Genomic DNA, 72,089 nt, shown 5'->3' on the forward strand with positions numbered 1-72,089 from the left:
GGACCGACTGTCAACCGGGGCCCATCGGTCAGTCTCGCCTCCCCGCATCCCCTCGCGCTCGCGTCGCTCCACGTCACTGGCGGGTGGATCCCACTTGTCAGCCTTCTCTTCCTCGCAACGGTGCTCGCGAGATCTTCGCCGCGCAGACCGCGCCCACCTCGCGTGGGGGGCACTCCGGTGATCTCGGGGTCCGCGTAACTGTCGCGCTTCTACATGTAGTAAAGACCCCGCCCCATCGCCTGGAACCCCTGACCGCTTTTTCGTCCCCCAGAACGCAAAAGCACCGCCGCCAGGGTAGAACTCCACCCGCCGCGCGCCCAGGGTCGCTCGCCGTCGACTTGTTCCCCGTTTGGTGTGCGGGATCCATCTACGTGATCCCTTGGTGCCGGCGCAAGGGTCTCCTTGGCTTGTCTTCGTCTCTGGAGCATTGAATTGCTCGTCGAAGCAGGGGGCAACACCGTCGACCGCCCTCTACCGTGGACAGGTATCTCCGCGGCATAATTGGTGGTATGAGCTATCCCATTGCATTCACCATTCTCTGGGGATCGTGTAGACGCACACCATTTAGCTATTGGAGCCCTGGTGCCGCAAACCGAGGTGCGCCGGTGGATGCGCCACCGCCGTGCTCGCCGTGGTTGCTCGGCTTGATCCAGGGGAGGAAGAAGGGGGGAAGTCCGTTGGATTCCGATCCAGCGGCTAAAATTAGATCGGGTTTAAAGTAGATGTGGTTCGTTCGATCTAAATGGACGGTCCAGATGGCTCTGCGCATACCCCTTTCGCACTGGGTAATCTGGACCGTAGATCGGACGATGTGTGGATAGGAGTAGATTTCGGGTATTTAAAATCTGCACCGTAGATCTTCCATCTGATGGCGCGCGCTGCGTACCGCTTCGTGGTAAGTTAGATTTAATCTGCGCCCTAGAATTCTAATCGGACGGCCCACGTTAGCCCGTACCCCTTCGCGGGTTCACTTTACAATTGAACCCCTCACTTTTTAGCAAATCAACCCGCCATCCTTACGCAGCTGTTCCCTGTGTCTGCGGATTCTTACTCCGTAGCCCCTACGTTTTCCATTTATTGAGGCCCAGTCCAGGATATAATAAAATCAGGAAAAATGATTTATAAATGGGTTTTTAATATGAAAATAATTGCTAGAACTTTATAAATTCATAGAAAATTCATACTAACTCCAAATTAGTCCATTCCAGTCCCTATAATTTTGTAATTTTATTCTTTATCACCTAGAGCCTCTGTTTTATCATGAAAACAATAAGAAATTTAATCTCTCACTTAATCCTATTTTAAGCACATAAAACCTTTAAGAATTCATATCTTAAAATCTATAACTCCAAATTGGACCATTCCAGTTCCTATAATTTTGTAATATTATTATCTATTAAATAGTACCACTGTTTTTACATGAAATACACATTAAAATTTATTTCTCACTTAACCCCATATTAAATGCATAAAATCTTTGGAAATTCATAACTTAAAATATATAATTCCAAAATTGATAATTCCAGTTCCTATGATCTCAATTTAGTGTCTAGATTATTACTGTGCAAATTATTTACATGTTTGGTGTAATGTTAATTCTGGCTATACTATGTATGTATTGTGTTGATGCGAATAGACGAGCAAGCCACTGTGGAAACTGAGGTTCAACAAGTAGAGGTAGCTGAGCAGGAGCTCATTGAAGGCAAGTTGTGCCCTTGATCACTTCTTTTACCCATTCATGTTCTTATTAATCATAATGATCTGCATAGGTTAATTTTGCTGGGACCCAATAGGTTACCCTAGAATTGACTATCTTTATACCTTGTTTCACCACTGGTTTTACTACTAAATTTTTGGGTAGTACATGCTATTGCTTTATGTGGATTTGGGTATAAAGATATTTATGACTCATGATTACACTTTCTATTATCTGTTCATTATTTTATGTTCATGATAAGATCATTATGTTAATGGGAACATGGAGAACCACCCGGGAAAACAGTGCTACCACAAGGGTTTAATGGGACGCCCTTGGCTGATTAACTAGGAAAGCTAGTGGAGGGCTACCTTACCCGAAAGGGGCAAGGGCAGTAGGGGAGTGGTCAGTGTAGGGAGGTCCCTGGTTGATTTTGCTGCGATGGCAGTCAGTCAGGAACCCTGCATTGGAACTTCCTATAAACTGTAGCGGGTAGTCTGAAGCTAGTGGAACTTTGTAAAGGCCTCGTAGTGGTACCCTGCCTCGCTTCCTAGGTAGAGGTGTATGGAGTCTGATCAACTCCGTGGCAAATGGGTAACACGACTTGTGGGTAAAGATGCGCAACCTCTGCAGAGTGTAAAACTGGTATACTAGCCGTGCTCACGGTCATGAGCGGCTCGGACACTCACATGATTAAATTATGGAACTTAAACTCAATCTGTCATTTCATTGCATCTGGGAATATTTCATTATTACTTTTATTTATTATTTCTAATGGTTGGTATTTACTTGTACTTAGTAATTGCTAATAAAATTTTGACCAACTTAAAAGCAATGCTCAGCTTCAGCCTTTATTTCATTGATCAGCCTTACATTTCATGAACTCCCACCTTTGGTGAGTTCATGTCACATTATTCCCCACAACTTGTTGAGCGATGAACGTATGTGAGCTCACTCTTGCTGTCTCACACCCCCCCACAGGAGAAGAACAGGTGGTTCAGGAGGAGCCACAAGGCGAGGAGTTTGATCTGATCTAGGTGGCGTTTCTCAGTTGACATTGGCGCCAACGATCCTTAGTTCGTTTTATATTTATCTTTATTTTGTAATAAGTCTTCCGCTATGTAATAAATACTCTGATGTTTTATGACATTTATCTCTATACACTATGTTATTATATATGTTGTCTTCTTGGCGCATGTATGAGATGCACTCGGCTTTGTTCCTTAAAACCGGGTGTTACAGAAGTGGTATCAGAGGAAATGTTGACTGTAGGACGAAACCTAGATAGAAATGGACAAAACCCTTACCTACTTATCTTACTCTGGTTCATTCTATACTTACCTTACTCTGATTCTCTCTATACTTATCTTGATCCTGTCTCACCTTCTACTGTTCTACTCTGATCACTCTTACCTTCTCTACTCTAAGACAAGATGGATTTCACACCTTGAATCCTACATTTATGAACTTCTTAAGAGATAGGGAACCTAAGACGAAAATAAAACTATTTTCTCTATTAAAATGTTGGTTGATTGTTCTGATGATCAATGCTTGATTTGCTTCTTTGATTGATTGAAATAGTATAGACGGGCATCTTAGCATGTACCACCATAAGGTAATGAATTAGCTTTAGTAGGTGACACACTTAGCTAATAAATCCCCCAAAGTAACATGCTTCGTAATTACTCGCCTCGTCTACAATTCTTCCTTTCTTACCCTGTGTTTCTAACCCAGATGGGCTACCCCTATAGTGTTAAAAGAGAGCACTATAGACGTGATCCTGGGTATGTCGTGGTTAAGAGAGGCAAAGACACTATATACACCATGCTAAGGGAACCGTAGAACTCACCAGTTCCAAAGGAGAAAGATTTGAAGTTGGAATTGCAGTAACTACCGCTACCAGACTAGCGACATTCTTAGTAGATGGGAAGTTTGTTGGTGACAACATCCGTATGGTTAAGGATTTTCCGGATGTCTTTCCAGAGGAGTTACTAGGGATGCCACCAGATACGGAAGTTGAGTTTGTCATAGATCTCTTACCTGGAATTGCTCATATTTCTAAATGGACACATAAAATGTCTGTAGAAGAGTTAAAGGAACTAAAGAAGCAATTAACGGAATTACAAGAGGATGGATACATTCATCCGAATTCTTCACCTTGGGGAGCACCGGTTCTGTTTGTACAGAAGAAGGATGGATCGCAGCGGATATGTGTGGATTATAGATCTCTTAATGATGTTACGGTGAAGAACAAGTACTCGTTGCCCCGTATTGAGGATTTATTTGATCAGATGAGAGGAGCTAGGGTATTCTCGAAGATTGATCTCCGATCGGGTTACCATCAGATGAGGATTAGACCATCGGATATCCCCAAGACGGCTTTCTCGACTCGATATGGATTATATGAGTTTACTGTTATGTCATTTGGACTAACCAATGCACCAGCTTACTTCATGAGTTTGATGAATAAGGTGTTTATGGAGTATTTGGACAGATTCGTCGTGGTATTCATCGACGATATTCTTATCTATTCTAAGAATGAAAGTGATCATGAACAACATCTAAGGTTGGTGCTACAGAAGTTACGAGATAATCAACTCTACGCTAAGTTCAGCAAGTGCGAGTTTTGGATTGACAAGGTGCCATTCCTTGGTCATATTATTTCTAATGGAGGAATAGCTGTGGATCCTGCTAAAGTAAAGGAGATTATGGAGTGGAGAGTGCCCACTACAGTTACTGAGATTCGGAGTTTCTTGGGACTCGCAGGATATTATCGGAGATTTATTGAAGGATTTTCTAAGATTGCTAAGCCCATGACATCGCTTTTGGAGAAAGGAAGAGAATTCAAGTGGGATGAGAAATGTCAAGAAAGCTTTGATCAGTTGAAGGAGAGATTGATGTCACCTCCGATATTGATTATGCCAGATCTGCAGAAGGGATTTGACATTTATTGTGATGCATGTGGCCAAGGACTTGGATGTGTGCTTATGCAAGAAGGTCATGTGATTGCCTATGCATCTCGTCAGTTGAGGAAACATGAACTGAACTACCCCACTCATGACTTGGAACTGGCAGCAGTTGTGCATGCTCTTAAGATTTGGAGACACTACATTATGGGAACTAAGTGTCAAGTGTACACGGATCATAAGAGTTTGAAGTATATATTCACTCAGAAGGATCTCAACCTTAGACAACGTCGTTGGTTGGAGCTCATTAAGGATTATGATTTGGAGATTCACTATCACCCGGGCAAGGCGAATTTGGTCGCAGATGCCTTGAGTCGGAAGGAGCATGTTCACTCCGCTTTTGTCGTCCAACTGCCCGATGAATTAGCAAAAGACTTTGAGAGACTCAATTTGGGAATTGTTACACACACTGAGGGAGTCACCATTGAATTGGAACCTACCTTGGAGCAAGAGATTCGTAAAGGTCAGGTTGGAGATGCTAAAATCCAAGAGATTAAGGATCTGATTACTGAAGGAAGAGTTCCGGAATTCATGGAAGATGAACAAGGCACTGTGTGGTTCAAGGATCAGATATGAGTCCATAAGATTGAAAGCCTTCGTGAGACTATATTGAAAGAAGCCCATGATTCTAATTATTCTATCCACCCTGGTAGCACTAAGATGTATCAAGATTTGAAGCAAAAGTATTGGTGGTATGGACTGAAAAGAGATGTGGCTGCTCATGTGGCTAAGTGTGATGTATGTCAAAGAGTCAAGGCCAAACATCAACGACCAGCTGGATTATTGCACCCATTGAAGATACCCGAGTGGAAATGGGAAGAAATTGGTATGGATTTCATTGTTGGACTACCCCGCACTCCAGCAGGATATGACTCTATCTGGGTAATTGTGGACAGATTGACCAAAGCGGCTCATTTTATACCTGTGAGGACTAATTATACGGGAGCCAAGCTAGCAGAATTGTATATGACTCGGATAGTTTGCCTACATGGTGTGCCTAAGAAGATCGTGTCTGATCGAGGATCGCAGTTTACTTCTCGATTTTGGAAGAAGTTGCATGAGAGCTTGGATACAAAGTTGAATTTTAGCTCAGCCTACCATCCCCAGACTGATGGACAGACAGAGAGGACTAATCAAGTGCTGGAAGATATGTTAAGAGCTTGTGCTCTCAAGCATGGTGGCAGTTGGGAGAAGAGCTTACCCTATGCAGAGTTCTCTTATAATAATAGCTACCAGGCCAGTTTGAAGATGTCACCGTTTGAGGCTCTATATGGCAGAAAGTGCAGGACTCCTCTGTATTGGGATCAAACTGGAGAAAGACAGTTCTTTGGGCCTGAACTTATTCAAGAGGCAGAAGAACAAGTTCGAATGATAAGGGAAAATTTGAGAATCGCACAATCCAGGCAGAAGAGCTATGCTGATAATAGGAGAAGGCTACTGGAGTTTAAGGAGGGTGATCAGGTCTATTTGAAGGTGTCGCCACTTCGGGGTATGAGGAGATTTAAAGTTAAAGGAAAGTTGTCCCCTCGCTTCATTGGACCTTTCTTGATCTTAAAGCGAGTGGGAGAAGTTGCATATCAACTGGAGTTACCCGATCATCTGTCAGATGTACATAATGTGTTCCATGTGTCTCAGCTGAAAAAGTGCCTCAGGGTACCTGAGGAGCAACTAACAATGGAAGACCTTAGTGTTCAAGATGATCTAACTTATGCTGAGTACCCTATCAAGATTTTGGACACTTTGACTCGAGTTACGAGAAACAAGGTTATAAAGATGTGCAAAGTGCAATGGAGCCACCACAGTGAAGATGAAGCAACTTGGGAAAGAGAAGAAGAGCTTCGCATAGATTTTCCCCACCTTTTCCCTAGATCTTCTTAAATCTCGAGGACGAGATTATTTTTAAGGGGGGTAGGATTTGTAACACCCACTTTGTAATTTGCTAGAAAGAATACCAATAGAGAAAACAATTTCTCTTTATGCGAGGTGGATCTTTATGCATCATCATATGTGAACATCATGCCCAAAAACAATTAATAAAAACATATACTATCAAATTATACATCATGCTCGATTTTATTCTGTGTGCATTTTGTGACAACATATAATAGTGTGAAAAATATTAAATATCCAAATGGGAAATTAAATCCTAAAAGAAATGCTAAAATTTGGAAAGAAAGAAAATAAATGGCAAAGAAAAGGGAAAGAGTATAAAATTTATAGAATATATATAAAGATATACTTTCAAGGTTAGTAATTTTAAGGTTACAATATAATTTGAGAGTAAAATTGGCACAGGGTTCGAATTTAAATTTGAATTCAGAATTTAATTTAGAAAGGAAAGAAAAGAAAACAGAAAATAAAAATATAAAAGAAAAAGAATTGAGACTTACCTGGGCCGCGGGAACCACATTTCGGCCCACTCCCTCGTTTCCCCTTGGCTCCGCGGCCCGCCTAAGCCAGCAGCGCCCACCTGCGGGACCGACTGTCAACCGGGGCCCATCGGTCAGTCTCGCCTCCCCGCATCCCCTCGCGCTCGCGTCGCTCCACGTCACTGGCGGGTGGATCCCACTTGTCAGCCTTCTCTTCCTCGCAACGGTGCTCGCGAGATCTTCGCCGCGCAGACCGCGCCCACCTCGCGTGGGGGGCACTCCGGTGATCTCGGGGTCCGCGTAACTGTCGCGCTTCTACATGTAGTAAAGACCCCGCCCCATCGCCTGGAACCCCTGACCGCTTTTTCGTCCCCCAGAACGCAAAAGCACCGCCGCCAGGGTAGAACTCCACCCGCCGCGCGCCCAGGGTCGCTCGCCGTCGACTTGTTCCCCGTTTGGTGTGCGGGATCCATCTACGTGATCCCTTGGTGCCGGCGCAAGGGTCTCCTTGGCTTGTCTTCGTCTCTGGAGCATTGAATTGCTCGTCGGAGCAGGGGGCAACACCGTCGACCGCCCTCTACCGTGGACAGGTATCTCCGCGGCATAATTGGTGGTATGAGCTATCCCATTGCATTCACCATTCTCTGGGGATCGTGTAGACGCACACCATTTAGCTATTGGAGCCCTGGTGCCGCAAACCGAGGTGCGCCGGTGGATGCGCCACCGCCGTGCTCGCCGTGGTTGCTCGGCTTGATCCAGGGGAGGAAGAAGGGGGGAAGTCCGTTGGATTCCGATCCAGCGGCTAAAATTAGATCGGGTTTAAAGTAGATGTGGTTCGTTCGATCTAAATGGACGGTCCAGATGGCTCTGCGCATACCCCTTTCGCACTGGGTAATCTGGACCGTAGATCGGACGATGTGTGGATAGGAGTAGATTTCGGGTATTTAAAATCTGCACCGTAGATCTTCCATCTGATGGCGCGCGCTGCGTACCGCTTCGTGGTAAGTTAGATTTAATCTGCGCCCTAGAATTCTAATCGGACGGCCCACGTTAGCCCGTACCCCTTCGCGGGTTCACTTTACAATTGAACCCCTCACTTTTTAGCAAATCAACCCGCCATCCTTACGCAGCTGTTCCCTGTGTCTGCGGATTCTTACTCCGTAGCCCCTACGTTTTCCATTTATTGAGGCCCAGTCCAGGATATAATAAAATCAGGAAAAATGATTTATAAATGGGTTTTTAATATGAAAATAATTGCTAGAACTTTATAAATTCATAGAAAATTCATACTAACTCCAAATTAGTCCATTCCAGTCCCTATAATTTTGTAATTTTATTCTTTATCACCTAGAGCCTCTGTTTTATCATGAAAACAATAAGAAATTTAATCTCTCACTTAATCCTATTTTAAGCACATAAAACCTTTAAGAATTCATATCTTAAAATCTATAACTCCAAATTGGACCATTCCAGTTCCTATAATTTTGTAATATTATTATCTATTAAATAGTACCACTGTTTTTACATGAAATACACATTAAAATTTATTTCTCACTTAACCCCATATTAAATGCATAAAATCTTTGGAAATTCATAACTTAAAATATATAATTCCAAAATTGATAATTCCAGTTCCTATGATCTCAATTTAGTGTCTAGATTATTACTGTGCAAATTATTTACATGTTTGGTGTAATGTTAATTCTGGCTATACTATGTATGTATTGTGTTGATGCGAATAGACGAGCAAGCCACTGTGGAAACTGAGGTTCAACAAGTAGAGGTAGCTGAGCAGGAGCTCATTGAAGGCAAGTTGTGCCCTTGATCACTTCTTTTACCCATTCATGTTCTTATTAATCATAATGATCTGCATAGGTTAATTTTGCTGGGACCCAATAGGTTACCCTAGAATTGACTATCTTTATACCTTGTTTCACCACTGGTTTTACTACTAAATTTTTGGGTAGTACATGCTATTGCTTTATGTGGATTTGGGTATAAAGATATTTATGACTCATGATTACACTTTCTATTATCTGTTCATTATTTTATGTTCATGATAAGATCATTATGTTAATGGGAACATGGAGAACCACCCGGGAAAACAGTGCTACCACAAGGGTTTAATGGGACGCCCTTGGCTGATTAACTAGGAAAGCTAGTGGAGGGCTACCTTACCCGAAAGGGGCAAGGGCAGTAGGGGAGTGGTCAGTGTAGGGAGGTCCCTGGTTGATTTTGCTGCGATGGCAGTCAGTCAGGAACCCTGCATTGGAACTTCCTATAAACTGTAGCGGGTAGTCTGAAGCTAGTGGAACTTTGTAAAGGCCTCGTAGTGGTACCCTGCCTCGCTTCCTAGGTAGAGGTGTATGGAGTCTGATCAACTCCGTGGCAAATGGGTAACACGACTTGTGGGTAAAGATGCGCAACCTCTGCAGAGTGTAAAACTGGTATACTAGCCGTGCTCACGGTCATGAGCGGCTCGGACACTCACATGATTAAATTATGGAACTTAAACTCAATCTGTCATTTCATTGCATCTGGGAATATTTCATTATTACTTTTATTTATTATTTCTAATGGTTGGTATTTACTTGTACTTAGTAATTGCTAATAAAATTTTGACCAACTTAAAAGCAATGCTCAGCTTCAGCCTTTATTTCATTGATCAGCCTTACATTTCATGAACTCCCACCTTTGGTGAGTTCATGTCACATTATTCCCCACAACTTGTTGAGCGATGAACGTATGTGAGCTCACTCTTGCTGTCTCACACCCCCCCCACAGGAGAAGAACAGGTGGTTCAGGAGGAGCCACAAGGCGAGGAGTTTGATCTGATCTAGGTGGCGTTTCTCAGTTGACATTGGCGCCAACGATCCTTAGTTCATTTTATATTTATCTTTATTTTGTAATAAGTCTTCCGCTATGTAATAAATACTCTGATGTTTTATGACATTTATCTCTATACACTATGTTATTATATATGTTGTCTTCTTGGCGCATGTATGAGATGCACCCGGCTTTGTTCCTTAAAACCGGGTGTTACATGCATCCTCAGCGGGACGCGAATAACCTAGCTGGGTAATTTTAGTCCCTGACATTTTTAGGCTGCTATTGTGCTTGTAAATCTTATGGAGTTTTTTTCAATATGACAGACTACTAGCTATTGCTGAGGAGACCTTGGCAGAGTTCCTGTCGAAAGCAACAGGAACTGTTGTCGATTGGGTGCAAATGGTTGGGATGAAGGTAATTCACTTATTGTGACAAAAAGAAAGATATATGCCATGTGTTGTCTACTTAAATTCTGTTTTGGCTAATTACTTAAAGCATGTATTCCTTTATAGCCTGGTCCGGATTCCATTGGAATCATCGTTGTTTCGCACAATTGCAGTGGCGTAGTAGCCCAAGCAGATCAAGGTCTGGTTCCAGAACCGCAGGTGTGTACTGAAAGGGAAATAGGATCAAACCTTTTCCTAGATAATTTTGGTGGTTGAATTGCCCAACACAAATAAATGGACTAACTAGTTTGCTCTAGAGTATATGTTCTACAGGTGCCAAAGGTTCATCTACAACTATTCTAAATCGGCTGTCCGGAATACCGTAGATTATTCCGGACAGGAGAAGCTTTTTGGAAAAACAGACTAAGCGCGGACCGTTCGGGCCCTTGCGGCGGACCGTCCGCGACACCAGGATGACCCTCGGACAGAACCAATGCAAAAACCCAAGTCTACACTACGGACCGTCCGGAGGGCAAGCAAGCACCGTCCGAGACCACGCGCGGACCGTCTGGCCTCAGGCGCGGACCGTCCGATAGGTGAGGATCCGAAAAACCCGAAGGTGACGGGTTCGGTAAAATGAATTATAGCGTCCTCGCGGACCGTCCGGGGTGCACGACCGGACCGTCCGCGACTGCCTTTATCTGACATCTGACGACGCATTTAATGCATTATAGCCGTTGATATAGCCGTTACTGCTGACTGTTGCGATTTCAGCCGTTGATGTACAGGAGCGGACCGTCCGGACCAGGGGCGTGGACCGTCCGCGTCGGTAGAATTGGAGCAACGGCTAGGAAGTGGTTGGTGGCTATAAATACAACCCCAACCACCTCCATTCACTTCACCCAAGCATTCCAACCTTCAACATTCAATACAAGAGCTAGCAATCCATTCCAAGACACAATCAAAGCCTCCAATCTCTCCAAGTTCCACAATTGAGACAGGTGATCATTAGTGATTAGTGACTTGAGAGAGAAAGAGTGATCCGTGTGTTATTTGTCGCTCTTGTCGCTTGGCTTTTGCAATCGTGCTTTCTTCTTCCCCATTCTTATTCTCAAGAAACTTGTAATCAAAGAAAGAGACACTAAATTTGTAGTGGTCCTTATGGGGTCTAAGTGACCCGTTTGATTGAGAAAGCTCACTCGGTCTAAGTGACCGTTTGAGAGAGAAAGGGTTGAAAGAGACCCGGTCTTTGTGACCACCTCAACGGGGAGTAGGTTTGCAAGAACCGAACCTCGGTAAAACAAATCATCATGTCACACTCTTCATTTGCTTGTGATTTGTTTTTCGCCCTCTCTTTTGGACTCGCTTTTATTTCTAACACTAACCCCGGCTTGTAGTGGTGCTTAAAGTTTATAAACTTCATATTTGCCTATTCACCCCCCCCCCCCCTCTAGGCGACTTTCAATTGGTATCAGAGCCCGATACTTCATTAAGAGCCTAACCGCTCGAAGTGATGTCGGGAGCTCACGCCAAGAAGGAGATGGTGACCGGCGAGAAGCCCGCCACAAGCCACGGGAAGGCTCCATCGGGGGAGTCCGGCAACAAGAAGAGGGAAGAGTCACCTCCCCACGTCAAGTCGCACCGGAGTGGCGACAAGAAGAAGAAAATGAAGAAAGTGGTCTACTACGAGACCGATTCTTCGTCGCCCTCCACCTCCCGCTCCGACACGCCTTCCGTCACTTCTAAGTGCCATGAGCGCAAAAAGTTTAGTAAGATCCCCTTACGCTATCCTCGCATTTCCAAACGCACTCCTTTACTTTCCGTCCCACTAGGCAAACCACCGTTTTTTGACGGTGAAGATTAATGTATGTGGAGTGATAAAATGAGGCACCATCTAACCTCACTCCACGCTAGTATTTGGGACATTGTTGAGTTTGGTGCGTAGGAACCATCCGTGGGGGATGAAGGCTATGACTCATACGAGGTAGCCCAAATCCGGCACTTCAACTCCCAAGCCACTACTATACTCCTCGCCTCTCTAAGTCGAGAGGAGTATAATAAGGTGCAAGGATTGAAGAGTGCCAAAGAGATTTGGGACGTGCTCAAGACCGCGCACGAAGGAGACGAGGTGACCAAGATCACCAAGAGGGAAACGATCGAGGGGGAGCTCGGTCGCTTCATGCTTCATCAAGGGGAAGAGCCACAAGCGATGTACAACCGGCTCAAGACCTTGGTAAACCAAGTGCGCAACCTCGGGAGCACAAAGTGGGATGACCATGAAATGGTCAAGGTTATTCTTAGATCACTCGTTTTTCTTAACCCCACTCAAGTTCAATTAATTCGTGGTGATCCAAGATATAAACTAATGTCTCCTGAGGAAGTGATAGGAAAATTTGTGAGCTTTGAATTGATGATCAAAGGCTCCAAGAAAATCATCGAGCAAGGCGCCTCCTCCACACCCGAAATACAACTCGTCGCATTCAAGGCGACGAAGGAGAAGAAAGAAGAGTCTACATCAAGTAGACTCCCCATCGATGCCTCCAAGCTCGACAATGAGGAGATGGCGCTCATCATCAAGAGCTTCCGCCAAATCCTCAAGCAAAGGAGGGGGAAGGACTACAAGCCCCGCTCCAAGAAAGTTTACTACAAGTGTGGTAAGCCCGGTCATTTTATTGCAAAATGTCCATTATCTAGTGATAGTGACAGGGGCGATGATAAGAAGGGAAAGAGGAGGGAAAAGAAGAAATATTACAAGAAGAAGGGTGGCGATGCCCATGTTTGTCGGGAGTGGGACTCCGATGAGATCTCCACCGACTCCTTCTCCGACGATGCCGCCGCCAACATCGCCGTCAACAAGGGTCTCCTCTTCCCCAACGTCGGCCACAAGTGCCTCATGGCAAGGGACGGCAAAAAGAAGGTAAAATCTAGAGCCTCCACTAAATATGCGTCAACTAGTGATGAGGATAACTCTAGTGATGATGAGGAAAATTTGCTAGCTCTTTTTGCCAACCTCAACATGCAACAAAAGGAGAAACTAAATGAATTAATTGGAGTCTTTCATGAAAAGGATGAACTCTTGGATAGCCAAGAGGACTTCCTAATTAAAGAAAATAAAAGGCATGTTAAGGTTAAAAATGCTTATGCTCAAGAAATAGAAAAGTGTGAAAAATTAACTAGTGAGCTAAGAACTTGCCATGATATCATTTCCAACCTTAGAAATGAGAACGCTAAATTAATTGCTAAGGTTGAGAAGTTAGATAGTTGTGATGATTCAATTGTTAGTCTTAGAAATGATAATGCAAATTTAATTGCTAAGATTGACAATTTGAATGCATCTCTCTCTAGCCTTAAAACTGAGAATGAAAAATTAATTGTTAAGGCTAAAGATTTAGATGTTTGCAATGATGTTATTTGCAATCTTAGAAATGAAAATGTCATGTTACATGCTAAGATTGATGAATTAAATGTTTGCAAACCCTCTACATCTACCATTGAGCATGTCACTATTTGTACTAGATGTAGAGATATTAATGTTGATGCTATTCATGATCACCTAGCTTTAATTAAACAACAAAATGATCACGTAGCTCAACTTAGTGCCAAAATTAATGAGCATGAGTTAGAAAATGAAAATTTTAAATTTGCTAGAAGTATGCTCTATAGTGGGAGACGCCCTGGCATTAAGGATGGCATTCACTACAGGAAACGCATAAATTTTCGTGGGTCTAGCTATTTTCGTCGGTCGGCCCACGAAAATACATAGTTATTTTCGCCGGCCCTTGGGACCGACGAAAATACACCTTATTTTCGTGGGCCAGTACATATTTTCGTCGGCCTGCCCACGAAAATAGGAACGATATTTTCGTGGGCCCCGAGACCGACGAAAATAAGGTGTATTTTCGTCGGTCATAGCCAGGCCGACGAACATAAGTCAATTATTTTCGTCGGCCTTCTCCCGGCCGACGAAAATAAGGCATTAACTGACCACTATTTTCGTCGGCCTCAGTGAGGCCGACGAAAATAGAGGCTCGTTAATCGGCCTCAGCGCAGTTTCTCTCTCTCGCTCGTCAATCTCTCGTCTTTGCGCCGCCGCCCGCCCGCCGTCCGTCGCCGCGCCGCCGTCGGCGCCCGCCCCCCGTCCTCCCTCGCCACAACGCCGCCCGTCCTCACTCTGCCGTCCAACGCGCCCGTCCACCTCGCCGCTGCCGCGCCCTCGCCGCTGCGCGCCCGCCGCGTGCCCTTCCCTCCACCAGCGATTGGGCGGCCCGCCCCATCGCGCCCCGGCCCCCTGCAGCTCCGGCGGCGCCCGCCCCATTGCGCCCCGGCTCCTCGACGGGGCACCGCTCGCCCGTGCAGCTCCGGCGACACGCGCACCCACTGCGCGGCAGCCTCGCCCCCACCACCGCCCTCGGCCCGAGAGCCTCGGGCACCGGCTCTCTCCACCGCCGTCCCCTGCCGCAGCCGCACCGAGCTCCGCCTCGCCTCCTAGTCCAACAGGTAAAATTTTAAATTTTTTTAGTTACTTAGCACATGGTAAAGTATATTGTTTAACATAGCATTATGTTAAACTAACCATATAGTGATTATATAGTTAGGAAATTGTTAGTATATTTGATGAAGGAAAGTTAGTGAGTATATAGTTAGCATATACTTGTAGCATATTGTTTAGCATATACTGGTCAGCATATTGTTTAGCATATACTGGTCAACATATTGTTTAGCATATACTGGTCAGCATATTGTTTATTATGTAGCTATCGTGTAGTTTTCTGTGTTGGCAACCATCGTGTTGTCGTTTATTTGCAGGTTTTAGAAACATCAGTTTATAGGGGAGGTGCTGCCGAATTTTTTATTGACAATAATATTTTTTGTACATAGGTGTTCTTCCGACTTCACCTTCTCCACCGTTAGCTAGACTCGTACATTATTCTCAGGTATACATTGTTTTCGTAATTTCTCAGGTATACATTATTCTCAGTTTTAATCGTTAACCGTAGCGAACCGTATGCGTCACCTGTTCGGGAACGGCGAACGTCACATTGGCTTGTGAGGTTCGCCGTTTCGGAATTGTCCACGTATTTTGGACAGCCTGAGAGTGTAAGCCGATGCTTGTGATTTGTGACATGTGCCTTACGATTGACGCGGAATTTCGGTTGTGTAACCCAGTTGTTCTCCAACACACCATGTTCAGGCGTGTGCTTGGAGAGCAGCGGGGTTATGCTGCCAAAATTTCGCGACAATCGTAGGCTACACGTCATAAATCACAAGCATCAGCCTACACTCTTGGGTGGGTTTAGGGCCTTTACCTAATAGGGAGTTCACCTAATTAAGCCACGGACGATCGTTGATGTTCTTTGACTTTTGTTTAGCCTTTGAAATGGACGGTGATCGGAGGGTGATGTATGACGGGTGGAGAAAGGATGGGGCACATTCGAATGAATGGATGGGTGTAACAAAGGCTTTTCTTGAGCACGCTTTCAAAGATGCAACTGGTCGTCTAGTGAAGTGTCCTTGCACTCGCTGCGAGAACAAGTGGCCTCAGAAGAAGGAAGAAATGGAGAAACACCTTTGCAAAAGTGGGTTTATGCCGAACTACCATGTATGGTACCGGCATGGAGAGTCTATTAGACACGTTGACGCGGAGGTGGAGCTTGATGACGATCATGATAGGATGGACGATATGTTGCATGATCTTGGTAGGGAGGTTGAAATGAACGCTGAGGAGCCGGGGCAGCTTCCACGCGATGCTCAAGAATTCTTCCGGCTACTCGCCGCGGGAGAAGAGAGACTGCACGAGCACACTCAGATGTCAGTTCTTGGGACTCTCACAAGACTAATGGCGATAAAGTCGAAGCACAACATTTCAAACAGTGCTTACAACGACATCGTCCAACTTATGGGCAAGGTTCTCCCGGAGAATCATAAGTTGCCAAAGAATATGTACTTCGCAAAGAAGATGTTGGCTGGTCTTGGGATGACATATGAGAAGATCGACGTGTGTCCCAACAGTTGCATGCTATTCTTTGAGGAGGATGACAAGCTGGACCGTTGTAAGCATTGTGAAGCTTCTAGATATGTCGAGGTGACAAATGATGAGGGTGAATTGGTAGTTACGAAGGTTGCAGCTAAGCAACTTCGTCGGTTGCCCATCATTCCTCAGCTTTCAAGGTTGTTCCTCAACAAGGAAATAGCTCTGCATATGACGTGGCCAAAGAATGGTGTACGTCTCGTCACTGATCTAGACATAATGGTCCATCCGTGGACGGTGATGCGTGGAAGGCATTTGACGAGTTTGATCCTGAATTTGCAAACGACCCTAGGAGTGTACGGCTTGGTCTATCGACGGACGGATTCACACCTTTCAATACCAGTGCAAGCCCTTACTCGTGTTGGCCTGTCTTCATTGTGCCATATAATCTTCCTCCTGAGTTGGTCAATAAAGAAGAGTTCATGTTCCTTGCACTAGTCATCCCAGGCCCCGAGCATCCAGGGCCAAAGCTGAATATGTTTGTTCGCCCTTTAATTGAAGAGCTGAAACAATTGTGGAGAGGTGTGAAGGCTTATGACAGCCATACTGAAAAGGAGTTTACCATGTGCGCTGCTTATTTGTGGTCAGTGCATGATCTGCTGGCGTATGGAGATTGGTCTGGATGGTGTGTCCATGGTCGGTTGTGCTGTCCCATATGTATGAATGATACGGATGCATTCAGATTGAAGCATGGTGGGAAAGTGTCATTCTTTGATGCTCATCGACGTTGGACTCCATTCAAGCATGATTTCAGGAATTCGCTTACTGCATTCAGAAGTGGAGCCAAAATCAGAAATGGGCCACCAAAGAGGCAAACTGCACCGCAGATAATGGCATGGCATGCTTGTCTGAAGCAAGGAGAAAATGATAGGTTCCAAGGCTACGGGGAGGACCATAACTGGACCCATATGTCATCAATATGGGAGCTTCCGTATGCAAAAGCCTTGATCATGCCGCACAACATAGACTTGATGCACCAAGAGCGTAACGTTGCTGAAAGCATCATAAGCACATGTTTCGATGTGACTGATAAAACGAAAGATAATATGAAGGCAAGAAAAGACATGGCTGAAATTTGTAAGAGGCCGATGCTCGAGTTGAAAGTAAGCGATAAAGGGCATGAAAGTAGGCCGCGAGCTGATTACTGCCTCAAGCCGGATGAAAGGAAAGAATTATTGAAGTGGTTGAAGAATCTGAAATTTCCAGATCGGTATGCGGCAAATCTGAAACGGACAGTCAATCTGAAGACCGGTAAATTGATCGGTTTGAAAAGCCATGACTACCATATTATTATGGAGAGGATGATGCCCGTGATGTTTCGAGGCTATTTTAAGGATGAGCTTTGGAGCATATTTGCAGAGTTGAGTTACTTCTATAGGGAAGTATGCGCAAAGACGGTATCAAAGAGGTTGATGCAGAAATTTGAGAAAGAAATTCCAATTCTTATTTGTAAATTTGAAAAGGTTTTCCCGCCAGGATTCTTCAATGTGATGCAACATCTAATTGTGCATTTGCCTTGGGAAGCTTTGGTAGGCGGACCAGTGCAATTCAGGTGGATGTATCCTATAGAAAGGGCGTTGAAAAAGCTCAGGGCGTCTGTTCGGAACAAGGCTAGAGTCGAAGGGTGTATTGCGGAGGCTTTTGCCCTTAAGGAGATATCTCAATTCTCAACCAGGTATTTCGCTCGAGCCAACAATGTGTTTGCGCCTTCAGTGCGACTTCATGTTGAAAATGAATCACCCCAAAGCACCCTTCAATTTTTTGCGAATTCGGGTAAAGCAGTTGGAAAAGTGAGTGTACGTCACATTGAAGCATCAGATTTGAACACGCTAATGCTATATATGTATAGCAATATTGACAGCACACAGGAGGCATTCGAGTAAGTTTTCCTCATAGTTACGTCCATTTTCTCATCTCATAATTTCTATAGTGTGTAATCTCCATGTTTGTAATATGTCCAGCATGTTTGATGAAGAATGTTGGAAATCTACTAGTAAACCTACGGCCATCCAATTAGAAAATCTTCGACGTGATGGGTTGAAAGGTGGACCAAACTTCGTGCAGTGGTTTCGTAATTATGTTAGTAATTGTCGTTCTCTCATTGTCCATACTTAATCTTTGAATTTTGGACTTGGAAGATATAATGCATATACTAATTACTTGTATAGGTTTCCAAAAACTCTGTGCACCTGGACTTGCAGCAAATGGCACATACCTCTGTGTCCGTCTGGAACTATACTCGCTATGATGTAAATGGATATCGCTTCCGAACCGCGAAATTGGAGAAGAGTCGACCATTGGCAGCCACCACCAATAGTGGTGTGTTGGCAAGTTCATATGTTGACGATGACAAAGTAGTGGACTATTACGGTGTTCTTCAAAACATTGTAGAGTTGATTTTCAATGGCCCCAAAGAACTTAAAGTCGTGTTTTTCGAGTGCGACTGGTTTGATGCTCATAGTGGGACTCGTGTCGACAAGTATGGTAATGTCGAGGTGAAGCATAGCTCTAGGATTCCGAGCAGTATGAGCGATGTTGTCCTTGCAAATCAGGCAAAACAGGTGTACTACCTGCCATATCCTCACCCAAGCCTTAGGGCTTGGTGGGTTGCAATCAAAGTCAACCCACAAGTCATCGCTCCAGAGAGTGTTGACTACGTGAGTACGAGCAGGGACAACGATGATGCTGTTTTTCAACCAGAAGCGGCGTCGAATCAAGACATAGCTCACCGATTCCATGTGACCAATGGAGAAGGACTTGAAAATCTCTGTTGCAATTCAAGCGACTTAATTGAAGAACCTAGGTCAAAGCGCAAACGACCTGTCGTCGTTAGAAGATCAATAAGGATCCAATGAAATCAAGAGCGTATGAATAAACAACGAGTCGAAGAAGCATCATCGGATGCGGATGACTTTTGATTAGTATGTTTCTTTTAGTTAATCAATTAAGCTATGTATTCCAATTTTCACATTATTAATTTTTATATTATTTGTTTCATATACTGTGGTTTGACATTAATTTATCTACAGTTGAACATGTTCAAGCATAGGAGATCGAGGAGGAGTGGGGGCAGCGCGGCCAGCGAGGACAGCTCGGGCAGTGGGCTTTTTCAGGGCACCTCACAGAGCCGACAGAGGCAGCAGCAACTTCTCGACTGTCTAGACGAAGTGCAGGGTGAGGAGGGTGAGCAGGAGGCTCCTCAGCAGGATGCTCATGTGCAGGGTGATGATGGTGAGCACGATGAGGAGGGTGAGCAGGATGAGGAGGTTGACCCTATGGGGGCAGGCAGCGCGGGCGACGCGTCAGATGGTTCTACGTCCTTCAGGTATTATTATGCATATTAGTTTAATTGATATTAGTTTTTAATCATTTCATCATATTGAATTTACTTGTATACTTAGGTATAAAAAGAGCAATGCGCTTGGTCCGAGACCTGCCGAGAGGAGGCTCATCCGGCCGCATGGAGAATGGTGGGGCTTATTTCTGTTGTGTTAATTTTTTAATGTGAACGTGATTGCACTGGTTTACTTTTTTTATTAATGTTTGTAGGTCATGGGAAGACTTGAATTGGGACGGTACAGGCAGACGTCCCAAGGTGAATGCGGTGTTGGGTAGCCTCCGTCGCTTCTACTACCCTGGCATGGTGGAGCTCAATGGCGAGAGGTTCGCGGCTATGCAGTGGGCCGACTAGGGTCTAAAGGACTATGTCCAGCTAGGGGAGTCAGGGGAAAGCAGTAGCGGAGGGGGAAGTTCGGAACAAAAACGAAGGACTTGTCAGGTGGCTGTGTGGGACGAGTTCTGGGTGAGTTTACTTTCGTATATAAGCAATTCACTGAATTATTGCTTCTCCTAATATTACTTTAACTTAACTTCTCCATTGATATGTAGGGGAGGTTCCAATTGCCGAATGAGATCGAGGAGGATCAGGCTCAGTGGGCACGTGTGAAGAGGCACTTTCGGAAGTGCGCTGATAAGGTAATCAAGGATGCCATGTACAATGCTCGCATCGCGGCCGTCAACTACTACTACAAGAAGATAAAGGGGCAGAAAATGAGCAAAGCATTAGGGGCCAATGAGATCTACCTCACAGAGGAGCAGTACCTGGAGAGCATTGTGGATTGGCTGGCGAAGGACATGGAAGCCTGGAGGTGGTTGGCTAAGAGATGGGCGTCGCCAGAGTGGATTGCAGAGTCCCAGAAGCACCGTACCAACCGTGGCACTGAAGGACCGGGGCACAGGTACGGCGCCGATGGACACCTTGGTACCGCACGCCGCATGGTAAGTATATAAATCAAACTTGTATGTTACATCTATGAAAATTCTATGGTTTAACTCTTCTTTTTCATGCAGGAAGCTGAAAGTGGAGTTGCTCCAAGTTTTATGGAGGTTTACGTCCGTGGTCACCGTGGCCCTGATCCGGCTAACCCTGATGTGCTATGCAGCGAGGCGGCAAGGGAGAAAATGGTAAACAAGTTTGTATTTATGAATTAAATTGCATATTTTGTGTCTAAATCCAACTCTAACTTTCGTTGCAGAATGCATATGGGGAGGAAATGACTCAACGCCATGGGCCTGACTTCGACTGGATGCATTCAGACTTAGATGCCTCGGCATTGTACCACAGTGGTGGGGGTAGAAAGCATGGCAGGTGAGGTGTTTGTGTTTGATTCGACGATTTCATTAACAAGAATGTGTCCACTTAATGGCTCAACTATGTGTATCATGCAGGTTTGCCTTTGGCACCGGCGTTGTGGATTATAACAGGACAATAGGTCAAGGGAAGGCATCGTCTTCGGGAGGGAGTTCTCGCTCCTCCAGGTCTGCTCGAGAGGCTCAGCTGGAGGAGGAGACTCGGGCAGCACAGGAGCAGGCTCGAGCAGCACAAGAGCAGGCTCGAGCAGCGCAGGAGCAGGTTGGGCAGCTGACGCAATATATGGCTTCTTATTTTCAGGTAATTCGTCTATCTCATCATGTGTCGTCATTGAATTCAAAGTATAATGTTGCGATTCTAACGTTGCATCCATTTGCAGGAAATGACTACTAGAGTCGGCCCTGATATGAACTTGCCCGCTTTTCGCCCTCCCCAGGTAACACTATCTGAACACTTCAATTCCATAGAAACTGTTTTTTATTATAAAAAATGGCTCGCAGGCACAAGGATGGGGACAGTGGCCAGGACAAGCTCCAGCGTCGCAGCCACAGTGGACCGGTGTTGGGTGGACGTAGGCACCTCCAGGCACTTGGACGCCTCCACCACCCCAAGGATCGCAGCCAGTCCCGGGATGGGTGCCACCGGTCTCCCAGCCACCGGTGGGCTCTCAGCCATTTCAAGCATGGATGGCACCGCCACCGACGGGGTGGGTGCCACCACCTCTGGGGTGGCCAGCACAACAGTACCCGTGGATGCATGCACAGCCTCCTCCTCACCATGGATCACAGGTGATGTTCCATGTTTAGTTTTATGCAAATATTGACCAAACACAACAATGTATAGGTATAGGGATAGCAAAATACAGCCTTATTTGAATGATTGATGAATTGCAGGGTTCAGCGTCACATGCTCATGGATCGGAGGGTGGTGTCAACGTCCAAGACTTCCTCGTCCATGGTGCTGGAGGGAGTGGCCACCTTCCTGGTGGCGGAGGAGGGAGTGGCCAAAACTCCCACAGCCCGCCGGAGTGAGTAATGAGTGTGTACTATGGACTATGGACTATTTATGGACTTATGGACTATTTATGGACTCTTGACTTATTTGAATGGACTATGGACTATTTATGTATATGTGAATGTGTTTTGTGAATTATGTATTTTGCTTGTGAATCTGTATATGTGAATTGTGATATTGTGTATTTTGCTGTGAATTATTAATAGGTGAAGAAAAATCTGTTTTGGTGGGGGAACCATCAATTTTCGTTGGCCTCGGTGGTGGCCGACGAAAATATGTTCCTAGGATATTTTCGTCGGCCAGCACCGCGGCCGACGAAAATAGCGTGGGCACGTATTTTCGTCGGCCACCATCGAGCCCACGAAAATAGTGAGTCGACCAACTATTTTCGTCGGCTTTGGGAAAGCCGACGAAAGTAGGTATTTTTCGTCGGTACCGACGAAAATAGGTGCCTATTTTCGTCGAACTTATTTTCGACGGCTATTTTTGTCGGTTTAGGCTTATTTTCGTGGGTTTTGGGCCCACGAAAATTTAGGCGTTTCCTGTAGTGATTGGCTTCCAAAAGGGAGACAATGTCAAGCTTAATGCCCCCAAAGAAATTGTCTAACTTTGTGAAGGGAAAGGCTCTCATGGTTCAGGATAACGAGGGTTACATTTTATACCCTGTCGGTTACCTCGAACACAAAATTAGAAGAATTCACTCTAGGAAGTCTCACTCTGGCTCTCATCATGCTTTTATGTATAAGAGTAAGGCATCTAGTTCTAGGCAATCCACTCATGTTAAATTGTCTAAAAAGAAATCTCCTATTGCATCAAATGATCATAACATTTCATTTAAGACCTTTGATGCATCATATGTTTTAACTAACAAATCAGGCGAAGTAGTTGCCAAATAGGTTGGGGCCAAACACAAGGGCTCAAAGACTTGTGTTTGGGTACCCAAGGTACTTGTTTCTAATGTCAAAGGACCCAAGACCGTTTGGGTACATAAGAACAAGGCCTAAAATTGTTTTGTAGGTTTATGCATCCGGGGGCTCAAGTTGGATAATTGATAGCGGGTGCACAAACCACATGACAGGGGAGAAAAGGATGTTCTCCTCCTACGAGAAAACCCATGATCCCCAAAGAGCTATCACATTCGGGGATGGAAATCAAGGTTTGGTCAAAGGACTTGGTAAAATTGCTATATCACCTGACCATTCTATTTCCAATGTTTTTCTTGTAGATTCTTTAGATTACAATTTTCTTTCTGTTTCTCAATTATGCAAAATGGGTTACAACTGTCTTTTACGGATATAGGTGTTACTGTCTTTAGAAGAAGTGATGATTCAGTAGCATTTAAGGGAGTGTTAGAGGGTCAGCTATACTTAGTTGATTTTAATAGAGCTGAACTCGACATGTGCTTAATTGCTAAGACTAACATGGGTTGGCTCTGGCATCACCGACTAGCCCACGTTGGGATGAAGAATCTTCATAAGCTTCTAAAAGGAGAGCACATTTTGGGACTAACAAATGTTCATTTTGAGAAAGACAGGGTTTGTAGCGCATGTCAAGCAGGGAAGCAAGTTGGCGTTCATCATCCACACAAGAACATCATGACGACTGACAGGCCGCTTGAGCTACTCCACATGGATCTATTCGGCCCGATAGCTTACATAAGCATCGGCGGGAGTAAGTATTGTCTAGTTATTGTGGATGATTATTCTCGCTTCACTTGGGTGTTCTTTTTGTAGGAAAAATCACAAACCCAAGAGACCTTAAAGGGATTCTTGAGACGGGCTCAAAATGAGTTCGGCTTAAGGATCAAAAAGATTAGAAGCGACAACGGGACGGAGTTCAAGAACTCACAAATAGAAGACTTCCTTGAGGATGAGGGCATCAAGCATGAGTTCTCTTCTCCCTACACACCTCAACAAAATGGTGTAGTGGAGAGGAAGAATAGAACTCTACTTGACATGGCGAGGACCATGCTTGATGAGTACAAAACTTCGGACCGGATTTGGGCGGAAGCAATCAACACCGCTTGCTACGCCTTCAACAGTCTCTATCTTCACCGAATCCTCAAGAAAACATCATATGAACTCCTCACCGGTAAAAAGCCCAATGTTTCATATTTTAGAGTCTTTGGTAGCAAATGCTTTATTCTTGTTAAAAGAGGCAGAAAATCTAAATTTGCTCCTAAGGCTGTAGAAGGCTTTTTACTTGGTTATGATTCAAACACAAGGGCATATAGAGTCTTTAACAAGTCCACTGGACTAGTTGAAGTTTCTTGTGACATTGTGTTTGATGAGACTAACGGCTCTCAAGTAGAGCAAGTTGATCTTGATGAGCTAGATGATGAAGAGGCTCCATGTGTCGCGCTAAGGAACATGTCTATTGGGGATGTATGTCCTAAGGAATCCGAAGAGCCTTCACATGCACAAGATCAACCATCATCTTCAAATCAAGCTTCTCCACCAACCCAAGATGAGGATCAAGCTCAAGATGATGAAAATGAAGATCAAGAGGAGACACCTCAAGAGGAGGACAATGATCAAGGGGGAGATGCTAATGATCAAGACAAGGAAGATGATGAGGTTCCAAGGTCGCCACACCCAAGAGTCCACCAAGCAATACAACGAGATCACCCCGTGAACACCATCCTCAGCGATATTCAAAAGGGGGTAACCACTCGATCTCGTGTTGCTCATTTTTGTGAACATTACTCCTTTGTGTCTTCTATTGAGCCATACAGGGTGGAAGACGCATTAAGGAATTCAGACTGGGTGTTGGCAATGCAAGAGGAACTCAACAACTTCACGAGGAATGAGGTATGGCATCTTGTTCCACGTCCTAACCAAAATGTTGTAGGAACCAAATGGGTCTTCCGCAACAAACAAGATGAGCATGATGTGGTGACAAGGAACAAAGCCCGACTTGTGGCCAAGGGATATTCACAAGTCGAAGGTTTGGATTTCGGTGAAACCTATGCACCCGTAGCTAGGCTTGAGTCAATTCGTATATTACTTTCCTATGCTACTTACCATGGCTTTAAGCTTTACCAAATGGACGTGAAAAGTGCCTTCCTCAATGGACCAATCAAGGAAGAGGACTATGTTGAGCAACCTCTCGGATTTGAAGATAGTGAGTACCCTAACCATGTCTATAAACTCTCTAAGGCGCTTTATGGGCTCAAGCAAGCCCCAAGAGCATGGTATGAATGCCTAAGAGATTTTCTTATCGCTAATGGCTTCAAAGTCGGCAAAGTCGATCCTACTCTCTTTACTAAAACTATTGCAAATGATTTGTTTGTATGCCAAATTTATGTTGATGATATCATATTTGGGTCTACTAACAAATCTACTTGTGAAGAGTTTAGTAGGATCATGGTTCAAAAATTCGAGATGTCTATGATGGGGGAGTTAAAGTATTTCTTAAGATTTCAAGTCAAGCAACTCCAAGAGGGCACCTTCATTAGCCAAACGAAGTACATTCAAGACATACTCACCAAGTTTAGAATGAAGGATGTCAAGCCCATCAAGACACCCATGGGAACCAATGGGCATCTCGACCTCGACACAGGAGGTAAATCCGTAGATCAAAAGGTATACAAGTCGATGATAGGATCTTTACTCTATTTATGTGCATCTCGACCGGACATTATGCTTTCTGTATGCATGTGTGCAAGATTCCAAGCCGATCCTAAGGAAGTTCACCTTAGGGCTGTGAAACGAATCTTGAGATATTTAGTTCATACTCCTAAGTTTGGCCTTTGGTACCCTAAGGGATCCACTTTTGATTTAATTGGATATTCAGATGTTGATTGGGCAGGGTGTAAGATTGATAGAAAGAGCATATTAGGGACTTGCCAGTTCTTGGGAAGATCTCTGGTGTCTTGGGCTTCAAAGAAACAAAATTTTGTAGCTCTTTCTACCGCCGAAGCCAAGTACATTGCCACAAGTCATTGTTGCGCGCAATTGCTTTGGATGAGGCAAACCCTTAGGGACTATGGTTACAAATTAACCAAAGTCCCTCTCCTATGTGATAATGAGAGTGCAATCCGCATGGCGGATAATCCCGTTGAGCACAGCCGCACTAAACACATAGCCATTCGGTATCACTTTTTGAGGGATCACCAACAAAGGGGGGATATCGAGATTGCATATGTTAGCACCAAAGAACAATTAGCCGAGATCTTTACCAAACCACTAGATGAGAAAACTTTTACCAAACTTAGGCATGAGCTCATCATTTTTTATTCTCGCAATTTTGATTGATGTTTTGCACACATAGCTCATTTATACCTTTGATCATCTCTTTCATGTGCTATGACTAATGTGTTTTTCAAGTGTATTTCATGCTAAGTCATAGATTGAAAGGGAAATAGAGTCTTCGGCGAAGACAAGGCTTCCACTCCACTCCATCGCATTATTCATCCTTCGTCGTCGCTCCACACCGCTCTCTAATTTGGTATAATCTTCACTCCTATATTATCTACCAAAGGGGGAGAAAGTTTGAAAAAGGGCTCATATTTCACTCACAAGTATCCGTTTTTTGCGATTCATGCCAAAGGGGGAGAAAGTATTAGCCCAAAGCAAAAGGACCGCATCACCACCAATTTCAAAAATTGTTTCAATTTGTATTAAAGACGTTTTTCAATTGGTATCTTGTTTTTGATATAATTTTAAATTGGTATAACCTCTTCAAAAATTAATATCTAAAACTCTCTTGAACACTAAGAGGAGAATTTCATTGAGGGGGAGTTTTGTTTAGTTAAAGGAAAAGCATTTGAAACAGGGGGAGAAAATTTCAAATCTTGAAAATGCTTCTTTCAATCTTATTCATATACCTTTGACTATTTGAAAAAGACTTTGAAAAAGAATTTACAAAATATTTGCAAAAACAAAACAAGTGATGCAAGTGTGGTCCAAAATATTAAAATGAAGAAAGCAATCCATGCATATCTTATGAAATGTAAATTGGTTTAATTCCAAGTAACCTTTGCTCTTACCCTATGCAAACTAGTTCAATTCTGCACCTATATATTTGCTTTGGTTTGTGTTGGCATCAATCACCAAAAAGGGGGAGATTGAAAGGGAAATAGGATCAAACCTTTTCCTAGATAATTTTGGTGGTTGAATTGCCCAACACAAATAAATGGATTAACTAGTTCGCTCTAGATTATATGTTTTACAGGTGCCAAAGGTTCATCTACAACTATTCTAAATCGATTGTCCAGAATACCGTAGATTATTCCGGACAGGAGAAGCTTTTTGAAAAAAACAGACTAAGCGCGGACCGTCCGGGCCCTTGCGGCGGACCGTCCGCGACACCAGGATGACCCTCGGACAGAACCAATGCAAAAACCCAAGTCTACACTACGGACCGTCCGGAGGGTAAGCAAGCACCGTTCGAGACCACGCGCGGACCGTCCGGCCTCAGGCACGGACCGTCCAGTAGGTGAGGATCCGAAAAACCCGAAGGTGACGGGTTCGGTAAAATGAATTATAGCGTCCTCGCGGACCGTCCGGGGTGCACGACCGAACCGTCCGTGACTGCCTTTATCTGACATCTGACGACGCATTTAATGCATTATAGTCGTTGATATAGCTGTTACTGCTGACCGTTGCGATTTCAGCCGTTGATGCACAGGAGCGGACCATCCGGACTAGGGGCGCGGACCATCCGCGGTCGGCAGAATTGGAGCAACGGCTAGGAAGTGGTTGGTGGCTATAATACAACTCCAACCACCTCCATTCACTTCACCCAAGCATTCCAACCTTCAACATTCAATACAAGAGCTAGCAATCCATTCCAAGACACAATCAAAGCCTCCAATCTCTCCAAGTTCCACAATTGAGACAAGTGATCATTAGTGATTAGTGACTTGAGAGAGAAAGAGTGGTCTGTGTGTTATTTGTCGCTCTTGTCGCTTGGCTTTTGCAATCGTGCTTTCTTCTTCCCCATTCTTATTCTCAAGACACTTGTAATCAAAGCATGAGACACTAAATTTGTAGTGGTCCTTGTGGGGTCTAAGTGACCCGTTTGATTAAGGAGAAAGCTCACTCGGTCTAAGTGACCGTTTGAGAGAGAGAAAGGGTTGAAAGAGACCCGGTCTTTGTGACCACCTCAACGGGGAGTAGGTTTGCAAGAACCGAACCTCGGTAAAACAAATCATCGTGTCACACTCTTCATTTGCTTGTGATTTGTTTTTCGCCCTCTCTTTCAACCTCGCTTTTATTTCTAACACTAACCCCGACTTGTAGTGGTGCTTAAAGTTTATAAATTTCAGATTTGCTTATTCACCCTCCCCTCTAGGCGGCTTTCACGTACGTCGCCGGAACACCCCGAGCCTCTCTCTCTCTCTCCGTCCATCATCTCGACTCTGTTTACGCCTCCGCTTATCTGCTGACGAATTATGTGCTCCTACTGCTGAAATTCGTCTCCCCCACCCCCTCTTTTTTTAGTTTTGATGTCTTCAGTTGGGTTAAATTATTATTAATGGAACGAGCTTCCTTGTTAGCTGCATATCTGTGGGATGTTTGCTTTCATGTAAGTAAGCCATCAAAATTGTTTGGGTACGAAGTGACGAGGGGGGAAATGATTTTGGTACTAAAGTTCGGGTTATGTCTCTTGCATTGGACTGGCTGCCAGCACACAAGACTTGCCTCAGTCTGTTTTTGTTTGGAGTCATCAGTTTCTATGATATTTTTTTTAGTTTTGAGGTCGGTCCATATTTGCTCAGGTTTTCAGCTGGAACTTGACATTGAGGGTTGATTTGGTGGTAAGGGGATCATGGGGGGTTGGAGGGGATTATGGAAAAATAATAAACTTTCTCGGTTGTAGATATTGCCATGTCAATAAAAGTGGGATGAGTTAAAAACTGAAATGAAAAGGAGCCCATAAATATAATTAATCAGCACGAGCGAGTGGAGCTAGAATTTGTCTGTCTACCAAGCAATCAGATGTATGTCATCATCCAAGCTCTTTGTTGGAGGTTCTAGCTTGTTTATAATTTGTATCTCCTTTGTCAAAATTTTCTATCCTTTATAATTTTCTGATAGATGTAAATATTATTTTAGGGCTTTCTTATGGAACTGATGATCACAGTCTTAGAGTCGAGTTTGCCAAATATGGAGATGTCATTGAAGGTACCCTGTTCATTGATGCACTTGCATTGGCTCCACTTTTTGCTAACCAGTTATGCTTCAATTTGTCTAACTAGTATTATCGTTGATCGTGAGTCTGGGAGGTCTAGAGGTTTTGGCTTTGTAACTTACACATCTTGAGGAGGCTTCAGCTACCATCACTGCCATGTATGGAAAGATTAGTTCCTACTTTGAAGGATTGTGATTCATCTGTTTTTTATTATCATAGTGGTGATATTTCATCATGTCTCAGTTAGGCTATTGCTTACAACTGGCTAATTCTTGTAACATTTGCATCCTCAACATTAATTTGATTATGATTATGGCTATGTAGGTTTGAGTTCACTTCCATTGTTTTTCTCGGGAAATTGCTATGCTATTAAATCTCCATTGAATTGTTTTGTCTTAAGTTATTGGACATGTGCCCATCAATCTGTGGTCACATAAATAGAAGAGAGTGATTCCTGCATATCTTCACTGTTTGATCTTGGAAGCAACACAGTGGGAATCAAGGAGCTAGCAGCTATCACTTGCACCGAAGTTGTTTTTTACCATAAAGGACAGGACTGATGAATCTGGTAAAGGACCATTTCGTTCTGAATGTTCTCTTCTACTCTCTTTCAGATGTAAGAAAGCCAAATAATTGCAAATCAATCAAGTGCAGCATCCGAAAGTTTGTATGATGGTTTACAGAAACTGGCTGAAAGTAAACTTTATGCTTTGCTTCCAAGATCAAACAATACAATACATCATCTCTGAAATTGAACTGCTGCCCATCAAGTGGGTTCGTAGCAAATGCTGCTTAGTCTTAGAAATCGAGTGCCCAATAAAGCACTCAAGTAGTTACAATCTGTACAGTTGATCTGTCGACCAGCTTTTGTCAGATATGGCATGACATGTAATCAAACAATCAAATAACCTTGCACATTTGACCGGGAAAATTACAAGAATAAAGCAATCCATCAATTGCTAAACTAACATGTTCAGAAATGTAGAGCTCTTAGAAGTGTCTTGTGCCTGACTGTTTGAATACTGAAAAACTCCAGAGCTATCTTCAACGAGGACGCCTTATTTTTTTTCTTGCTTTCCACTATAATACAACTGAATTGATAGCACTATCAACAGGAAATTTTGTGGAGTATAGCAGTTTGGAATGATCGTTCAGGTTTTGACCTGGCTTCAACATGGTATTAGCCCCTGCAACCACGCCAGGCCTAGACCATGTTTCAATAGGCGGAACTGGACCGGAACTGGCCCTTGGATTGTTGTTTTGATTTCTTGACGTTTGAACAACATCTCATGCTACTCTTTTACTAAAATCAAGTACTTGAGGACCAACTGCATCACTAAGTGACCAGCTAGGTGAATGGTTCACAATGTTTGGGTCCATAGACATAAAATCATGTCTATCTGTAACAAGTTGTCTCTTTGCAGGTTGTTGTGAAACATTATCTGTCGCATAAGCTGTTCTGTTGCTTATTGGCCTTGCAGGTTGCTGTGAAACATTATCTGTATAAACTGATCTATTGCCTATTGGTTCGGCAAAGCTAGCAGCTTTCCTACCATCTTTTGTAAGGTTTCTGCAATACTGCAGATTTTTCCTTTTCCACTTGTTGTGCCGGAGACGAACCCATCACACCCATGTACTCCGACCATTAAGCTTTTGTTCTATATTTGATTTTGGTGTATTTAGCATGTTTGTTCTGTTGGACACTAAAGTTTTCCATTATGTAGATCATTGTGTCTGAATATTTTGTTTTTTCATGTAGAGCACTAAAGCTACAATGTTTTTATTAGGCCCTGATCATACCTATGCTCTGTTTAGCCAGTGATTTTGTGAGACCATTATCTAAAAATTGTTGCCTGGCTCTTCCTGGCTTCGATCTGATCTGCCTTCTTGGTTAAGGTTTGGGTGGTGGGGTGGTACTCGATCTGGACCGGTTCGGATATGATTTTCTCCTTGCCTTCTTGTGCAGCTCGATGGCTTGCCAGCGATGGTACAGGTCGTCCTCTCCAACGATATGTAGGTATGTAGCTCCATTACAATTTTATTTCATGTTGATACAATTGTTTTTTACTTCATTTGCTAACTATTGTGGTATGTATGTAAGTTGCAAGACTAAAATCAATGGAAAACTTGTGTCCCCTGCATTCCATTGGTCAGGGAGGATTGGACCTAGCAACGACTCTAGATAAGGAGGACGCAAGCCCCCTTGGTGCCATATATTCTCATTATTTACAATTGCATTCGTGTATTATATATACCATAGGCTGAAAACACTTGACAAGGTTTATCGCAACGTCGTCCCATCCTTCCATCATGTGTCGTCCTGTTCTCCTGTGCAGGAGAGGGCAGATGCTTTGAGGACAAAGATTGCTAACCAACTATTTGAGAAGGTAATTATTCTCTCAATATTATGGCACACACTCTTTCTCTCAAGGCTCAGAAAAATAAAATTATTGTATGCTCAATGTTATTTTTCTTCCAATTCTTGCTCACCTACCAATTCTATTCAGGAGAAAAATCACGAAGATAAATAGTTTGCTGGTGTATTCTAAAACCAAACATCATTATGGAATCACAATCTCTGAACATTAGTAACTATGATACATGAACATAGCAATATGGTACAGAAAATGTATTGTATGTCATTCTTTCTAGGCTTTATTGACACTTAATTCTTTGCATTCGTGTATTATATATACCATAGGCTGAAAACACTTGACAAGGTTTATCGCAACGTCGTCCCATCCTTCCATCATGTGTCGTCCTGTTCTCCTGTGCAGGAGAGGGCAGATGCTTTGAGGACAAAGATTGCTAACCAACTATTTGAGAAGGTAATTATTCTCTCAATATTATGGCACACGCTCTTTCTCTCAAGGCTCAGAAAAATAAAATTATTGTATGCTCAATGTTATTTTTCTTCCAATTCTTGCTCACCTACCAATTCTGTTCAGGAGAAAAATCACGAAGATAAATAGTTTGCTGGTGTATTCTAAAACCAAACATCATTATGGAATCACAATCTCTGAACATTAGTAACTATGATACATGAACATAGCAATATGGTACAGAAAATGTATTGTATGTCATTCTTTCTAGGCTTTATTGACACTTAATTCTTATGAGGCATAATCGTTGAAGGCCGTCGAAATCTTTATCAAGGACGTTAAGGTATTTGCATCGTTCAATGGGGAGTTGTTTAAGGAGATCACAAAACTTTTGACCTTGGAGAACTTTAGGTAAAGTGTTCACTGGTCATTCTTTATTTTCTTTTGTGTGTGTTGTTCTTAGTTTCACCCAATGATGTCCCGATCTTTATGTGCAACACTTTTATTGTCTATTTGTTTTGTTTGTTGTTAATAATTAGCTGATGTACATTGTCGAGATCGTACAATATTGAGATTTTGAACATCATTGGGCGATTTATGTCAGTCTATATATATCTTTTAAGTTGACGACCCTTGTGATGCTGAAACTGATGAAGACCTCCGATGAAGAAAGAGACATGCTGCACATGCACGAGGTATGGGCGATTTATGTCAGTGTTCAACAATTTGTTTTTTTTGTTTTCCTTATCTTTTCAGCACCTCCTAACACTGCAAATCTAATGTTCTTCTGCGTCACAGGGTACTTGCAGATAGATGTCGGCTCTATGGACAAACACTCGACCAAGTCAGATGAGGAGTATGAGGACCTAGCCATGCGTGACGTGATGGCTACTGGTCCGACAATGAACAGCAAGCTGTGAGTTAAAGATGAACTCACGTGCCCTAGAGAGCAACATCCATAGGAGTGAGGCAAAATGGCTGGTACCACCACAACATGGACCCGTTCATGAAGATGTCCAAGGAGGTGGTAGCATAATGTCTTGTGCGTCGTTGTGTCACCGGCTGGCAATATGCTGCGCTAGTACCGGTGGGTGTTGTTTCTTAGGCGTCTGCTTCTATGCTTTGAGTTGTGCTATAGAGTGGTTGTGCCAACTACTGATTTTAAAAGAAAAAGGTAAGCTAAAAATCATTGTTGAAAACAAACATAACGGTTCGTTCTCATCAGTTGTGCCAACTACCGAGCATTTCATTGATCAGAATCTGTCGTTGCTCATAAGAACCAAAAGTAAGACACTTCTTAATAAGATTGGATGCAAATTTCTGCTCGCTTATCTTCACTATCTTTTCTCGTATCAATAATACACATTTATATATAATTTTTTTGTGGTATTATATGTTTCCGTTGTAACGCACGGGCACTCACAGTATAAGTATAAATAAGGAAAAGTCTGCGATATACTAGACTTCGATTTTAGGATGCTAACGGGATTATGCACTTATTACGCTAGATAGTATCTTCCACAACTGTTTACTGAATAAAAAAGTAAACTAGACCCACACACAAAGGCCCTGTGCCCATAAATTAGAGCCTCTTGTGCCAATAAATTTTGCAGAAATGATATTGAAAGAAGCATCCCAGAGCAGCGTAGAACATTACACATTCATACCAAACGGAACTCCTTTCAATTTGAAGATACTGCAATCAGACATCGATGTAACGGGGCAAATTAAGATCTGCTGCTGGCATAACATTACGACAATAGTTCATCCGTTCGACAACAAATTTTGGCACAACTTCCACAGGTTCAGCACTTGAACAATCTAAGTTACCAACACAAGGCATTTTAAGTTCAGAGAAAAGTGAGAAATAAACACATGGCCATTTCTAGTCCATCTTTACTCCAACAAAACCTGCAGACATATAAGCCAAAAATAGGATAAGCAAAGGCATTGCAGACATATATTCGAATGTGGACAGGAAAAAAGAGATAGAAAGAACTATATTTTGGGACAGATGGGAGTATGAAAAAGGAAATAAACATTCCCTCGATATCAGTGCTTGTATAGAAACATCATTTACTCTTCTCTAGTTCTATATGCCCAATATAAACATAAATGGGCAGACCCAGCACCACAGGCTCCCTTGTTCGGTTCAACCCCAATCCATATGTATTGAGCCGGATTGAGGGGGTTTCAATCTCTAGTAAGTCAAAATCTCTCCAAATCCGTATCAATCCCCTCCAATCCATATGGATGAAAATAACCGAACAAACCCTAATAAGTGGGGTTCGGGGAAATTATAAAGAGGCAAGACTTCCCCTGCAAATGCGAAGAGGCTGCTTCAAACCCTCTATGACTGAGTGAGATAGACATTTCAAGGTGCCTAAAACTAAAAACTGCCTAGTCTAAAAGTGCTCCAAATAGGCATCACTATATCCAATACATAGTGACAGCACAATTAAGAACTGATGCAAAAAGCATTTGATTACTCCAGTGCAAAGAAACAGATACAATCAAATGCTGGTAGGCATCTAATAAATAAAACAGAATAACTGATAGAAAACTGGAAAAGATTATTTAGAACTATATACTCCATCCATAATAGTAAAGTTTCCACAAGGGTAAACTTTTCCACCATATTTCACCGTTCCCATTCCTCACAGTTAATTTTCCTAATATTGATTTATGATTCACAAGGAGTATGTATTTTTTGCTACTAGAAATGTAGCTACATTTGTGAACAGAGGAACTATTACTGAACTAACAAACTAAACAATGTATATTCCACGTGTGTTTGGTACCATTGAGACATGTAAAGACTGAAAGTTTTAACTTGGCGTTCTAAGCTAATTGAATTAATCACTCAGCAAACTATAAACTCACTGAATACAAGCAGTATCAACATGAGCACACCAAACTACAAAAGCCGAAATTTCTCAGATGAATAGACACTGTTTGCTGCTATAGACTCAATGTGACTACTAATAAACAACCGTAACCACAAATAATGATGCGTTTTAACCACCTAAAAGTGCTAGACCATGGACTACAGCAATGGCCAGTGCAGTCTACGCAAAATTCGTTGTCATATCATTCGATCACAAACAACAAATTCAAGATCAACCAGCCAAACAAATAGAGAAGATCAGTCGTTTCCGGATCCTAACCTTAGATGCTGCTCGGGTACATGAACACTCTGACCTTGCGCCCCTGCACTCAAATAAAAACAGCATCAGGAGAGAGACCAACCATCAATTGGGATCAGGCATCAAACAGCTTAGAGGTTGCGTCACTGACCATGGACTCAGGCGGGAGGTTGGACATGAACTTGGCACGGACGACGCCCGAGTTTCCGTGCGGACGGGTGACCTTGCCCCAGATGCACCTGTAGCGGGTCTCATTGCTCTTGGTCTTGGCCTTGTAGATGTACGCCATGCGCTTGCCAGCGTACCACGCGACATCCTCCTTGGTGTTCACCCCCTCGATCTGCACGAGAGACGTGGTCTCGTACTGGTTCGACTTGGACCTGCGCAGCCACCACCGCAACCACAGTTAGCGGAATCGAACCGAAAAATGACCAGATGCAAGTAGAACAGACGGAGAAGAGGCTGTGGCGTGGATCTCACCTCTTGTATCCAAGGATGGTGCCCCGGACGTAGAGCCTGACGCGCTGTCCCGTGCGTCCCTTCACCATGGCGGCCGCTTGCTTCGTTTTGCGCTTACGCTTCCGCCGCCGGGTAATGCTAGAGAGAGCTCGTGCAGTTTGGGGCCGGAGGTACCTTATATGTAGCAGGGGACGGAGAGAAGAGCGATCTCGATTGACTCGCAGATTCCAACGAACGGTCACGATGTTCCGAAGGGCTGTCTCGAAAATGCTAGGGTTTAAGTCACGAGGGTAAATGGGCCGATTGGTTAATGGCCTTCTGCAGGTTTTTTTAGTCTTTCCATCTGGGCCAAGATGGGCCGGTCTAGCAACATGACGAGGCTAATTGCAAATAGGACGTTTCGTTCCATGTTAACTCATTGATATGGTCCTAAGGGTTTAGGTCGTACACTCGCACTAGTATCTTGTGTGCCGTGACAACATATAAATTATTCAATAAATACAACATATAAATTATTCAATAAAATATTAATACATAACATACATTAAAAACATGCTTCAACTTCTTCTACCATCAGTTGTATATAATGAAAATGTAATGAGCATTAATAGGTTTAAGAGATAAATATATGTGAATTGCTTCTTTTTCTATGAATAATTAATTCATTTTCTTTTTTCGAATGATTGGGAGTATAGTATATAGACAAACATTAATACAAAGGCCATCAGTTGCACGGCTAGGGAGACGAGTAAGGTGTGGCACGTGGGTTGCTCGGGCCGATTGTGTTGGGCCGTTACGTGGGAGAGAGAGTGTAGACACACGACATATATGATTCACGTGTGACACGACGACGGTGGAAACTGTCGCACCCGGTTTTGGAAGGTAAACCGAATGCGAACCATGTACGTGCTAGGATTAGAAACTCACGTACACAGCGATTACATAATTGGACATCATCACACAATGCTCAAAGTAAATAGCGGAAAAATACTTTATTACAACAAGATGTCCAAGACATCCACTGAGTCTAAAATATAGTCATTAACATCAAAGCGCGGAAATACGAAACGTAGAAGATAAGGCCTTCACAGGCAGCTGACTGGGGGTTTGCCACTAAGATAAACTAGAACTCATCGTAGTCCTGAAACTCCTCAAAATCCTCCATGTTGCCAGCATCTCCTCCTAAGCACTGAGTAAAGTGGGGACAACCTGGTGTGGGGTAGTTTGTAAAGCAAGGGTGAGTACACATCAACGTACTCAGCAAATGTCCCGTTTGGCTAAAGTGGACTAGCTTTATGTGGAGTTAAGGTTAAGCAGTTGCTTTTAGTTGGTCAAGTATTTATTACTACTAGTAGAGCCAAGTTTTAGTAATAAACCCATTTATTACCCAAATGTACTCCCTCCAAGAGGAAATACCAGAGATCATAATTATACCATCATCATTAATCATCATCGTAAAAGTAACCAAAGTTCTTCTAATCAAAGAGGATCCCAAGGCCGCTCATAACCGTGAGCACGGCTGATATACCAGTTTCTAACACTCTGCAGAGGTCGCATACTTTACCCACAAGTCGTGATTCACATTCTGCCCGGAAAGAGCCAATCTCCATTGACCACTACCCATGTGGCCTGGCAGGGTATCACTACGTAGCCTTTACAAAGATTTCCCAGAGGTCGTAGCCGCTCGTTAGGTTTCTCCAGTTTGATAAACACAGTACCTCTCCCCAAAGGAAGGGTGACTAACAAAACCGAATCAAGAACCTCTGCAACCAGCCTCGGTAGAGCAAGTACTGTGCCCGGACCCCATTGACGACCCTACGACGAAGCCAAGTACTCCTCTGGTTCCTCTAATTAATCAGCTAAGGGTGTCCCATTCCACCCTCATGGTTGCACTGTTATCCCGGGTTGTCACTCCCCAAACAGGTCCTTACGGAGAGGTACTTAGGAAACAGCTTCAGTCCCCTAAAGTATCACAAGAACATCATCGGGATAACATCATCGTATCATAATATTCACACCATGTTCATTGATTAAAGTAAAGTAATAGCATAAAGCTAATCATGATAACCCAAAAGGTAAACAAGGATAAGGTAAATACAGACTAGTCAATCATTAGGTTTCAATAATGTAACGTGGGACGGTGAATTATAAGTATGTAGGACATAATAGGTCAGAGGACACTTGCCTTCACCAGGTTGTTGCTCAGGAAGATCTTCGGCAACACACTTAGGAACCACGGGCTGCTCGTTGTCTAAATAAAGCAATCATACATTCAATACATTTGGAAAGTACAAATAAACAGCACACCAAACATGTACAATCAAGTGAACACAAGTTTGATAAGACACTATGAACATAAAGGGTAGATTTAAATGCTAGGGATTAATATAATTAGAGATCATTGATTCCCTAGATATTCTGGACTATTTAGTTTAGTTCTACTAATTTTAGTGAGACACAAAATTATACCAGGGATCAATTCATACCCAACATTTTATTAATCTCACAACATTATCCATATAAATACCATTAACCTTTTCCTTTTATTTATTTTACTAAACAAATACATTATTACTTAAACTTAACCTTTAGTCTAGGCATAAAATTAAAGTGCACAGGCTATGGATGATCATAATTTATTTGGACAGAGAATATTTCTATGAACATTTTGCAATTTGTACCACTAAATTTGGAGTTCATATGAAAAATATATGAAATAAACAAGTTTTGAAGTTTGAAATATGAAACTAAGCCCAATTCTGTGATTATTTAAATGGTCAGGGGTATGTTTAAAAGAAGTTAGGGACCTGCGCGCAAAACTCAGGCACAACGGGTTCTATTACCCGAGAACTGAGGGTCTTTTAAGCAAAATTGTCGCGCGAAGGGGTATCGGGCTTTTCCAACCGCTAGATCGCAAATGGACGGCTGAGATTAGATCAAGGATCGAGCGCGCGGGCGCGACTGACAAGTGGGGGTGGGGTGTCAGTGACCTAAGAGGAAGGTGGGCTGACCAGTCGGGCCCAGCGCTAGGGGGGACAGGCGCTGACCGGCGGGACCCAGAGGCAGAGCGCATGGGCACGAATCGTTATCCGCAGATCATAGCCGTTGGATGAGGGCGGACGGTTGCGATGGGGCGCACGGGGCTTAACAACTTGGTGGCCGGCGTTGCCTCCTCCGCGGCGGCGAGGTCGCCGGAGATGAGGCAGACACGATTCACCGGGTAGTCTGGGTCACCGGGGAGGGCTAGAACAGGTCCAAAGGGCCTGGCAAACTCACTGGAAAACTACCGACTGCAAGAACAGGACCAGAGATGGAAGAACGACGAGGGAAGGTGCTCCGGGCGGGTCGGACAACTCCGGCGAGGAATTCCGGCTAAGGAGAGGAGGTCTAAGGCACGCTAAGGCCTAGGCTAGCTACGGCAGGGTAAGGGTGACACTATGGGCTAACACAGGGGCACGTGATCGGGCTAAATCAGCTGGTCACCGCGCGGGCGCGGCAAACTGGCACGACCATCACCGGTGAAGCCAAATTGGCCAATAACATGGAGGAATTGGGATAAATTGAGTGTGGGGGCGGACATCTCACCTCGGGACGAGGATCGGGGTGACTTGGCATGGCGCGGGGAGGCTCCGGTTGTCCGGACGTTGAAGAATTGCAGCGGCGGCGAACTCCGACCTGCGTAGGGAAAAGGCTAAGCGCGGACCGGACAGACCAGAGCTGCTGGGGGCGAACTGAGGGGTGTCCTGAGTTGCTGACAGCGAGGCGGAACTCACTGAGGCAACGGGCACGACAGGGGCTCAATGGCGACCGCAGAACGGGCTGCGGACGAGTGAGCAGCGGCGGAGCTCCCTGGGCGCTCACAGAGCGAGAGAGGGGGCGAGGGTGTCTGGCTGAGGGCGCAAATGAGCAGGAGGAAGTGGGCGAGCGGGGTGCGGGCTCAAATGGGGTCGAGGGCGTGCGGGGGTGGCCGGGTGAAAGTCGCCTAGAGGGGGGTGAATAGGCGGAATCTGAAATTTATAACTTTAAAGCACAACTACAAGCCGGGGTTAGCGTTAGAATAAAATCCGAGTCCGAAAGAGAGGGTGAAAACAAATCAACCAAGAAATAAAGCAAGTGACACGGTGACTTGTTTTACAGAGGTTTGGTTCTTGCAAACCTAGTCCCCGTTAAGGTGGTCACAAAGACCGGATCTCTTTTAACCCTTTCCCTCTCTCAAACGATCACCTAGACTAAGTGAGCTTTCTCCTTAATCAAACGGGTCACTTAGACCCCCACAAGGATCACCACAACTTGGTGTCTCTTGCTTTGATTACAAATGTCTTGATAACAAGAATGGGGAAGAAGAAAGCCAAGCCAAGCAAACAAGAGCACAAGAAAAACACAAATGATCCTCTCACAAGTCTAAATGCGCTAGAGTGGATTTTGAGACTTTGAGCGGATCGATCTCTTGAATTGTGTCTTTGGAGTGGTGTCTATTGCTCTTGTATTGAATGTGCAGGAGTGAATGCTTGGATGGTTGTAGAGGTGGTGGTTGGTGGTATTTATAGCCCCAACCACCAATTCAACCATTGGAGAAGGATGTTGTCGATGGGTGCACCAGACAGTCCGGTGCGCCAGCCACGTCACCCAACCGTTAGGGTTCTGACGGTTTCGACCGTTGGAGCTCTTACTTCTTGGGGCACCGGACAGTCCGGTGCGCCTTCTGGCGCCTGCTCTGATTTTTGTCGCGAACTGTAGCTCTATGAGGGCACTGTGCAGTCGACCGTTGCGCTGGTAACCGTTGCTCCGCTTGGTGCACCGGACAGTCCGGTGCTACACTAGACCGTCCGGTGAATTATAGCGGAGCGGCCTCCGAGAAACCCGAAGCCGAGGAGTTCTGAGTGTACGGTCCCTAGTGCACCGGACACTGTCCGGTGCGCCAGACCAGGGCACACTTCGGTTTTCTTTTGCTCCTTTCTTTTGAACCCTAACTTGTTCTTTTTATTGGTTTGTGTTAAACCTTTGGCACCTGTAGAACATATAATCTAGAGCAAACTAGTTAGTCCAATTATTTATGTTAGGCTTTCAACCACCAAAATTATATTTAGGAAAAGGTTTGACCCTATTTCCCTTTCAATCTCCCCCTTTTTGGTGATTGATGCCAACACAAACCAAAGCAAGTATATAAGTGCTGAATTGAACTAGTTTGCATAAGGTAGTTGCTTAGGTTGCTTGGAATTAAACCAATATGTTATTTCTACTAGATATGCATGGTTGCTTTCTTTTTATTTAACATTTTGGACCACGCTTGCACCACAGTTTTGTTTTTGCAAATTATTTTGGAAAATCTTTTCAAAGTCTTTTTGCAAATGGCCAAAGGCATATGAGTAAGGTTGCATAAAGCATTTTCAAGATTTGAAATTTTCTCCCCCTGATTCAAATGCTTTTCCTTTGACTTAAACAAAACTCCCCCTAAATGAAATTCTCCTCTTATCTTTCAAGAGGGTTTTGAGATATGTATCAATTTGAAATATAGATACCAATTGAGATATTCTTATTAGAGGGAAACCAATTTGAAAGATACTAAATTAAAAACTTTATTTCGAAAATTTTGAAATTGATGGTGGTGTGGTTCTTTTGCTTTGGGATAATACTCTCTCCCCCTTTGGCATGAATCGCCAAAAACGGAGACTTTGTGAGCCCTATTAAATTCTCTCCCCCTTTGGCAAACAATATATGAGTGAAAGATTATACCAATGTGGAGAGATGGCGGAATACCGGCAAAAAGTAAATAATACCGATGGAGTTGAGTGGAAGTGTCGTCTTTGCCGAATATTCCATTTTCCCTTTCAATCTATGACTTAGTAGAAATTCACTTAAAACACATTAGTCATAGCCTTGATACTTAAATAATAAGAATTATGCATTTGTACCAAAACGAAAGAGATATGATCAAAGGTATATAAATGAGCTATGTGTGCAATGTTTCAATCAAAATTCCTAGAATCAAGAACATTTAGCTCATTCCTAAGTTTGGTAAAGGTTTCTCATCTAATGGCTTGGTAAAGATATCGACTAATTGTTCTTTGGTGTTAATATATGCTATCTTGATATCCCCCCTTTGTTGGTGATCCCTCAAAAAGTGAAACCGAATGTCTATGTGCTTAGTGCGGCTGTGTTCAACGGGATTCTCCACCATGCGAATAGCACTCTCATTGTCACATATGAGAGGGACTTTGCTCAATTTGTAGCCATAGTCCCTGAGGGTTTGCCTCATCCAAATTAATTGCGCACAACAATGACCTGCGGCAACATACTCGGCTTCGGCGGTTGATAGGGCTACTGAATTTTGTTTCTTTGAAGCCCAAGACACCAGGAATCTCCCTAGAAACTGACAAGTCCCTGATGTGCTCTTCCTACCAATTTTACACCCTGCCCAATCGACATCGAAATATCCTATCAAATCAAAGGTGGATCCCCTGGGATACCAAAGACCAAACTTAGGTGTATAAACTAAATATCTCATGATTCGCTTCACGGCCCTAAGGTGAACTTCCTTAGGATCGGCTTGGAACCTTGCACACATGCATACGGAAAGCATAATATCCGGTCGAGATGCACATAAATAGAGAAAAGATCATATCATCGACCGGTATACCTTTTGATCTACGGATTTACCTCTCGTGTTGAGGTCGAGATGCCCATTGGTTCCCATGGGTGTCTTGATGGGCTTGGCATCCTTCATTCCAAACTTTTTAAGAATGTCTTGAATGTACTTGGTTTGGCTGATGAAGGTGCCATCTTGGAGTTGCTTGATTTGAAATCATAAGAAATATCTCAACTCCCCCATCATAGACATCTCAAATTTTTGTACCAGAATCCTACTAAATTCTTCACAAGTAGATTTGTTAGTAGACCCAAATATAATATCATCAACATAAATTTGGCATACGAACAAATCATTTGCAATAGTTTTAGTGAAGAGAGTAGGATCGGCTTTACCGACTTTGAATCCATTAATGATAAGAAAATCTCGCAGGCATTCATACCATGATCTTGGGGCTTGCTTGAGCTCATAAAGCGCCTTTGAGAGTTTATAAACATGGTTATGGTACTCACTATCTTCAAAGCCTGGAGGTTGCTCAACATAGACCTCTTCCTTGATTGGTCCATTGAGGAAGACACTCTTCATGTCCATTTGATAAAGCTTGAAGCCATGGTAAGTAACATAGGCAAGTAATATGCGAATTGATTCAAGCCTAGCTACGGGCGCATAAGTTTCACCAAAGTCCAAACCTTCGACTTGTGAATAACCTTTGGCGACAAGTTGTGCTTTGTTCCTTATCACCACACCATGCTCATCTTGCTTGTTGCGGAATACCCACTTGGTACCTACAACATTTTGGTTAGGACGTGGAACTAAATGTCATACCTCATTCCTCGTGAAGTTGTTGAGCTCCTCTTGCATTGCCAGCACCCAATCTGAATCTCTTAATGTATCCTCTACCCTGTATGGCTCAATAGAGGAAACAAAAGAGTAATGTTCACAAAAAATGTGCGACTCGAGATCGAGTAGTTACCCCCTTATGGATATCACCAAGAATGGAGTTCACAGGGTGATCTCTTTGAATCGCTTGGTGGACTCTTGTGTGTGGCGGTCTTTGACCCTGTATTTCCTGTTCATCTTCCTTGTCTTGATTAACTTCATCTCCCCCTTGATCATTGCCCTCTTCTTGAGGTGGCTCATCTTCTTGATCTTCTTCTTCATCACCTTGAGTCTGTTCCTCATCTTGAGTTGGTGGAGATGCTTGTATGGAAGATGATGGTTGATCTTGTGCTTGAATGGCCTCTTCGGATTCCTTAGGACACACATCCCCAATGGACATGTTCCTTAGTGCGACGCACATAGCCTCTTCATCATCTAATTCATCAAGATCAACTTGCTCCACTTGGGAGCCATTAGTCTCATCAAACACAATGTCACAAGAAACTTCAACTAGTCCAGTGGACTTGTTAAAGACTCTATATGCCCTTGTGTTTGAATCATATCCTAGTAAAAAGCCTTCTACAGCCTTAGGAGCAAATTTGGATTTTCTTCCTCTTTTAACAAGAATAAAACATTTGCTACCAAAGACTCTAAAATATGAAACATTGGGCTTTTTACTGGTTAGGAGTTCATAAGATGTCTTCTTGAGGATTCGGTGAAGATATAACCGGTTGATGGAGTAGCAGGCGGTGTTAATCGCCTCGGCCCAAAACCGGTCCGATGTCTTGTACTCATCAAGCATGGTCCTCGCCATGTCAAGTAGAGTTCTATTCTTCCTCTCCACTACACCATTTTGTTGAGGTGTGTAGTGAGAAGAGACTCATGCTTGATGCCCTTCTCAAGGAAGCCTTCGATTTGTGAGTTCTTGAACTCCGTCCCGTTGTCACTTATTATTTTCTTGATCCTCAATCCGAACTCATTTTGAGCCCGTCTCAAGAATCCTTTTAAGGTCTCTTGGGTCTGTGATTTATCCTGTAAAAAGAATACCCAAGTGAAGTGTGACAGAACCTCCCAAGTTATTGGGCCCACATGCACCTGTCCTTGTCCCAAAGACCTCAGATAGCTATGCATGTGCACCAGATAACTTAACATGATTCGTCCGATTGGCCCAAGGACATCGGATAAACCACTTACAACCAGGATCGCAAGATTAAGTAACACAAATCACACACACCAAAATTTTTGCAGCAGAAATCTTATTACCAAATTTTACAAGTTACAAAAATTTTACATTATTTTATCGGAGTGATTACAAAAGTATATGTTTGAAATATATGCTAGCTCAAGTGACAATCCTCAATAAGAAGTATAGGAGGGTTACTTAGACTTATAAGAAGGCCGAGCCCATCGGCACTTAACACCACCATCATCAGCACAAAACTATAACCTAAAAAACAACAGGGAATAAAACCCTAAGTACGGAATTACTCAGCAAGACTTACCCGACTAAAGAAAAGACTCTCAAGGGTATGCTGGCTAGAGGGATTCAAGATATGGCTTATCAAGAATCAAAGACTCTGTTTTGCAGAAATGCTTACTAAAAGTTGATCCTTAAAAATCCATTTTTACTTGTCAGGTTAAGTAAAATTACCTACATCTAGAGTTCTTTCTACCCTAGTTCAAGCACTTGACCTGCACTAGCCAATTTCTTAACAACCCTTCATCTTTACTGGATTTCTACGTATAGGGCAGTGACCAAGTCTTCATATCCGCGAAGTTACGGCGATCTGAATCGATTATACTCAGCTGAGGATCTCCAATCACGCGACATATGTAGCACTTAACCCTTGCATATGTCAACTCATCACCGGGGTTCTTAAGACTAAATCAGGTTCACGCCAATCGAGAGCACAGATACACCACCGTCCGGCCTCTTGCCACGGAGGGTACACGCTACTCTCGCCATCTCTCCACTCCCATTGCGTGTTATCTTATTCTGGTATTAGTCTGCCCGAGGCAAAGCTTACCCATGATGAGGCATGTGACCAGTTAAAGGGTCCTCGGTCAGCAAGCCTACATCGACACGGTCCTTAATCGACTCAGACGGAGACACTACACCGAGACTCCTTTCTCGTGCAAGTCAACCGCCCGGTCTCAGCTTTATTAGTTTCAACCCAAAGTTTGATACCTGACAGAGGTACATCTTTTCCTATGTTGAACCCATCAAGGCCTTGATGGATCCACCATCACAAGTTTTTCTTTTTGAAAACATTCCCACCCACTGAAGCATCACTTTTGTTTTAAAACAAAATATTTTTGTTTACTAAAGCAAGGCTAAGCATCATAAAATTCTTTTCGTAAAAGGGTATCAAGGAAGAGTAATCAATATTCCAAGGAAGGAAATGCATCAACGGTTTAGCACACAACTCCTATCACCTAATGCATCAAACAAGGTGATAAAGATTTTAAAACACAAGGAGCTGACGAATGCACCGGGGCTTGCCTAAATAACACTAGGTTAGTGTTGTTAGGTGACGTCCACTTGACGATCATCTTTTGTCTTCGCATTTGTTCTGATTATCCATCTTCAGGTTAATCCATCAGCATCATCTTGCAAATTAGTTCGCGCTTGGGGTCGACTTGGCTCGTCTTCCGCATCACGTGATTAACGTACCTAATTGAAATGCATTATGCATATGAATGCTTATGAAAATGCTAAGATAATATAAGTTTATTATTTAAGGTCTTGAATATAAATTTGCTTCACGGATCTCCGAGAAACTAGGGTTTTCGGAGTCTATAGTGAAGTTCAGAGGGCAAGGGGCTAGGGTTTTGGGTTCTAATTATCAAACATGGTCCAAATCATATCAAACTTTACCCAAGGCTTCTAAATATTATTTAGAGTTTACCCTAAAAGTTTAGTGAATTTTGGATTTATTATTTATTCCCTAAAAATCCAGAAGCATGTTTTTTGTCTGTTTTAAATGCTCTATAATTTCCTATTTGGACTAAAAATCATGAAACTATTTTTACTAAATACTATGGGAAATTAGGAGTCTAGCAAAATTGGTTTGATATTTTTAGCATTTTTCTGTAATTTTCTATGGATTTCTAAAGCTGCTTGGAAAAAGAAAAGGAAAACTACTAACAATGTTGGGCCCAAACTGGCCCAACCGGCCCAGCTCTAATGGAAATCGGGGCGCGCCCACGGCAGCGCCGTAGTTTTTGCACAAAAGCCCCCGCCAGAGCCAAAATTAGGAACGAAGTCCATAACCCAATCCCACGAGTCACTGACACTTTACTTCCGACCCCTCCTAAACTTCTTGTCTTTTAAAATTGAATCCCCGACATCGCCGGCGGCACGGACGCGTTCTCCCGCGACCCCACAGCGGAGGAGACCCGAGCAGTCATTTAGACAGCGGCCAGATCAAATCCTAACCTGATCCGAGCAGCTATGGGCATTAATTTGTCTCCTAAACTCCGAGAGGGACATGACCGCGCCCATGACGGGATCTCGGTACCGCGGCGCTTGCCCAACTGGTTTAAGCACGTGATGCTTCAAATTAAGGGCATGGGGAGCACGAGTAATACACGGACAACGTGGTGCTCACAGAAATTGACATCGGACCAACTAAGTTTTTGAGCGAGTTGATATCAGGGCAGTTCATGTGGTGTCAAACCCATGTTCCGACCAAATTAGGGCTGTAAAGGCCAAACGGGCTTCTCGGTGAGCTTCACCAACGTATGGGGATGCTAGAACATCAACTCTTAGGGATTGAGTCATACCATAACCACCTGGCCACGTGAGGTTGATGTGTTGGCGAGGTGATCACCAGACATGCTCGGCAGCTTGATCAGCGGAACTGGGCACATCCAGAGTATGGTTTGGGGAGGGAAGAGCAATACTACCGACTGAAGCTACTCACTATGGTGGATGATCGAAGCAAGGATCACTGGTTTGCTCCTACACCCATTTCCATCCCCCGGTTGCTCTTTATATAGGCAGGGAAAAGATCAAAGGGGCTGGATTCTTGAGTTTACAGGGGGGGATAACTATGTGCATGGAGTGTAGTCGTGGCTCACTCAAGAAAGCCCACGCCGGTACTGCAGAGTGAAGATTATCCATGGCAAGGGAGGGGGTAAGGATAGGAGCGCACTGTAGTAGATATTTCTTACTGATGATAATTCAGAGATGTGCCTAAATCTGAATATCCTGCTACCACCTCATCTCAATCTTCAGCCTATCCCAAAGTTGGACACGGCAGGGAGTAAAAAGATCACAGTTAGATATTTCTGCAATTTTGGATCTACAGCTCTTGACTGACCCACCCGACTTCAATTAGCCTGTTCTCTTAATTTTTAATTAAGACAGACCAGTCACTGTTAATGGAACTTGTTCTCAGATCAAGGGTCTATAAATTTACTATAAATCTCTTGGAGCTAATCCTTATAGATTACAAGTTATGGTGCTCAAAAATCAGCTGCAATACACTGGTACCATTTCACATTTCTGAACTTCAGTTTTCAGTTGTTCATCCAATTTTCTTCCTTTCTGACAGGGACAGTTTGGGGCACCATTTCCTCCTAAATCTATATAACATCAGGCCAAAGTTTCTTAATAAAACTTGCTTATGAATACTAGCTCTCCAGTTTTGCTTAGATCAACCTGGCACCAAGTCTCATAGGACAGTCTCTGCAAGGTCTCAAAGTTGCTCAGACAGATAAAAATTCAGAGCAGATATGCCTGAACCAATTTTCAGTTTTGTTCAGTTGACTCTCCCTTTTCAACAGAGACCTTTTTGGACGCCTATTTCTCCCAAGTTTATAGAATGTCAAGCTAGGGTCCCTTAATAAACTTTGTTCATGGATACTACCTCTCCAACTTTGTTATGGACATTCTGGCACAAAGTTACACAGAACAGCCTTTACAAGTCCTCAAAGTGGAGCAGACAGACAGATATTCAGAACAGACTAGTCTAATTGACAGTCTGAAACTGCTAGCCTGATAGCTCGACTTTGAGCAACTTTTTCTTCAATACTTGTACAGGATCAAGCCTACTGGTCTTAGGAACACTTAGTCACCTTCTAATGGTCTCTAATTTATCTACACAATTCCCAGCCTTTAACCCTCTAGATTGGCCACAAAAGGCTCCAAACCTAGCTCGATACATTGCATTACAGGTTTCAGATTACTGTGTGTGGTCTGAAAATTTAGAGTTTTATTAGCTCTGTTTTGGGGTATGTTTTCAAGAGATTCCATAAGGTTTTAGGGTTGGGTTTCTTAATTGAACTTATACCCCTATAGTAGCTCTACCACTTTGATGTACTAACCTAGGACAAAATTCTCATGAGTAAAGAGATATACAGCTCCAAAGATGGTCTCAACCTACTGAAATTCAGACTTGGTTACATAGCTTTCATGAGTCTTTTTTTACAAAAAGGTCCAAATCCCACTATTCCTCTTGCAAATCCTTGAATATGAAAGGTAGTGGGTTTGAGATGCTCTTTTTACTTTGCTCTTTGCACTTTGGTCCAAAAATGTACATTTTCACAGGTAACCCCCTAGGGTTTTAGTCCACGGGTTTTCAGGGGTCTATTCAGGGTTTTTGGTATTTCTAGGGGTTGAATGCCACTTAAGTCCATCCATGGTGACATTTTATGATTATTACAAATAAGTTTTGAGAACCTAACTCATTTGGGCTTTATTGACCTCCTAAGCTCAGTTTAGGGTTAAGTACCCTACCCTAGGGTTGTACCCATGACATATCACATCAATACAACTTGTTTGAAATTTTTGCCTAGTGAATGTACTCTAGGTGTGACAAACACATGATATGCCAAGTCTTACGATGTTATGCTCAAGTTTTAGTGATAGTAACACCAGGGGTGTTATAGCCCTCCCCCCTTAAAAGAATCTCGTCCCGAGATTCAGAGCGAAAGACTTTTAAGAGTAGAGAAACATGTAACCCATGTTCATATCAGCGATAATCATGAGACAGTCCTGAGCAAGGGCGAGTGTCTCAGAATGTGGTTTCTCAAGTGGATATAACATATATTGCCTTAGGCTGATTTAGCAATGTCCACCAATAGAGACGATGTCTGCCAGAAGAACATATAAGGTTCCTTGTGTGCAGTTTGCTTTTTCTGATGACACTGTACTATCTGAGTCTATTGAGCGAGCGGTGGATATGCGACTTTACCCAAACAGAATCAGATGCAACCTCTTTTGTAAAACACATAGAAAGAGGTTTACCAACAAGTGGTCACGGTAAGTTCATAGCACAGGGGACGGGTGTGAATGTTGAATAACGTCACAGTTGACCCGTGTTAGCCAGAGAATCCAAGTCCAAGAAAATGATAGAGACTTGAAAAATCACTAGCGGAGGGATCTGTAGATGCGGACTTCGCAACCAATCCATTTTATCCAGCACTATTCATGGCTCGACTTGATCACCTATGCTGGGAAAACACACGTGAGGCGATCGAGGCATGACTAGAGCGATAATTAGGTGATTATTAGTCGACTTAACTTGATCTGTGTAAGTACTTTCTTAGAATGGTTTGAACTAAAGTGAGTTTAGATAACTCGATAAAACGATCTCTAAACTCAACCTTTGTTCATTGGGCAGTTACAAGTTAGTAAAACCAACTTGTTGAACTACTTTTTACATTGAGCAAGTCCTCTCGGTACCATCGGTAAGCCAACGGTCGAGAGCTCTCTTTGTTAACAAGAGATTATGTATGTGGGTAGAAATTCATTTGGTCAGGTTGTTCATCTGTTTCTTCATGCGAAATGAATTATCCACTTGGTTAGGAAATACATGGATTAAATAGGAGAGCGAATGAACAAACTCCTGCATCTCAACAGCAGGGGCAAACAGATCCCCATTTTGAGTGCTAATCAGTTGTCCCTCGACACTAAAAAGCTCCAAGGCTTCACCTTTACACAAAGGACGTAAAGGGAACTTGTATAAGTAGTCACTACTAAGATCGAAGAAAAGGGACCACACATGAAAGGGGTATGCCCTTTTGATCCAACAGAGATGATAGATGTTGCTTGATCACTTCGACAAACAACATCGGAATTATTTCAAGGAGGAGGTCTACGGAAGATAACATATTGATATAATCTCATAATGGATTATGACTACTAACTGTGATACTAGCGTGTGCCGAGTAGCGCAACCATGTGCGCACACACAGAAGGCCCTCGGTTTCGTCACGACACCACTGGTTTTAGTCATAACACCATTATCAGACATAACCAATAAGAAATCTCACGCGACACAAATGAATTGGGCAAGGGTGACAATATACAAAGAGATACTCCACCTGTAAGGATGGTTACAAGTAGAGAGCCAAACAGATCATGGACCGATGAAATGAACAAGGCATGGCCATAACCTAATTTTGATGAAAGGAGTACGATGGGAGACTGTTAATTCAGCCCCGAGCATATTTCTATGCCCATTGTAGAGATCACAAGGTCAAGGATTAGTATATGATTAGATACAGAGAGAAAACAAGCATAAGATTAAGTTGGTATGCCTTCGATAGATATGATGAAACCAAAGGCAACAAACTTCAAGAAAATGATAGGACATGTCTTTCCTAGGTTGGGTCGATAAAGCAATGATGTGATCATCAAGAACAGGCAAACTGGAATCAAGGATATTAGCTTGTGCCAATTGAACAAGGACATGGTTTAGGATGGAGACATGACTCGAGATTCTTGTTTTAAGCTCGGGTATACTTTATGTCCAACAAAGAAATTATCTAAGCATTTATTTGTATGTGTTTGGTCATGGAGTGATAACGGAAAAATCAACTTTGGGTCTTGGTTCACTAAATAAGAACAGGACCTAGTTTTGGGTTTAGGCAAACAAACTACTAACCTTCTATCAGTACATCAAACACCAGAGCAAACACATATATAACACCTAAATAGGTTACCTAAGAAGGGAGGACAGCTATCTCGTCGAAGTTCACAATACAACATTACACCACATTATCTACAACCACTGGTTACTGGAATAAAGATGAGAGAAGCATTTTGGGTGTATAGGTGACAAACATGATGCAACAATCAAGATGCATGCTCGTCCTCACTGATTTTGCCAACATAATGTGGCAATAGCGTTCTATATCGGTGGCATACTTACGACTCTCACGGTATTTTGCTAGTCGTCAACTACACATACGTTTTCGAGGTTAGTGTACCTACAGAAAATTCATCACATCCCATTTTCCCATGATGCAGTTCACGCATGATAGTTTATCATAGTTTATACTCCATATATTGCTATATGGAGGCCAGCTCATCATTAAGCGCCGAGCCACGCATAGGCGTCGTTGCCACACTTTAACCATAGGGCAACTCATTATGGTAACTCACCTTCTTACATGAGCGTAGGTGCGTCGTTGCAAGTACATTACACTTTTCAGTATTCCCATGTCTGTATACCCATACACACACATGGGGTACCAAATTTCCAGAAAAGTAAATACTCCACATCGCAGCCTTCATATATACATATGTGTAACATGTATATAATCAAGCGCTTTTTATACTCTTCCCTAGACCGACGGTTGTTCGGTCATGCTCTCACATCTCACCTTACATGAGCGTCGATCCATTCAAGACTGAATAGCCTCAAAAATAACAATACACATGTATGCAATATCCACCCGATTGTGGGTTATGGTTTTAAACTGAGCCACCTGATAGTCCTTAATTTAGGGCTTAACTGAGGATGTCGCTAGCATTATAGTTTTTCAAAGCTGTTTTTCAAAGCCAAACAATGTGTTTAGTTGAAAATAGGTTTTTCGAAACCAAAACTTTTGTTTTGAAAATACGTATGTGACCGTATATACTTAATCCTGCTCCGATACCAGCTGTGGCAGAACCTCCCAAGTTATTGGGCCCATATGCACCTGTCCTTGTCCCAAAGACCTCAGACATCTATGCATGTGCACCAGATAACTTAACAGAATTTGTCCGATTGCCCCAAGGACATCGGATAAACCACTTACAACCAGGATCGCAAGATTAAGTAACACAAATCACACACACCAATATTTTTGCAGCGAAAATCTTATTACCAAATTTTACAAGTTACAAAAATTTTACAATATTGTATTGGAGTGATTGCAAAAGTATAAGTTTGAAATATATGCTAGCTCAAGTGACCATCCTCAATAAGAAGTATGGAAGGGTTACTTAGACTTATAAGAAGGCCGAGTCCACTGGCACTTAACACCATCATCAGCAGCACAAAACTATAACCTGAAAAACAACAGGGAATAAAACCCTGAGTACAGAATTACTCAGCAAGACTTACCCGACTAAAGAAAAGACTCTCAAGGGTATGCTGGCTAGAGGGATTCAAGGTATGGCTTATCAAGAATCAAAGATTCTGTTTTGCAGAAATGCTTACTAAAAGTGGATCCTTAAAAATCTATTTTTACTTGTCAGGTTAAGTAAAATTACCTGCATCTAAAGTTCTTTCTACCCTAGTTCAAGCACTTGACCTGCACTAGCCAATTTCTTAACAACCCTTCATCTTTACTGGATTTCTACGTATAGGGCAGTGACCAAGTCTTCATATCCGCGAAGTTACGGCGATCCGAATCGATTATACTCAGCTGAGGATCTCCAATCACACGACATATGTAGCACTTAACCCTTGCATATGTCAACTCGCCACCGGGGTTCTTAAGACAAGATCAGGTTCACGCCAACCGAGAGCACAGATACACCACCATCCAGCCTCTTGCCACGGAGGGTACACGCTACTCTCGCCATCTCCCCACTCCCATTGCGTGTTATCTTATTCTGGTATTAGTCTGCCCGAGGCAAAGCTTACCCATGATGAGGCATGTGACCAGTTAAAGGGTCCTCGGTCAGCAAGCCTACATCGACACGGTCCTTAATCGACTCAGACGGAGACACTACACCGAGACTCCTTTCTCGTACAAGTCAACCGCCCGGTCTCAGCTTTATTAATTTCAACCCAAAGTTTGGTACCTGGTAGAGGTACATCTTTTCCGATGTTGAACCCATCAAGGCTTGATGGGTCCACCATCACAAGTTTTTTTTGAAAACATTCCCACCCACTGAAGCATCACTTTTGTTTTAAAACAAAATATTTTTGTTTACTAAAGCAAGGCTAAGCATCATAAAATTCTTTTCGTAAAAGGGTATCAAGGAAGGGTAATCAATATTCCAAGGAAGGGAATGCATCAACGGTTTAGCACACAACTCCTATCACCTAATGCATCAAACAAGGTGATAAAGATTTTAAAACACAAGGAGGTGGCGAATGCACCGGGGCTTGCCTGAATAACACTAGGTTAGTGTTGTTAGGTGACGTCCACTTGACGATCATATTTTGTATTCGCATTTGTTCTGATTATCCATCTTCAGGTTAATCCATCAACATCATCTTGCAAATTAGTCCGCGCTTGGGGTCGACTTGGCTCGTCTTCCGCATCACGTGATTAACATACCAAATTGAAATGTATTATGCATATGAATGCTTATGGAAATGCTAAGATAATATAAGTTTATTATCTAAGGTCTTAAATATAACTTTCCTTCACGGATCTCCGAGAAACTAGGGTTTTCGGAGTCTATAGTGAAGTTCACAGGGCAAGGGGCTAGGGTTTTGGGTTCTAAGTATCAAACATGGTCCAAATCATATAAAACTTTACCCAAGGCTTCTAAATATTATTTAGAGTTTACCCTAAAAGTTTAGTGAATTTTGGATTTATTGTTTATTCCCTAAAAAACCAGAAGCATGGTTTTTGTCTGTTTTAAATGCTCTATAATTTCCTATTTGGACTAAAAATCATGAAACTATTTTTACTAAATACTATGGGAAATTAGGAGTCTAGCAAAATTGGTTTGATATTTTTAGCATTTTTCTGTAATTTTTTATGGATTTCTAAAGCTGCTTGGAAAAAGAAAAGGAAAACTACTAACAGTGTTGGGCCTAAACTGGCCCAACCGGCCCAGCTCTAACGGAAATCGGGGCGCGCCCGCGGCAGCGCCGTAGTTTTTGCACAAAAGCCCCCGCCAGAGCCAAAATTAGGAACGAAGTCCATAACCCAATCCCACGAGTCACTGACACTTTACTTCCGACCCCTCCTAAACTTCTTGTCTTTTAAAATTGAATCCCTGACGACGCCGGTGGCGCGGACACGTTCTCCCGCGACCCCACGGTGGAGGAGAGCCCGAGCAGTCATTTAGACAGCGGCCAGATCAAATCCTAACCTGATCCGAGCAGCTATGGGCATTAATTTGTCTCCTAAACTCCCATTGGGACATGACCGTGCCCATGACAGGATCCCGGTACCGCAGAGCTTGCCCAACTGGTTTAAGCATGGGACGCTTCAAGTTAAGGGCATGGGGAGCACAAGTAATACACGGACAACACGGTGCTCACAGAAATTGACATAGGACCAACTAAGTTTTTGAGCGAGTTGATATCAGGGCAGTTCATGCGGTGTCAAACCCATGTTCCGACCAAATTAGGGATGTAAAGGCCAAACAGGCTTCTCGGTGAGCTTCACCAATGTATGGGGATGCTAGAACATCAAGTCTTAGGGATTGAGTCATACTGTAACTGCCTGGCCACGTGAGGTTTATGTGTTGGCGAGGTGATCACCAGACATGCTTGGCAGCTTGATCAGCAGAACTGGGCACATCCAGAGTATGGTTTGGGGAGGGAAGAGCAATACTACTGACTGAAGCTACTCACTATGGTTGATGATCGAAGCAAGGATCACTGGTTTGCTCCTACACCCATTTCCATCCCCCGGGTTGCTCTTTATATAGGCAGGGAAAAGATCAAAGGGGTTGGATTCTTGATTTTACAGGGGGGATAACTATGTGCATGGAGTGTAGTCGTGGCTCACTCAAGAAAGCCCACACCGGTGCTGCAGAGTGAAGATTATCCATGGCAAGGGAGGGGGTAAGGATAGGAGCGCACTGTAGTAGATATTTCTTACTGATGATAATTCAGAGATGTGCCTAAATCTGAATATCCTGCTACCACCTCATCTCAATCTTCAGCCTATCCCAAAGTTGGACACGGCAGGGAGTAAAAAGATCACAGTTAGATATTTCTGCAATTTTGGATCTACAACTCTTGACTGACCCACCCGACTTCAATTAGCCTGTTCTCTTAATTTTTAATTACGACAGATCAGTCACTGTTAATGGAACTTGTTCTCAGATCAAGGGTCTATAAATTTACTATAAATCTCTTGGACCTAATCCTTATAGATTACAAGTTATGGTGTCCAAAATCAGCTGCAATACACTGGTACCATTTCACATTTCTGAACTTCAGTTTTCAGTTGTTCATCCAATTTTCTTCCTTTGTGACAGGGACAGTTTGGGGCACCATTTCCTCCTAAATCTATATAACATCAGGCCAAAGTTTCTTAATAAAACTTGCTTATGAATACTAGCTCTCCAGTTTTGCTTAGATCAACCTGGCACCAAGTCTCATAGGACAGTCTCTGCAAGGTCTCAAAGTTGCTCAGACAGATAAAAATTCAGAGCAGATCTACCTGAACCAATTTTCAGTTTTGTTCAGTTTACTCTCCCTTTTCAACAGAGACCTTTTTGGACGCCTATTTCTCCCAAGTTTATATAATGTCAAGCTAGGGTCCCTTAATAAACTTTGTTCATGGATACTACCTCTCCAACTTTGTTATGGACATTCTGGCACAAAGTTACACAGAACAGCCTTTACAAGTCCTCAAAGTGGAGCAGACAGACAGAAATTCAGAACAGACTAGTCTAATTGACAGTCTGAAACTTCTAGCCTGACAGCTCGACTTTGAGCAACTTTTTCTTCAATACTTGTACAGGATCAAGCCTACTGGTCTTAGGAACACTTAGTCACCTTCTAATGGTCTCTAATTTATCTACACAATTCCTAGCCTTTAACCCTCTAGATTGGCCACAAAAGGCTCCAAACCTAGCTCGATACATTGCATTACAGGTTTCAGATTACTCTGTGTGGTCTGAAAATTTAGAGTTTTATTAGCTCTGTTTTGGGGTATGTTTTCAAGAGATTCCATAAGGTTTTAGGGTTGGGTTTCTTAATTGAACTTATACCCCAATAGTAGCTCTACCACTTTGATGTACTAACCTAGGACAAAATTCTCATGAGTAAAGAGATATACAGCTCCAAAGATGGTCTCAACCTACTGAAATTCAGACTTGGTTACATAGCTTTCATGAGTCTTTTTTTACAAAAAGGTCCAAATCCCACTATTCCTCTTGCAAATCCTTGAATATGAAAGGTAGTGGGTTTGAGATGCTCTTTTTACTTTGCTCTTTGCACTTTGGTCCAAAAATGTACATTTTCACAGGTAACCCCCTAGGGTTTTAGTCCAGGGTTTTTCAGGGGTCTATTCAGGGTTTTTGGTATTTCTAGGGTTTGAATGCCACTTAAGTCCATCCATGGTGACATTTTATGATTATTACAAATAAGTTTTGAGAACCTAACTCATTTGGGCTTTATTGACCTCCTAAGCTCAGTTTAGGGTTAAGTACCCTACCCTAGGGTTGTACCCATGACATATCACATCAATACAACTTGTTTGAAATTTTTGCCTAGTGAATGTACTCTAGGTGTGAAAAACACATGATATGCCAAGGCTTACGATGTCATGCTCAAGTTTTAGTGATAGTAACACCAGGGGTGTTACATGAAGCGAGAATAGTCATCCACAATTACAAGACAATACTTACTCCTACCGATGCTTATGTAAGCTATCGGGCCGAATAAATCCATGTGGAGTAGCTCAAGCGGCCTGTCGGTCGTCATGATGTTCTTGTGTGGATGATGGGTACCAACTTGCTTTCCTGCTTGACATGCGCTACAAACCCTGTCTTTCTCAAAATAAACATTGGTTAGTCCTAAAATGTGCTCTCCCTTTAGAAGCTTGTGAATATTCTTCATCCAAATATGGGCAAGTCGGCGATGCCAGAGCCAACCCATATTAGTCTTAGCAATTAAGCAAGTGTTGAGTTCAGCTCTTTTGAAATCAACTAAGTATTGCTGACCCTCTAACACTCCCTTAAATGCTACTGAATCGTCACTTCTTCTAAAGACAATAACACCTGTATTCGTAAAAAGACAGTTGTAGCCCGTATTACATAATTGAGAAACTGAAAGCAAATTTTAATATAAAGAGTTCACAAGAAAAACATTGGAAATGGAATGGTCAGGAGATATAGCAATTTTACCAAGTCCTTTGACCAAACCTTGATTTCCATCCCCGAATGTGATAGCTCATTGGGGATCTTCATTTTTCTCATAGGAGGAGAACATTCTTTTCTCCTCTGTCATGTGGTTTGTGCATCTGCTATTGAAAGTTGACTAGAGGGGGGGGGGGTGAATAGGAAAGTTAAAACTTTTTCTACAAAAACTAGAAGCAAACTGGGTAAAACTGAATTGATCTCGAAATTCACCCAATTAACTTTGGAAATGAGATGTTCTAAATGATCCACAGGGTTCAAAGTAGTAGATCTGAGAAGGGAACTTCTCAAAATCCACACACCAAAAAGATATGAACAAATCTTCCACAGAAGGGTGAGAGAACGAAGAACACGAATAAGAACAATGAACAAGAACACAAGATACACAAGATTTATCTTGAGGTTCGGTCACACCACCAAGGTGCCCTACTTCCTCGTTGAGGCGCCCACGAAGAGTCGGGTCTCTTTTAACCCTAATCCTCCCTTTGCCGACCACAAAGGTCAAGCTCACACACTAATCTTTGCTCAAACGAGTAGGTAATCCAAACTTTCTTGTGGTCTTCCACAAGATTTGAAGACTCACAAGAGACACCTAGTTGTCTAGGAGCTAGAAGCTCCAAGTGTAATGAATCCACAAAGAACTTGATGTAGTACCAAAGCTCGAATGAAGAAGAGCAAGAGAGATTTGGAGATGAAGCACAAAAACCGCAGCTCTCAAACTCACTCAAAGATTTCTCTCCAAAGATTTGAAATGGGAGAGGCAAGAGATGTGTGTGAGAGAGTGGAAGGTGTTCTTCAAGTTAGAAATGGAGTTTGGGTCGTGCTCTTGTGTGGGGAGAGAGGTAGGAGTGAGTATATATAGGTGGGGCTTCAAAACTAGCCGTTGGACTGATTTTGGCTGTGGAGGACCGGTTGAACCGCCCCTAGGACCAGTTCAACCGCCTGGGGCAGGCTGACAGTGACTGCAGGCCAGACTGCAAAAACAGGTCCTGACACCGATTGAACCTCCCCTAGGGCCGGTTCAACCACTTGGGGGTCAGACAGGCAGTCAGTCTGCCAGTCAGGAGGTTGGACCCTAACACCGGTTGAACCTCCCCTAGGACCAGTTCAACCGGTTTTGACCAGTGAGGTCCGGGGAAAAAACCCCGACTGAACTTTTCCTGGACCCCGGTTGAACTTGCCCTGGATCCCGGTTGAACCTGCCTGGACCCCAGTTGAAGTTGAAGTTCAGCTGGAGTTGAGAAAGCTCAACACAGCTGAAGTTCAGCTCAGCTGAAAAGCTCAGCTGCAGCTGAAGAAGCTCAACTCAGCTGAAGTTCAGCTCAGCTGCAGTTGAAGAAGTTCAGCTGCTTTTCAACAAGAACACTCTAGGTTTCTCAAACCTAACCATGGTCTACCATAGAATGTTAAAGAGATTTTTGTTTTTCAAAAATAGCTTTTGAATATAGAGGTTTGAGCTTTGGCAAACACCAACCTTCTTTTTTGATCCCCCTTTATAGTACGGCGATTCCTATACTCAAATTAAATAAAATTAATTAAGTAAACTCCTTGAGTCATTGGTGTCTCATGTGTGATTTCTCCATGGCGTTGCTTCATAAGGATCACAAACATCTTTGTCTCACCTTTTGAAGCAAACACAAATCAAACCCTTTGGCTTGTACCATTTCACCATATATGAGTTCAAATCATGGCTTCAAGTCACCTTACTGATGCATCAACATATTATAACTCTTCATAGCTAATTAGTTCATCGACTTAGTGCAAGTACTCTCTTCTTCACCTTAGCCATGGTACCTCGGTCCACAAGCCGTCGCTTGGCCTTCACCTTCGCTTAGTTCCTCGAAGCCCTTTCCTTGCTATCTTCACCCTATCAAGCCATTCTTGAGTCACATCATATTGGACATCCATTGAGAGAATCATTTCTTCAATATTGTGAACCTTGCTTGAATGTCTTCTAGATATAACTGTTAAGATTAATCAAGCTCTAGTTTGATTCTCATAGAAGCATATATGGACTAATAGTAATATGGTCAAGCCAATTCACGATTCCTCATATCTTATTCACTTTAGCTTGACCAATCCTCTTAATCACTTCGTCCTCTATTCTGATCATATATATGTAGTGATTTCTCAGGTCTTGTCCATATATTCAAACCAATATAGAGATCATATTATATCCATTTGCATTGTCTCATTGGTTATTTAACCTCATGTTGAACCTTTGTTCACTGATCATTATACACTATTCAAGTATGTTCATCATACTGAATTTCCTGTTCAACACTTAGCAAACTCGTTAGACCTTTAAATGTGTTGTTATCCAAATCACCAAAACTCACAAAAGGGATGAATGCACTTTCAATCTCCCCCTTTTTGGTGATTGATGATAACACATTTAAAGCTTAGATAAGATTTGATAAATAAGATTTTGAATCCTATGATATAGTTTCCTCCCCCTAAATATGTGCATTTTAGAAAATAACACTTTTGTACTCAAATGCCAAAAGCACATATTTGGGTCAAAGTATGGAGACAACTTATATCATACTATTCATGGGGTGCATTGTGTCATAAAATAAACGTGATGCTCATGACATAGAATGCACTTATCAACTTTCTACATCTTACGTTTTTCTTATGATTCCCCCTTTTTGTTAATTATATCTCCCCTTCTAAAAAGTCGTCTAACACTTAGTTACATAAGACTAAAGGTAAGCTTTAATGCAAAAATTTTCCCCCTTTGTCATAAATCTCCAAAAAGGATACAAATAATATAAATGGTAGAAATTATGATTAAGCGAGATGTGAACACACTATCATAAAAAGGATCCTTAGATGGCACAAAGGTAATGGGTAAGTGTCATAAGTGATGTACCTTTGCGTTTTACCTTTTTAAGGGGTTTCCAGACTTGTGTTGGATTTAGAATTCATTTGCAAGCTCTTGTTGGCATAATTGTGACATAGGTCCCAGATATCAAATAAATATTGTCATACTAATTGAAAGATAAATCTTGATACCTGGAGTCTAGATGTCACCTAGCATTTTCTTATCACAACAAGAGGCAACATAAAAATTGCACAAGTATGGATTATGCAACTAGTGATCATGTATGAAAAATATCAATTGAAAAACACCAATTGATACAATTTGATAGATAAGCAGATCACTAATAGCATATTACACTAAGTTCTCAAGTTTTAGTGCACACATATATATGAATTCAATTGATATCTGTTGAGAGTACTTATTTGCAACTTAAAGTACCATTGACATAAAAGGAGTATCAATTGAACATAATCATGCAACATAAGAAACATGTGCACTATTTAATCAATTAAGTTCTAGACAGGAGAATTTATAAGCTATGCTACTTTAGACATTTGCAATCCAAAAGGATGTGATACATGTTTACCAATTTTAGATGATGTTGGAGTAGCATATAAAAGAGAAACTCATTCCCTTATGAAATGTATAAAAGATACATTTATTGGAGCAAAGAATCTTTGATACCCATCAAAATTTGCAGTGGAAGCGATTGTCTTTACCCGAAAATTCCTTTCTAATTTGAGACTACACACATAATAGACTTGGAAATGAAGTTAGTCTCAAAGATTCAAATTATAGACCATTCTCCCCCTAAATGTGTGCATACAAGTGATGAATACTTGTTTAGCTTATGCACTTGGACTTATGAGGCCAGAGGAATAAGTTTTATAATTTGAACCTTGGTACAAACAAAGTATGAAAATGTGAAATTGTACCAATTGAAGGAATTATTCATACTCAACAAGTATACTAATAGACATGATATGCAATATTTTAAGCCAAGATTCTTGAGAAGTTAGCATGTTTGACTCATACCTCACTAAGATGACTTAAGACTAACTTATGACATCACCACAAGAGGTATTAATCAAATATCTAGAGATTCTTTAATCGTCACCACAAGTGCAACCTTATGATTTGACTTAAGATATTGCATATACATGCATACACTAGCATGTAAGAGCCTAGATACAAAAATGCAATACAATAGTTCATGGAGTGACACACCTTTATTCTACGCCACATGTTCTCCATTATAATCATGAATTTCCATCTTAGCTTTTGATAGGCTTGACATTTCAAAGAGAAACTTATCCTCTTAAAACGATCAAGAGAAAATCATTTTCATTTCTATGAAACCATTCATCCTCATTTGATGTTCTCCAAGGTGTGAGACTATACAACATGAACTTGAAAGAAATAATTAATCTCACAAGATATAGGCTAGACTCCCCCTCAATTTGTGCATGCAAGAGTACACAAAGTACACTTATGCACATCAACAATACGAGGTTAAAGGAGATGTTTGCACTATATCTTGGTTGAACATAACATGCTTTACATAGATGATGAAAATTAAACCAATTGAAAGTTTAAGAACTAAAAGTATATCAATTGAAATCCTGAAGGGTAAAGCATGCTAATATGAACATCAAACCTCATAATGAAGGATATTATATGATTATGTCACTACTTCTTCATTATTTGGTTTTCAGGATAGTTCAACTTCCTTCTTGATTCACTGTGATTTCTTTTCTCTTTATGATTTCATCCAACCAAGCGATCTTGAACTTCATTCATCTATGCTTGGTTCGATCATGCTTGATATGAGACCCATTGAAACTCAATGATTGAAAGAACCAAGACTCTTATATTTGTAGATTTTGAATCCATCTTGAAAGCACTTGGAAGGACCTTGTTGAAATGCTTAGAAAAGAGGTCATTAAAAACACAAGAGAGGGTTTCACAAATGATGATCCTTATATGTGGATGGCAAATGAATCATCATTATTGAAAACCAAAAGGATAGACTAAATTCCTTTAAATTAGTGCATACATATAGTTGATGTCAAAGTTTTATTGTCACACCCGGCTTTAAGGAACAAAGCCAGGTGCATCTCATACATGCGCCAAGAAGACAACATATATAATAACAGAGTGTATAGAGATAAATGTCATAAAACATCAGAGTACTTATTACATAGCGGAAGACTTATTACAAAATAAAAGGATAAACATAAAACGAACTAAGGATCGTCGGCGCCAATGTCAACTGAGAAACGCCACCTAGATCAGATCAAACTCCTCGCCTTGTGGCTCCTCCTGAACCACCTGTTCTTCTCCTGTGGGGGGGTGTGAGACAGCAAGGGTGAGCTCACACATGATCATAGCTCAACAAGTTGTGGGGAACCAGTGGACATGAACTCACAAAGGTGGGAGTTCATGTGATGTGTAAGGCTAATCAATGATAGGGGTTAGAGCTGAGCATTGCTTTTAAGTAGTTGGTCAAAATTTTATTAGCAGTTACTAAGTGTAAGTAAATACCAAACCTTAAGTAAAGTAATTGAACAAAATTAATAATAAACCCATGCATATGCAAATTACAAATTTGAATTTAAGTTCCATAATTTAATCATCAGAGAGTCCTGAGCTGCTCATGACCGTGAGCTCGGCTAGTATACCAGTTTTACACTCTGCAGAGGTTGTACCCTTTACCCACAAGTCATGTTACCCATCTGCCAAGGGGTCGCGACTCCCATACACCTCTACCTAGGAGGCGAGGCAGGGCAACACTACGAGGCCTTTACAAAGTTTCACTAGCTTCCGAAAACCCGCTACAGTTTATGGGAAGAGCAGTTGCAAGAATCCCCCGTCTGACCGCCATCGCAGCTAAATCAACCCGAGAACCTCCTTGCATGCAACTCCCCTACTGCCCTTGCCCCTTTCGGGTAAGGTAGTCTTCCACTAGCTTTCCTAATTAGTCAGCCAAGGGCGTCCCATTAATCCCTTGTGGTGGCACGTGTTTCTCAAGTTAAGCTCTATGTTCCAATTAACATTAATGAACTTGACATGAACATAAATAGAATAACAAAAATAATTGGAACATAGATATAATAAATGATTATCCTAAAACCATGTAAAGCAATAGCAAACTACCCAAGTGATTCGGGGGTAAACAAGGTAATGAGATAAACAATCTAGGGTGACCTATCGGGTCCCATCAAAATTAACCTATGCATGAATAAGTGATATTAAAGAACATTATTGGGTAAAAGTGGTCAAGGGCACAACTTGCCTTCAATGAGCTCCTGCTCAGCTACTTCAACCTGCTGCTCACCAGGTTCCTCAGCAACGGGATCTTCTACTCGCCACAATACAAACAAGCACAATATATAGAGGAAATTAACATCACACCAAACATGAAAACAAAATACACAGTAATATTCTACATATTAAAATAGAATCCTAGGAACATGAATCATAATTTTTGGAGTTATAGATTTTAAGTTATGAATTTTCAAAGGTTTTAAGTGTTTAAAATAGATTAAGCGAGGAATTAAATTTCTTACCGTTTTCATGACAAAACAGAGGCTCTAGGTGATAGAGAATAAAATTACAAAATTTTAGGAACTGGAATGGAGTAATTTGGAGTTCATATGCATTTTCTATGAATTATTGAAGATTTAGTACTTATTTTTGTATTAAAAAGCAATTTCTAATTAATCCTTCTTTGATTTTCAACGCTCTGGACTGGGCCTCAAAATCTGAGAACAGCAGGGGTCTCGGGGTAAATGTTTCTAGACACAGAGAACAACAGCCATGGACTGCGGGTTTGTTTATGTGAAAGCTAAGGGGTTCTTTAGCAATTTGCACACGCGAAGGGGTATCTAGGGTTTCTCGCCGTCTGATCACACATGTGCGGCCCAGATTAAATCGAATCCCGACTACATACCTAGCTGCGCCCACAACCATTGGATCCCAGATCCACGACGCACGGCGCATGATGCCCTTCACTCCCTCTCGGCCACACGATTTCCTTTCAACGCGCCAGATTCAAAACGACGAAGGGGTATCTCTCTTCTAATCTAGAGCCTTCATTTCGGATCCGATGGCTGGTACTCAGCCTCCCAACTCTGGTCAGACAGCGGTGGCGCGTAGGGCTGCTAGCGGCGGAGCCCTCGCCGGCGTGGACCACGCCCGCGAACCAACGCGTCAGATCCGAATTCCGTTAACCCAAATGCACAGGAAGACGAGGCGAACAAGAAGGAGGAGTCCTCACTGGGTATGGTGTGGTCGAACGGCTTGACCACGATGCACCGATGCACCACCGTCGCGGGCTGTCGACGACGGCAAATTCCGGCCACGCCCCAGATCTTCGCGCTCGGGCTCCAACTGGTGAGGAATCGCGAACCCAGGGAGCACCCCCCCGACCACGGGTTTACGCCGGGGCAGCACACACGGACACCAATCGACGGCAGCGAGGGTCGGCGAGACTCTTCCGTCGCGCACACAAATTCTACGGCGATGGTGGCTCACCGGGGAAGAGGCTTGGGTTTTGAAAGTTCCCTTTGACCGGGAACAGGATCTGGATGTCGCCTAGAGGGGGGGGGGGTGAATAGGCGAATAAAAACTATCACTTTAAAACTTTAGTTCTTACTCTACTCAAAGACCAGATCGCAGTGGAATGAAAGATCCTTCGAGTAGGTTGCAGCGGAATAGAAGATCCTGTCTTAAATGCCCTGCACTTCAAATATAACTTGTACCACAAATAAGTATTGAAGTGCAGATATAAATAGTAAGTAAGACAGAGAGTCAGCACACAATACAGAGCGAAGCACACAGACGCAGGAATTTATCCCGAGGTTCGGCCAAGCCTGAAATGCTTGCCTAGTCCTCGTTGGAGTTAGCCACACCTGGGCTTGGAGTCTATTTCAACTCCTTCCTCCGTTTGCTCAGATCTGTCAGTATGACAGATAGAGCCTTCCACTATGTTGAGTTGGGTTACAACAAAGCCGCGGCTGCTTACAATCTTCTTGACAGCACTCCGGCGGAGTAACAATGCGCTCAAGACTTTGCTCTAGCTCTTTGCAGCACCTCTCCACTCTCTAAAGGCTTATAACTTTGCCTTCACACAAACTAGAGAGATTTACACAAGAGGGAGAGAGAGAATTGATCCGAGTGATGTAAACAATTGTTGGCTGCACTTATGTTATTGTTTGAGGCGCCTAGGGGTCCCTTTTATAGCCCCAAATGGCCTAGGAGCTGTTGGAGCTTCATTTGGAAGCTCCCAGCCTTCCCTGGTTGCGGGCGCACCGGACTGTCCGGTGGCGCACCGGACAGTGAACAGTAACAGATCTGATTGGCAGTTTTCTTCTCTGGAACAGCTAGCCGTTGGTGCACCGGACATGTTACTATTCACTGTCCTGTGCACCGGACAGGTCACTATTCACTGTCCTGTGCACCGGACACAGCACTATTCACTGTCCTGTGCACCGGACGCTGCGACTATTCACTGTCCTGTGCACCGGACACAGTTACTATTCACTGTCCTGTGCACCGGACACAGTTACTATTCACTGTCCTGTGCACCGGACAGCTACTATTCACTGTCCTGTGCACCAGCCAACAGCACACTAAGTGCTTTTTCCTCCGTTCTTTCTCCGTTTGACTTCAACTTTTGGGAGGATTTTCCTGAGACTTAAACAAACACATTTAGAGTATAATCCAATTGATTTAGTCCTAGAAACTTACATCTTTCTTGTTCTTCTCCTAGCTTTTCTGTTTGTCCTCCAGCAGAGCTCAGAATGGTACTTTCTCTACAGAAAGAGTTAGAGAGCAAACCAAAGCACCAAACTTGTAGTAAGAGGTGTATGCAAAATGGTTGAACACTCAAACCTTACATACTTAACCTTTTTCATCGTTTTACCCAATTTGGCTTGTTTGAGGTCGATGTTGGACTCTAAACCATCAAGTCAACTTGACTTGATCTAGATTGACATATCTGAGCCCCAACCCCCGTTCACTTCTCGAGCTTGATCTTGAGCCTTATGTAGTGATCCTTGATGCACCATAACTCTTCTTAACTCGATCAACCTTGACTTTGCAAGTCTTCTTCTTCACCCCTGGCTTTGGGTTCCTGGTCTCCTTGACCTTCTCCCGTGCACTCGGTACCTCGAAGCTCTTCTTGCCTCCATCCTTGGCTTGATCGGTTGTCTCTGAGTTACGCACACCAAGTCTCACTTAAGCAATGTCCATCTTACTTGTGATGTCCATTATCTATAGATAATCCAGTCTTTGGACCATCACACATGTTCACTTGTGTTGAACCCTGTTAGCTTTGCATTAAGCACCTGTTCAACACTTAGCACACTTGTTAGTCCTTTAATTGGGTTGTCATCCAAACCACCAAAACCCACAAGAGAGCTTTCAATCTCCCCCTTTTTGGTGATTGATGGCAACACAATTAAAGCTTACACAACAATAAGATTTAAAGCACAAATTTTGAATTCTAAGTTTATAGAATGCTCCCCCTAAATATGTGCTTACATTAAAATCTTAACTTTGGCCTTAAATGCCAAAATGCACATACTTAGGCTAATTCGAAGCATTGCTACACCTTAGCACCTGTGGGATGCATTGTGTGAAGAATCAAACCGTGATGCATATAACACACAAATGCACAGAATCAGAGTTAAACACCAATTAAATAAATATACCATAGGAATATCAACCTACCACTATTCACCATTAAGATACCGATTTAAAGCGCCAGAACCACATGAATATCTATCACAGGATAAACACAGTAGACACCAATTGATTCATATCAATGGAAGCACTAATTTTGCATTATCACCATATAATACAACAAGAAGCATATGATAAGTATTATCAACAAACTAACACATTTTTCTTTAAGATCAAAGGAACTCAAAGAAACCCCTTTGAGTCCTTTAGCACACAAAAAATTAATCTTCACCCTTAAGATAAGCTTTCCTCTCAGGTCGAGGTAAGCTTTAATGCACAAATTCTCCCCCTTTGACATCAAACACCAAAACCATATTCAAGCAAGAACATAGGATGATGTCAAGGGACAACATGGTATTAAGCAGGGAAAATGCAACACACTAACATTACTCCCCCTTACACATTAAACATATGCAACACAAGCATTGGAGAAAAATTAAGGTACAAATACGCAAAAAGGTCAATACCTCCTTTTGTACCTTTACCATGTTATGGTGTACTTTCCATCTAAGTAGGCGAAGTTCCTTTTGTCATCAATTCAAGATTTCCATCTTGAAAGTTTTATCTCTAGGGAGCTCCTTCACACTTGTGCCTGATCCTTTATCCTGACCTTTTCTTGTTGCTAAGACACCAAACTTAGAACAAGTTATAGTATTGTGGCACAAGATGAAGCTTCTATTCTAGTGATTACCAAAAGATACCAATTGAAGTACACTACCAAGGCTATTAATTGAAAGGATCATCACTGTCATAGCCCATGATATTTAAAGATAAGCATCTAGGATCACCAACTATTATAGAGCACGAGCAATCTTTAAATATGCAATTACTCACAACTTTATATACCAATTACTCGACTTGTGGAGGTACCCAAGTCCTGATTGCTCCATTTCTTGCTCATCTTCCCTTTTCCACCTTGAGACTACACATGATCACTCAAGAAACAATTAGTCTTAAAAGACACAAGTTATGTGTGCTCCCCCTAAAGTTGTGCATCAAGTATTTGAATGACTTGCACCTTGCACATTCTAGCATCCTCAGAACTAGAGGGGATCACAACATACTTTGGTCTAGGCATAATATATCAATTGCATCACAAAAAGATATCAATTGGATAGATGACATAATACAACTTATGACTAGTGGAAACAATGCATGCCTCAAGATATATAACATTTTAAAAGCAACCTAGGCACGCTTCACACATGATGATCATTGCAACACATATACCAATTGAAAAACGACAAGATCATGCATATAAAGCACAATGTCTAAGCACACCATGATTAAGAAGTATTTTCTTAGGTACACCAAAGGAAACAACATTTTAAAAGCATAAAGCACCTAATCCAAGATACTACCAATTGAAAGGCAAGAACATAGCTAAGATCACAATCAACGGAACTTCAAGATATTCAATGAAATTGCATAGTTCCATTCTCCATACCTTTGCCTTTTACCTGAATGCCATGAGATTCATTCTTTTAGGTAGTGTGTAGTGAGAGCACCTGTTGTCACCAATTTAGGGCTCCTTTTGCTCATGCACCTCATAGCTCGAGAGGGTGCATTAGAGACACAACATGGATTTCTTGTTTTGGTATACACAGAGTACCAAGACAAAGTAATCATGTGAACATGGACTAAACAAAACTATCATGCTTGCACATAGGTTAATCATTTAAAAAAAACACATAGCATGACTTACAAAAAGATACATGTTTATCCACATACACCAAGAGAGTTAATCATGGTGGATATATCAAATGAAAAGCTACCCATTGAATGATTCAAGAGATATACCCTATAAAGCACACAGTTACGATTAAGCAAGCATGATTATGATCTTGGAAATCATGGATCATTAATTGAAAGATATTCAACACAAGCAATCTCAAAAGCATAATTACTCCAAGGATAGGTATAGCACGACAATCCAACTTAAAAGCAATGCTGATTAGAAATAATGCACTTAAGATACACGGGTACCGTCCTTTGGAGAGCAAGTTGCAGATTCTCATCAAAGTCCTTTGCTTGATTCACCAATAATGATTAAGGACCTCTACAACTTATTTAACTCGAGATGAACATGGGATTAGTATTGCACAATAATTCAACCTTGGGTCAATAAATAGACAATAAAATTGACAGCTTAAGCATAGAGTTTGAATTAACCATCTTAAGCTCTCCCAGGGTCTCCAGTCCATCTCGAGGCACCTGCATGGTCTAGTTGGCACAGTTTGGTACCCATCTCGAGATGGGCCCATAACGTTCATCTAAAAGGGCCTTTGGTACCCAAATAGCAGTTGTGCTAGTTCTAGGTGATCTCATTACTGATCTAGCACAAGTGTATGATTTGGGTCTCCTAAGCGAATAAGATTGAGATAAATTTACTTGTTTAGGAACCTTACCCTTCTTACATACCTTAGGTAGATGACCATGCTCACCACACATGTAGCAGAAGCGTCGCTCAACCTGACTTGACACTTGCTGTTTGTCTTTTTGCTTAGTGAGGGTCATCTTGGAGGGTGCACGTCTTTGATTCTTCATGAGCGGACATGAAGTGATCATATGGTCCTTATCGTTGCATCTAAAACATCTCATCATTCCTTCATCCTTGTCTTTGTGTGGACAAGTCGCAATGAAGTGACCTAATTCCTTGCACTTGAAGCACCTCCTTTTTCTTCTTCCATTTTTGCTCTTGGATGACATAGAGAGATGATCAGTGCAAACAACATGACTAATTGAATTTTTACCTTTTTCCTTGTTCATGTTGATTTCTTCATTTATTGCTTTAAGAACATCCTTCTTATGGAGTTTAACACTTGCTGCGGTTTCTCCCGTCTCAGGCTTCTTCACCACGCGCCCGTGGATATCTTGAGGAGGTTGAGCAATGCATCTTCTCCTTAGTTGCTTTGCTTTTTTGTTCCTTTCTTTATTGATGAGCAACTTTTCTTTTGATCCTGCAGCTTGATGCTCATTCAAAAATTGGCTTTCTTTTGAGCAACAGAGGTTAGCACATGGTGATATATTATCTAAATGCGCACGTGTACAAGAATGAGGTTCACATGAATTTAAGTTCGCAATTACAACCTCATGAGCAACATCAAGCATGATATGGTCATCAACTAATTCATTATGAGAATAAGATAGCATATCATATTTTTCACTTAGAGCAAGTTTTTCTAAATTTATCATTTCTACTTGACTCTTAAGCATAGAATTCTCAGTTTTAAGTTGAGCAACATCAGATAATACATCATGATTATTTCTTTGCTCAAATAAAACAGATTCATACCGTTGGACCAAATTATCATGAGAGCACTTTAGCTCCTCATGTTCTTTGGTCATCTTCTCCAGGCTGTCGTTGGTTTTGATGAGAGTCTCCTCTAGCCTGAGAAGCGTCTCGCCTTGTTCCTTGTTCCTCCTCAATAGCTTAACCAAGAGCACTTTGTCTTCTTTGTTGAGATGGGTGTAGAACTGGCAAATCTCCTCTTCTTCCACATCGACGATCTCATTTTCCCTGTCATTATTATCAGTGGAAGCAATACAGGAAAATGTACCTTGTGGTGAAGACTCATCCTCGCTATCATCCTCATATTCCTCCTCATCATCGCTTTCGTCTCCACTATCATTGTTAGCAATAAGACATTTATAACTAGTGGAAGACAAACCTGTTGGTGAGGTGGATTCATCGTTTGGTTGCCATCGTTTTTCTTCTCCCTTTGAAAGGTTAGTATCACAAGCAACATAGGGAGTAGAAGTAGTACAATTGGACTCATAATATTTTATTTTAATTCTAGTCCATAGATCATGAGCATCAACAAATAAATCACTATCACTACTCATGATGGCAAAATAAGCACCTCTAGAAAGAGAGTCAACTAAGATGTTGCAAGCATGGTGATTGAGAGACAGACATCTTAGTTCATCATTAGAAGGATTTTGATTAAAATTGGAGGGAAAAATACTTCTACTAAAGATCTGTCTCAAATCAGGATCAACACTCATGAAGGCATTATAAATAGAGACAGACCAAGATTTATAATTAGAGCCATCGCCTAGAAGAAGTTCTACAGTTACCTCTTGTGACGACATCATCATCTCCGGACGGCTAAGCCCACACTGGAGAGGCCTAGCTCTGATACCAATTGAAAGTTCCCTTTGACCGGGAACAGGATCTGGATGTCGCCTAGAGGGGGGGGGGGGTGAATAGGCGAATAAAAACTATCACTTTAAAACTTTAGTTCTTACTCTACTCAAAGACCAGATCGCAGTGGAATGAAAGATCCTTCGAGTAGGTTGCAGCGGAATAGAAGATCCTGTCTTAAATGCCCTGCACTTCAAATATAACTTGTACCACAAATAAGTATTGAAGTGCAGATATAAATAGTAAGTAAGACAGAGAGTCAGCACACAATACAGAGCGAAGCACACAGACGCAGGAATTTATCCCGAGGTTCGGCCAAGCCTGAAATGCTTGCCTAGTCCTCGTTGGAGTTAGCCACACCTGGGCTTGGAGTCTATTTCAACTCCTTCCTCCGTTTGCTCAGATCTGTCAGTATGACAGATAGAGCCTTCCACTATGTTGAGTTGGGTTACAACAAAGCCGCGACTGCTTACAATCTTCTTGACAGCACTCCGGCGGAGTAACAATGCGCTCAAGACTTTGCTCTAGCTCTTTGCAGCACCTCTCCACTCTCTAAAGGCTTATAACTTTGCCTTCACACAAACTAGAGAGATTTACACAAGAGGGAGAGAGAGAATTGATCCGAGTGATGTAAACAATTGTTGGCTGCACTTATGTTATTGTTTGAGGCGCCTAGGGGTCCCTTTTATAGCCCCAAATGGCCTAGGAGCCGTTGGAGCTTCATTTGGAAGCTCCCAGCCTTCCCTGGTTGCGGGCGCACCGGACTGTCCGGTGGCACACCGGACAGTGAACAGTAACGGATCTGATTGGCAGTTTTCTTCTCTGGAACAGCTAGCCGTTGGTGCACCGGACATGTTACTATTCACTGTCCTGTGCACCGGACAGGTCACTATTCACTGTCCTGTGCACCGGACACAGCACTATTCACTGTCCTGTGCACCGGACGCTGCGACTATTCACTGTCCTGTGCACCGGACACAGTTACTATTCACTGTCCTGTGCACCGGACACAGTTACTATTCACTGTCCTGTGCACCGGACAGCTACTATTCACTGTCCTGTGCACCAGCCAACAGCACACTAAGTGCTTTTTCCTCCGTTCTTTCTCCGTTTGACTTC

At 42.6% G+C, this 72,089-nt stretch overlaps 1 protein-coding gene across 1 annotated transcript; it reads right to left on the bottom strand.

Annotated features, from left to right (window-relative positions):
• Positions 1–33,493: 33,493 nt before the first annotated feature.
• LOC100282164 (60S ribosomal protein L35a-like) lies at positions 33,494–35,654 on the bottom strand. Its single transcript, NM_001155076.2, has 4 exons — positions 35,525–35,654; positions 35,196–35,424; positions 35,066–35,108; positions 33,494–33,809 (listed from the first exon to the last, which is right to left on the bottom strand). The coding sequence occupies exons 1-3, from the start codon at positions 35,590–35,592 to the stop codon at positions 35,067–35,069; spliced, it is 339 nt and encodes a 112-aa protein (NP_001148548.2). The 5' UTR covers positions 35,593–35,654; the 3' UTR covers positions 33,494–33,809; position 35,066.
• Positions 35,655–72,089: the final 36,435 nt, after the last annotated feature.

This window comes from Zea mays, chromosome 7, assembly GCF_902167145.1.
Source record: "Zea mays cultivar B73 chromosome 7, Zm-B73-REFERENCE-NAM-5.0, whole genome shotgun sequence".
NCBI lineage: Eukaryota > Viridiplantae > Streptophyta > Magnoliopsida > Poales > Poaceae > Zea > Zea mays.

Excerpts from the sequence above, each read along its gene's own strand:
- LOC100282164 (NM_001155076.2), bottom strand. The coding sequence starts at position 35,592 with ATGGTGAAGGGACGCACGGGACAGCGCGTCAGGCTCTACGTCCGGGGC. Across the intron at positions 35,425-35,524 it reads ACCATCCTTGGATACAAGAG|GTCCAAGTCGAACCAGTACG; the intron begins GTGAGATCCACG and ends GTGGCTGCGCAG. Across the intron at positions 35,109-35,195 it reads ACCTCCCGCCTGAGTCCATG|GGGCGCAAGGTCAGAGTGTT; the intron begins GTCAGTGACGCA and ends ATTTGAGTGCAG.